Source organism: Syzygium oleosum, unplaced genomic scaffold (genome assembly GCF_021117445.2).
Source record: "Syzygium oleosum isolate NSW1041296 unplaced genomic scaffold, Sole_v2.1 Sole_v2.03, whole genome shotgun sequence".
In the NCBI taxonomy this organism is placed as follows: Eukaryota; Viridiplantae; Streptophyta; class Magnoliopsida; order Myrtales; family Myrtaceae; genus Syzygium; species Syzygium oleosum.
In genome coordinates, this window is record NW_026607487.1 from 11,484,598 (window position 1) to 11,551,949 (window position 67,352).

General features: G+C 41.5%; 9 protein-coding genes across 11 annotated transcripts; 6 read left to right on the plus strand and 3 right to left on the minus strand.

Moving 5' to 3' along the window:
* Positions 1–2,704: 2,704 nt before the first annotated feature.
* LOC115670788 (heavy metal-associated isoprenylated plant protein 3) lies at positions 2,705–4,974 on the minus strand. Its single transcript, XM_030592150.2, has 5 exons — positions 4,875–4,974; positions 4,547–4,709; positions 4,017–4,198; positions 3,527–3,617; positions 2,705–3,395 (listed from the first exon to the last, which is right to left on the minus strand). Exons 1-5 carry the CDS (start codon positions 4,881–4,883, stop codon positions 3,028–3,030), a joined length of 813 nt encoding a protein of 270 aa, XP_030448010.1. The 5' UTR covers positions 4,884–4,974; the 3' UTR covers positions 2,705–3,027.
* A 1,373-nt stretch (positions 4,975–6,347) lies between these two features.
* LOC115670743 (WAT1-related protein At5g40240-like) lies at positions 6,348–9,045 on the plus strand. Of its 2 annotated transcripts, XM_030592097.2 has the most exons (7): positions 6,363–6,666; positions 6,774–6,839; positions 6,990–7,103; positions 7,577–7,823; positions 7,900–8,058; positions 8,419–8,570; positions 8,797–9,045. In XM_030592097.2, exons 1-7 carry the CDS (start codon positions 6,479–6,481, stop codon positions 8,954–8,956), a joined length of 1,086 nt encoding a protein of 361 aa, XP_030447957.1. In that variant the 5' UTR covers positions 6,363–6,478; the 3' UTR covers positions 8,957–9,045. The 2 variants fall into 2 exon arrangements, with proteins under 2 accessions (XP_056165863.1, XP_030447957.1); XM_056309888.1 differs by lacking the exon at positions 6,774–6,839 and having other exon boundaries at positions 6,348–6,666.
* A 5,754-nt stretch (positions 9,046–14,799) lies between these two features.
* On the plus strand, positions 14,800–19,289 carry LOC115670744 (WAT1-related protein At5g40240-like). Its single transcript, XM_056309627.1, has 8 exons — positions 14,800–15,250; positions 15,367–15,432; positions 15,577–15,690; positions 16,118–16,364; positions 16,465–16,623; positions 16,713–16,861; positions 17,236–17,390; positions 19,096–19,289. Exons 1-8 carry the CDS (start codon positions 15,060–15,062, stop codon positions 19,287–19,289), a joined length of 1,275 nt encoding a protein of 424 aa, XP_056165602.1. The 5' UTR covers positions 14,800–15,059.
* A 3,302-nt stretch (positions 19,290–22,591) lies between these two features.
* LOC115670742 (WAT1-related protein At5g40240-like) lies at positions 22,592–25,928 on the plus strand. 2 transcript variants are annotated; one of them, XM_056309887.1, is made up of 7 exons: positions 22,592–22,866; positions 22,978–23,043; positions 23,196–23,309; positions 23,757–24,003; positions 24,103–24,261; positions 24,375–24,503; positions 25,153–25,928. In XM_056309887.1, exons 1-7 carry the CDS (start codon positions 22,676–22,678, stop codon positions 25,210–25,212), a joined length of 966 nt encoding a protein of 321 aa, XP_056165862.1. In that variant the 5' UTR covers positions 22,592–22,675; the 3' UTR covers positions 25,213–25,928. The 2 variants fall into 2 exon arrangements, with proteins under 2 accessions (XP_056165862.1, XP_030447955.1); XM_030592095.2 differs by having other exon boundaries at positions 22,599–22,866; positions 24,352–24,503.
* A 1,956-nt stretch (positions 25,929–27,884) lies between these two features.
* Positions 27,885–30,865, plus strand: LOC115670674 (WAT1-related protein At3g28050-like). Its single transcript, XM_030591997.2, has 7 exons — positions 27,885–28,208; positions 28,319–28,381; positions 28,533–28,646; positions 29,388–29,640; positions 29,730–29,888; positions 30,196–30,347; positions 30,505–30,865. Exons 1-7 carry the CDS (start codon positions 28,030–28,032, stop codon positions 30,656–30,658), a joined length of 1,074 nt encoding a protein of 357 aa, XP_030447857.1. The 5' UTR covers positions 27,885–28,029; the 3' UTR covers positions 30,659–30,865.
* A 3,698-nt stretch (positions 30,866–34,563) lies between these two features.
* Positions 34,564–38,912, plus strand: LOC130137696 (pollen-specific leucine-rich repeat extensin-like protein 2). Its single transcript, XM_056309628.1, has 7 exons — positions 34,564–34,701; positions 37,669–37,742; positions 37,788–37,915; positions 38,019–38,129; positions 38,203–38,373; positions 38,451–38,684; positions 38,752–38,912. The coding sequence occupies exons 1-7, from the start codon at positions 34,564–34,566 to the stop codon at positions 38,910–38,912; spliced, it is 1,017 nt and encodes a 338-aa protein (XP_056165603.1).
* An 11,401-nt stretch (positions 38,913–50,313) lies between these two features.
* Positions 50,314–52,494, plus strand: LOC115670675 (WAT1-related protein At1g60050). Its single transcript, XM_030591998.2, has 5 exons — positions 50,314–50,450; positions 50,608–50,856; positions 50,996–51,154; positions 51,284–51,435; positions 51,958–52,494. The coding sequence occupies exons 3-5, from the start codon at positions 51,026–51,028 to the stop codon at positions 52,106–52,108; spliced, it is 432 nt and encodes a 143-aa protein (XP_030447858.2). The 5' UTR covers positions 50,314–50,450; positions 50,608–50,856; positions 50,996–51,025; the 3' UTR covers positions 52,109–52,494.
* A 1,004-nt stretch (positions 52,495–53,498) lies between these two features.
* LOC115670676 (MLP-like protein 423) lies at positions 53,499–54,851 on the minus strand. Its single transcript, XM_030591999.2, has 2 exons — positions 54,605–54,851; positions 53,499–53,929 (listed from the first exon to the last, which is right to left on the minus strand). Exons 1-2 carry the CDS (start codon positions 54,789–54,791, stop codon positions 53,658–53,660), a joined length of 459 nt encoding a protein of 152 aa, XP_030447859.1. The 5' UTR covers positions 54,792–54,851; the 3' UTR covers positions 53,499–53,657.
* Positions 54,852–61,621: 6,770 nt separating this feature from the next.
* LOC130137596 (uncharacterized) lies at positions 61,622–63,094 on the minus strand. The gene is made up of 2 exons (XM_056309240.1): positions 62,466–63,094; positions 61,622–62,160 (listed from the first exon to the last, which is right to left on the minus strand). Exons 1-2 carry the CDS (start codon positions 63,058–63,060, stop codon positions 62,132–62,134), a joined length of 624 nt encoding a protein of 207 aa, XP_056165215.1. The 5' UTR covers positions 63,061–63,094; the 3' UTR covers positions 61,622–62,131.
* Positions 63,095–67,352: the final 4,258 nt, after the last annotated feature.

Below are 67,352 nucleotides of genomic sequence, written 5' to 3' on the forward strand. Positions count from 1 at the left end.
CTAGACTCCCAGTTTTTTGTCTGTTACTTCATTTCTGCAATTACTAGCTCGTTTATTTTCACAAAAGAAAAGAAAAGTGCTTGAAACCGAGGCGCGATACAAATGCGTGTTTCAGCACCCTTTCCTTTTTTCTTCCCCTCCCCTTTAGAGAGCTACTGTTTTTGCTGGGATTTTTGAATGGCAATTTGCAGCAGTAAATGCATTAAATGGTTCCTCTTCTGATGGATGCTACCAAGTCTCTGTGAACGCTTAACCTCTCTCCAGTGACCCAAGAAGCAGAAATTGTGGATTTTGCTAAAATTAGGCTTGAAGTCCTGTCATCTCAGTCTTGCTGTTCTTGTTGTGTGGTGTTGTCGATGGTAAGTTTCTCTTGTTCAGAGTAATCAAAGAAAGAGCTAGCGTGGCTGTTGCAAACAGGGCTCTCTAGTTCTTTGACCCCCCCTCCCTCTTAACTGCTCTTCGATTGTTTGCTCTGTTCTCTTAATTAATGAAGCCAAAGAACAGGAAACATTGAATTGAATGACAACACAGACAAAGGAAAGGTTCATAAAGGGCTCAGCAAATAGCTCCACCTGTTCGACCAAAAAAAAAGCTCCACCTGAACACATGCGTGCGACGGTAGGGCCGGGCTTGGCTCTTATGCCCGGCATACGTGCAAAGAACAAGCCTGTACTGGAATGGAAGATCAAAAGTTGATAATCCGGAACATGGGGATCAAGTTTGGGTTAATGAAGAGATGTTCAACTAACGTTCTTTAACAAGCTTCGATAATTATTACTAAGATGATAACAATAGTGATAATTCATAAATCAGGATAATCTTATTCATGGGGCGATTATGGTTTTCCTCCTCTGGTAGTCTCATGGGAAAAGAGAATTGTCCCTTATGATGATTATTTGGCTACTGCAAGATCTTTAACAGACGAAAATGACCATTTTCTATGCGGGAAAGAACAATCTATTTTCCTTTTCCGCATGGAGATTCGAAAGAACAATCTATTTTCCTTTTCCGCATGGAGATTCGACCTTTGCGACACATGGAATTGACTATTGAGCCAGTGTGATCTTCACCTCTCGAGGGAAGGGATTCAAGGGGAACCTCTTTTTGGTCATCTGAAACTGGAGTCTGTGTCAGGAATTCATCGTTTTCTATGCATCATTCCAAAACCAAAAAGGCACGACCTTACCTTACCCCACCAGAACAACTCCCATTAAAAGACAATATAAAGATTAGGAGTATTCATAAATTGATTGGGTTGACATCTCTTGACGTTTTTGGATTAGGTAACAAGATGTGGGAATATGATCTCCACCTTCCGCTGACAAACAGCCTTCTTAATGGTCCATTCGTGTCTCTTTCTTGTTAATTAAACAAGATTCTAATAGAGAATTTGGGAATACCAAACACAAGTCCATGCCCATTAGCTTCGTCCCAGCTTCGTGGAAGTCAGTTTTCTTCTTTCTTTTCAGAGACGCCACGCGACAATGGTCTTGGGGATGGCACGATGCATGAATGTCATGTTGAGAAAGGCTGTGATTTCGGCAATTATCAGTCTTTAATTGTAATGGTTTGAAAAATGTAACTGCTCCTGGAGATAAATCTTATTGTAGCAGAGGAGGAGTAAGAGCACCTAACTTAGCTTGAACCCGAGGGAATTGAATTGGATCGAATTGAATGCCGCCACAAATAGAAATTGGAACTAAACCGATACAAATCAAAGGTTGTAGTGGTTGCAATTAGAAGATCCAATTGATGCAGCTGGTACTACTTGCCCCACCAATCGCATGAAATTGACAGAACAGCATACGGAGCAAACGGATCAGAGCTGGGGCTTACCAAAGGGGAACTGGGGATCCAAAACAGAGCCATTTGGAATCGGTCAGGAGCGAATTAGCCATGAGGGTTGTTTGTTAACTCTTCTAATGGAGTTGATGAAAAGTGATCTGCGAGTCCTTTTCAAGCGATTCAAAAAGGAGAGGAAAAAAGGGCATGAATTTCAACGTGGGGAGTCTCCTTAATCCGAGGTTTAATGTTTTTTGTTTTATTATTGGGACCCAAAAAAAGAAGAAAAAACAGAAAAAGAAAAGGTACTTGGGGGTAGCACAACAGGCTTTATGGCCAGTAAGGACAGGGTGGTGCTTTCTTCTGAACTCTTACCCCCATCCATTAAGAACGACTCTTACGTCCCTCCAAAATTAAGTCGAGGAGGCCAATTTTAAAAGCAAAATTAAATACATACACATACACATATTTATGTATAAACACACAAATTTGAAAGAGATCATCCTAGAAATGCTGCCCGTTGTTCACCGACCTTAGTGACTTAGGCCATTAGCCTTTGTGGCCTTCTTAGTATGCGAATTTTGCATAGGAAAAATCAATTTCGTGTGTTTTTAAGGTTACCACAATCTTCACTTACTTCGACCAACGTGGGTTCTATTTCTTTTTCCCTTCTTATTCATTACAAAACAAAAAGAACCCAAAAATAAAATAAAATAGGTAATGTGTCAGAGGGAGGGAATGAGCCGAGCGACACATGCCACAGCCCCCATGTAAAAAGGGAAGCTACTTTTCTATTCGTTTCCTCTGCATCCCCGCACACAAATCTCTCTCCGCAGTTTTTTACAGGTCCTGCCCCGCCGTCTGCTCTCGCTGCAATTCCCGCTATGGAATGATTCCTACAGTACTAAACTTGATATACATATGAAAAGTATGCACAGTGTCGTTTCGTTTAGGTCGGTTTACCAATGCGATTTCTCAGCCAGGACCAACAAATGGGCAAGAAGTAAAGGGAACAAGCAAACCAAAAAGAAGGCAAAACCAGCCAAATCAACCGAACCGAACCGTATAGCGCGTTCCAAATGCCACAAAAGAAAAAGGAAAGTGGTAAAACGATTTCCTGAAATTTGACCAACTCTAGGCATTGGTCAGGTCACATCTTCACCTCCTCAAACTCATCGACGTTTCGCTCTTTTTTACAGTATCCTCTCCCCTTATTTACCCTGATTTCTCTTGTTTTGGCTCGGCTCACATGACGGAGCAAGCATTCGGGTTCTCGTCGCTGAACAGTTGCGGCGCATGCAAGTGCATTGGCTCCCAATACACGCCCCCGTATCCGTACCCGTATGGCCCTTGGTACTCCATTCGCTGGCCTTCCACTTTCTCCCACCAGCCATTGATCTCCTTGTTAGGGCCGCCGCCGCCGCCGACGTTCTCGTTCTTCCTGCCGCCTTCCTTGCCCTTGGCCTCGCTACCCTCTTTCTCTTTCTTTGGCGGGACGATTTCGACCGCCCTCTTCATCTGCTCCCTCAGGCTCTTGGCCAGCGCCTTGGCGTCCATGGCCCCCCTCACCGTGGCCGTGTCCTTGTCCCTGTCGAAGGCCACGTCGAGAACGCCTGCGCGGTCGCAGTTCCAAAAGCTTTTTAACACAAGCACCATCATGAACATCCTTCGCCAGAAAAAAAAGAAAAAGAAAGAAGAATGGAAATTGGGTATGATCACGCAAATGGATTGTAGAACAGACAACCTTTTGTTTTTGTGATTATCTTGCGAATCTTCTGGATGCATCCCTCGCAGTGGAGGCAACTGAACTTCAGAACCACCGTCGTCACCGGAGGCTGCACCCAAAGAATTGTACACCGGGACACGTTCATGTTCATGGACAATGTACATTCAATTGAAACCGAAGAAAGGAACTAAACAAACGCAGCAAGCAAGCTTATCAATAGAAATTGGAAAAGCGTTGCTGGGGCAATTCATTGTTTCCTAAATTGCTTGCATTCCCCACATGGCACCAAGACTTGACGACCAAGCAAACACTTCAGTCTTGCATTCAGTTCTGATTTGAAGTTTACGAAAGACCCAAAAGGAGAAAGAACAGAAAACAGGAGCGACACTACAAGAGAGCAACAATGGAATTTGCCGAAACGAGGGCGCAGATTCGAGGCAACGATCGCATGAAATACGCTGAATCCACAGAGAAATAAAAAAAAATGAAAAAGAGAAAGTCGATTCACCTCTTTGGGTTTCTCCTTCTTCTCGTTGTTGGCCTGGTCCTTCACTTTCTTGGGCAGCGGAGACACCAGCTCCACTTTCTTCTTCGTCTTCTCCTGCAGTTTCTCGCGAAGCTTCGCGGGGTCCACTCTCCCTTCCACCGTCACCTTCATCGCCCCTCCCTCCACCTTCGTCTTCTCCACACCTTCGCTCACAGAGAAAAAGAAAAAAAAAACAGAAGAACCCAATCCTCGATTCAACATTACACACAGAAACCCGGAAACTCGAGCAGATAACGACAACCCGCGAGCGAAACCGGAGCAGATAATGAGAAAACAGAGAGTGCGCATCAGCTCACTGATGTGTCATCGGAAACGAAGCGATGGCGGAGAGTAACCGGAGGTCGAGAACATCCGAAGGTTTTTCCAAACGAACGACGAGAGAAAAACACAGAGATAATCACCCGGGAACACATTCAGAACCCCAAGCTGAACCGGGCAAAAGAAAAGAAAAGAAAAGAAAAAGGCAGTATGGACGGTGCATAAAACCAAACCTGGGAATCTCTTAAGGAACTTGTCGATTTTGGCTTCGCAGCCTCCGCAATGCAGGTCCATCTTCAAGACGACCACCACATGCCCGTTCTTCTGGTCGTTGGCCGCCTTACCTCCTCCTCCTCCTCCTGCTCCTCTGACCGTCCCGTCGCCTCCATCGTTCTTCTGCGCAAGCAAAAGCAACCGAGGATGACACGAGTCCCGTCATAACACACCACATTTCCGAACGGCACGATCGTCGGACGGAGCAGAGAAAGATACGAGCACGGCAGAGGAAGAGGAAGGGGAAGAGGAGGAAGAAGAAGCGAGAACTCGAGGGAGTCGACTCACCTCGCCCATGGCGAACACTCGCAGCGTCGCCGCTGTGCAGAGAGGGAAACTGCAGGGAGAGGGAATGGGGAATGCGAAGGAGTGCGCGTGTAGCGCATGTATGTAAATTGTAATGTGATGCGGAGGTGACGATGTATGCAGATGTGCACTTCGCATTGGGCCTCATGTGGGCTTTCCTCCCCGGCCCACGTAGGTCAGTTGGGCCGGGTCAAAACCGCTCGAGATGGGCGGGTGGGTCGCCCCCCGTCCGTGCATGGCCGGGTCAAGTGGCGGTCGCGCCCTTTCAATGGGGACACCAGTACGGAACGTTGAATACCTGTTGCTCTTTTGCTCCTCGGCTGAGACTAGAGCTCGAGTTACATCTTTTGAGAGAGGGAATACGATATTAGTTTAAAGATGCTGTCGATCTGAACAGATAATCGCTTCAAGTGAACCCGAATTCGCTTAATTAATCCGTCCTGAAAATAAATCTAGAGTAGGAATAGCAGCATCCAACCTTCTAGAGAATCCCAAATAAGCGAAGTACTCAGCAATTAAGATTTCTCTGCCGTGCGCGCACGCACGTACAGTGAGATTAATAGAACCCTTGAAGCATACGTATTCTTCAGCGTAATCCTTGAAAGTGTAACAAATATACCCGATGAATCACAGAGAAGTGAAAAAAAGAAGAAGAAATGATCAATGACAGTACATCTGATCAGAAAATAATTGAACTTTGTGGGGGGTTTTTTGGGCAATAAAGAAGAAGAAATTGTGGGCTTTAGGCCTCCCAAAACAACTTGGAGTTCCATGGATGTTTTACGGGTGGCAACTTTAAACACGTACAGAACAGTCCGCCCGTTTTCTTACAAGAGTAATTATAAGTATAGCTAAGCTATATTTGCTTGCAAAACTCTTATATTTTCATGTGCTTTATACATAATCTATTTTAAGAAAATTTATGTCTGTCTAAACTGCTGCTCTACTCTTACATATTCATGCCAAATCTGAATCCGTTTTAACTACGTCTCGTGTCGTGCAAACAGGTCGTATCGAGAGTCGATCACTCCAGTATTACACCGTGCAGCGGACGTAACCTAGAAGCACCACCCCATGTGCATGCACCATAAAGGAAAATCCTTCGTAAACTGATGCTGGCAAAACAATGGAACTTTCCCGGAATTTGCAGGTTCCTTGGCAAGATATTTTGCAGATGATTTGGACAGATCCTTTTCGAAACGGGAACTGATCTATGCTCGCGGATGCAGACCAAAAAATGAACTAGAGACAACCGCTGAGAAAAGGAAAGCAGCAGAACTATAGTTGGTCATCAACATCAACATCAACATCATTAGCAAGTTTTACTATACTTGAAACTCAAAAGAGCGACACCAATCAAGCTCGCTTTCGTTCTTTTTATTGCTGACAAAATTTACCTCTCCAGGTTCGCAAGCAATTAAGGCACAGCACACCAAAAGAGATATTTGGATCCCATCATTTTTAAAGTCAAATAAAAGCATCAAATCAATGGCTGCGCCCCCACGCGAAACGTAGGAAAGCCTCAGTGGAGTCCTCCACTTGTTAACCCACGAACCTGGGAGGAGACAGTGAGAGAGGGGAGAGAGATGGAGGGGAGAGCGAGGGGTTCTCTGCCGTTTGTGGGCATGATCATAGTGATTCTGGCTCAAGCGAGCAACATGGTGGTGACGAAGATGGCCATGTCCGATGGGATCAACAAGTACACCATGGTCTTTTACTGCAACGCCCTCTCCTCCTTCGTCCTCCTTCCTTTTCCCCTCATCATGTCTCGCAGGTTTGTGCTCTGTCTATATCGCTCACTAACTCCGTTGTTGTCTGGTTTAAGGGGAAAAGAAGAAACGGCTGTAAGTCCTTGACTTGCTTGTTTGCTCTGTTCGGCAGGTCAGGGTCGTGTCCTCCCCTCACTTTCTCCGTGCTTCGCAAGATCTTCTTGCTCGCTCTGGTTGGGTGAGCGAGTGAAGTTTCTTCATATCGCATGAATTTACAGACCTGGGATTTGCTTTTCTTGGAATTCGTTTGAAGCAAAAGGTCTTAATCAACTGCAGAGAAATTCATAAAAGAAACTAAGTGGATTTTTGAATAATTTTGTTGATGCAGATTCGGAGCACAGATTAGCGAGTATGTGGGCATCGATTACAGCTCCCCTGTTCTGGCCACGGCCATGATGAACCTCATCCCAGCTTTCACTTTCATTCTCGCCGTTATTTTAAGGTTCTTTGTCTCTTCTTTCTCATTCACTGCAGTGCACTTAAACATACTTTATCTGTAGAAATGACAGAAGCAGATGATGGCTTGTTAACTGGATGACGGGGGTTCGATTCAACTTACAGTTGTGATTGCATTTAATCAAAGTCTGACCAAAGCAAAATTCAGAGTTCCTGTTTCAACCAGGCCCAGAGAGATTCACTTTGCTACCACGTAATTCATAATCATCTACTGTGCATCTGTCCTCTTAATCTCAGAGATTAGAATAGTTCTATAACCAGTACTTGTGATGATGCTGGATCGCTCCTGCAAATGATTAAATCCCTGAAATGGGACAGAATCAAGAAAGCCCAGAGCTTTCGCAAATGGAGGCTGCACGTTCATACGAAACACAAAAGATAGCACTGCATGATATGTCATCCAATGAAACCAGATAAATTTATTTTATTCTTGAATTTGTTGATTGAATTAAAAACTAGGATGGAGAAAGTGAATTGGAAAAGCTCAAGCAGCCAAGCTAAGCTTGTGGGAACCATTGCATCAATTGCTGGTGCATCAGTAGTCACTCTTTACAACGGTCCACCGATCCTCCACTCACCTTCACCTCCTTCTTATGTCCAACCTCATCACCTTCTTCTTCTTCTCTCGCGACAATCGAATTGGATTCTTGGTGGGTTTCTCCTTGCGGCCGAGGCTTTCTTGGTATCATTATGGTACATTATACTGGTTAGCACCATTATCCTTACTTTTTTCTTTGAATTTGAATGACACTAAAACGTCAAAAAAATCTTGAATCTTGCAGGCATTTATCCTCAAAGATTACCCCGTGGTGCTGAACATAATGTTCTATAAATGGCTCTTTGAGATGATTCTTGCCGGGCTATTGTCCTTCATTATAGTGAGAGAACCACAGTCATGGATTTTAAAAGTCGACATTGGTTTGATTGCTATTTTATACTCGGTAAGGCATAATACCGCGATTCTTAAAGTCTAGATTTTGGTCCGACTTCAAGTTTGAAGGTAAAAGCAGTGTTAAGAGTTCGTTTGTTTGAAGGAGAATTGTTTCCAGGAAATTTTTTTTCAGACTTTCGAGTATTTGAATGATGGAAAAAAACTAATCGATTTATAGAAAATGTTTTCCATAAACTGAAAACAACAAGCTTAGATTGGGATAAAATGACTTTCTCTTTTAGTAAGAAATAAGACACTTTCCCTAAATCATTAAACAAATGAAAACTAACAGTTTTCCTTGCAAATGATTTCTGTGAAAAATATTTTCCTTTTGAGCGAAACAAACGTCACCCTACTATTGTATATGCAGGCTCTGGTTTCTAGTGTCTTTAGACTCACCTTATGCACATGGTGCTTGAAGAGAACTGGACCTGTTTATGTCTCCATGTTCAAGCCTCTGGGAATTGTATTTGCTGTCGGATTGGGGTTCATATTTCTTGGCGAAATGTTACACCTTGGAAGGTATAAGTACTCTCCCTTCTTCTCCATCGAAATGCCTATACCCATCTTTTCCTATAACCAAGAATCTGATGATTAAAAGGTATAATGAAAACTGTGTTCATCAGAGAAAAAGCTCCTTCATGAGTTCATCTCAAGAACAGCAACATATATCCTTTAAGATATAAACTACAATCGCCATACTCTTTAGGTTAATTTCTTTTCTGCCTTTTCTTTTATATATCGGCAGCTTGATTGGAGCGATAGTGATTGTGATGGGATTCTACGGGGTCGTGTGGGGGAAGTCTAAAGAGGAAGAGAAGACAATGGAAGGCGGTGGGGTGGGTGGGAGCTTGGCATCCTCCAGCCATAAGATGCCTTTGCTCCAGGACAATGCTTCAAGTGTGTAGATATTCTTGGCAAAAAGACAAAAAGGTTTGTACATAATCACAGGCGATGTTCCCTTTTGTCTTTTGCCGAAATGAATTCTAGTTGACTATTCCAAGGTGAAAGAGATGTGGGAATGCCTATATAGGCGCGTTATGAAAAATGAAGAACTTGGATAACGTTCGTGACTATCTTGGGTAGTGGAGACACCAACTCCAACTTTCTTCTTCGCCTTCTCCGGCGATTTCTCGTGAAGCTCCGCGGCATCCGCTTTCCCTTCCACCATAAGCTTCTTCGCCTCTCCCTCTCCGCCTTCGTCTTCTCCACGCCTTTGGCCACCAAAGAAAACAGAGAAGAAGAAAAACAATCGCGGATTCACCATTACGGACAAAATCGAAACTCGAGCGGACAATGACAACCTTAGAGAAACTTGGGCAGATTGAGAAAAAGAGAGTGCATTGTCTCACTGATGCAAATCGCCGTGGTGCCGTGGTTCCAACGGAAAACGCGGCCCTGGCAGAAAGTAATCGGAGGTTGGGAGCAGCGGAAGGTTTTTGAAACGAATGATGAGAGAAAATGCAGAGATGATAGGATTGCTCGGAGGAAGGAAAAAAAGAAACACCGAAAAGACAAAGCCGATCACCCGGGAACACATTCAAAACGAGAAAATTACCAATAAAGTCATGATCTATACTATTGTACGTATGTCAATTCAAATCTAAACATTTCAATGATGCCAATTTAGTCTTAAACTTTTAGGTCAATATCACGAAAAACCCCAAACCGGTATATCTGTGATAAATTTACTCAAAACTCAATTTTTTATCGCAAAAAATTCCAAACCGGTATACCCGTTCTGAGTTCTCGGATGACTATCGCTCCATGCATGTATTTAACTAGGGTTTTCCAAAATTTCACGAGCCACCCAAATATCCAAGCGTTGCGATTTCAGAATCTCTGGGCCATTAAAACGGAGCACTGAATATTTGCTGCACACATTGCTATTTAGCTCAAGCGGCCATAGAAAGGCAAAAACCAGAGATTCTCTTTCAATTATATTTTACGACTCTTTTACAATCCGAGGAGACTATGACAGAGCCTATATGAATTCTTTGGAGAGAGGGTATGCAATACTAATTAAAAGATTTTGTTAATGGGAATAAATAATCGATTTTAGTGAACTTGAGTTGAGTATGCTTAATTAATATGCCTTGAAGATAAATCCGGGGCGAAAACAAGAGCATCTAGCCCAGTGAATCCCAAATAAGCATAGTACTCCACAATCAAGATATCTGTGTGCGCACGCGATCGCACGTAATAAATTTTTTGATTGGACTGTCAATAAAGTAATGCCCTACAAAGCATACATATTATTGAGCGTGCTCCATGAAAATGTAATGAATCTATTGAATGAAGTACCATAAAATCAATAAAGAAGTAAGGAAAATTTGACGAAACTTAGAATATCCATTAGAGAGATATTACTAAAAAAGTCGTAAACTTATTGTACGAATACCAATTCAGTTTTAAACCTTTCGATTTGGCCAATTTAGTCGTAAACCTTTTAACGATTTGTCAATATAGTCATTCTGGCCAATTTTGGCTGGCAATTGCTTACGTTGGCGTCGACCATTCTACATGGCACTGTTAGGACTGCCGGAACTAACATGGACAAATTTTTTGCATTTTTAAATTTTTCCAAATTATTTTTTATAATTTTTATAATTTTTATAATTTTTCCTTTTTTTCCTTTCTCCGCCGGATGCTGAGCGACCGATCAAATGATTGCCAACAAACTGAAAAATTATTCATCCAATAGTGGCAGCGCATTTAAAAAACAAGCCAAGGAAGACAGTGATAGGGTATATAGCAGGTGAGCGACTAGTGAGAGAAGACGAAACTTTCAAATGAATATGGAAAAATTATGACATAAGCTTCTATTAACACTAAAATCCTCCTGTTCCTTCTTCCTTTCGGGGGTTTCTAACTTCTATTGTCTCGACCGGGACCATGCTAAAGACATGCAACTGCAAAGGCATTGAAATAGCACGATGGAACCGACTCAGATCCAGTTCAGCATCTTGGAATCGGAAACTGGACGAGAACTGATCGGATGGGGCCGGTTCGGTCCGGTTTCAGGATCTACCAAGATCAGTGCATACCTGTGGCATCCTGAAATTTCATGGCCAAATATTAAAGGACCCTAATGGATTAGGGCGCTCGTCGACGGAAATTAGGAAAATGAAATTGGGAGTTTAGCGTCGCGATTATCATTTTTTTCTGAATCGCGAGTTTGGACTCTTGGGATCAATTACCGTCGAGCCGACTAACCCAACGTCGCGTCGTCCGCACGCCCCGATCCTGTGCCAACCCGTCGCCGCCATTTTTCCTTCCCCATCTTTCCCTTGGCCACGCCAGAGAATCACCCCATCGACTGCCCCTCTCTTCTTCCTCTTTCTTTCTGTTCTTTTTCTTCCCTCTTCTTTTCTTCCCCTTTTTCCGCTGGGACTTCACCCCATCACGCCAGCAGCCCCCAAACCTCTTCATTTCTTCCTTTTGTCTTGTTCTATCTTGTCTTTTCTCCTGCATGCAAGCCATGCACGCAAGAAAGCTGCAGGGGCACTAGACTTTCTTTTTCCCTCTACAATTGGAAAGAGAAAGGTGCCAAGTGTCACCATGCATGCCCATGCATGCAAGGGGAGCTAAAGGGCCATCCGAGAAGTGCATTTCCCTTCTGCTCACCCCTCAGCTGGCTCTCTCACTCTCTCGCTCAGCTCTCTCTCTCGCCCAGCTCACTCCCTCTCTTGTTTCTCTCTCGCCTCAGCTCACTCCCTCTCTTGTTTCTCTCTCGCCTCAGCTCACACTCTCTTGTTTCTCTCTCTGTCCGCCCGGGAGCCCGCCTGTTCAATGACCAGCAGCTGCTGCTCCCTATTCCGTCCGCAACTAGCGGCAGCAGCCAGCCCCTCGCTTCACCGCCGTGCCGTTCTCCCCGCCTCGGACACAAGCCCCACGCTGCAGCCACTACTCTCACCAGCAAGGCAAGTACTCTCTATGACGTTATACTAACCTCGATAATGGTTGCATGTCGGTTTGGGTCTTGGATGAGCCGTTGAGGTGGCTGGAAGGGCGAAAGGAGAGGGCGATATGTGGCGTAGTTGCTGGTCTTGTGTATTCAAACCCCTAGAACGATTTTTGGTGGATCTAGATAGCTAGATTAAGTTGGAAATGATGTTGCATGTTGTTTTGAACTCTTGGGTTGATGTTTTCTTGGCTGGGAAGTGGCAGATCTGAAGTTGGAAAAACATTTCTGGAATTTGTGTCACGGATTCCAGATCGGACCCTTCTGGACGTTCCTGGTTTTCTATTTTTGTACCGCCTTGTGTGGACCGAATCTTACGAAGTGTTCTTCATAAAAGTTGTTCAGAAGATCTTGATGTATAACATACTTAAATTTCATATTTTTCTGAGGTCAAATGGATTTTACCAAGGCCCAATTCCTTACCGGGTCAGAACTGTTTTTACCGTGGAAGCCGCGGCCTCTATACATTCTCGAATTTTTATAAAAATACCCACTTCGAATTTGGTCACACTTCCTTCACAAAAATTTGTTCATAGTCCCTTTTGTACAACATATAAAAATTTCAAGGTGTTTAGACATCATTTGTTATATGAAAAGAGCATTCTTTGTAACTCGGTGTCACTGTTTCAACGGACCAGTTCTGGTCTATTTTCGTGCCCTCAAAAGTTCCCTTTCCAGGAGGATTTTGGGATTGTGTTCTTCAGGAAAAATAAGTGTTAAGGTCTCGTTTATAACATGTTCAAATTTCAGAATTTTTGGAACTCATTTGCTATGCCTTTGAAATTGATTTCTCAAGTCATGCAAAACTGTCCAGTTTTGCCAGAATCCAAAGTTTCATTATTTCTTAGTTGGAAGCCTTGGAATTTTGATTTGATGTCTTCGGGAGAGGTAATGTACACGCTCTGAACTTGCTGATGAGATTTTTTCCTTGCATTAGAAATTGTAAATGACATCTCTAAATTTGATGTACTGTGTATATTGAGACGTGTGGGCTTGTAAGTGTAATTGTTCCGTCGGTCCCCATGACGATGATGCCCCGGAGTTGAGATGCCCGGGGGGTAACTGGGTTCCCTCGGTTGCCTGGGGGTGTAACACGGTTCCCTAGATGTCCTCGCGACGCCGTGGTAGGTGCGAGAAGCCTGAGGGGGTAACGGGGTTCCCTCGGTTGCCTGGGGGTGTAACACGGTTCCCCAGATGTCCTCGTGATGCCGTGATGGGTACGAGATGCCCGGAGGGGTAACTGGGTTCCCCGGAGGATGTTGTAGCTTGAGTTACTAAATCAAATGCGAATTAAAACTGCTTGTGATCACATAACGCATGTAAGGAGAATTCATGTGAATGACTGTTGGTCGATTGGTAATCTTTTGTCTGGTGATTTATGTCCAAATAAAAAAGGAGTCTTATATATTATAGCTGGTTGTGAATTGGTTCATCTGCCTATCTATTTGACTCAATTGAAACGCCTGTCATTATCCGTTTAGTATGGCGTGATAGAGTTTACTTGGCTGAGTTTCCGCTCACTATTTGTTGTTGACACCTTTTTCAGACTAGTAGTATGCCGATCCTCCCTACCTCTACCTCGATAAGCTACGGGGTGCCAGTTGATTTTGAAAGCCGTCTATTTGAATTCGTGACCGCGGAGTTCCCTGAACTTGTTTTCATAAAATGCATTTCCATTCTGACCGTAAATATTGGGTCCCCAGAGGGACTCGTTCTTTTGGGCTTCGTCGGGGTTTATGCCCTCGATGGGGGACGGTTGGTGGGGCCCCTTCCATACCATGGGCCGGACGGAGATGATGGCAATGCTAGTAGCGGGATCTTTTGAGGACAGCATCAAGGAGGAGGAAGGAGTAATTTTTTTGAAGACACGACTGTTAGTTAGTTTTTGGGGATAGAGTCGTGTAGGGATGGGTGATAACTTGTTTGTCTTTGGTTAAGCTTGGTGGGTCGAAGTAGGATAGCCGGGTTGGAGTTGTTGGGTAGTCTCCCCGTGTTTTTGAACTCACTCTTGTATCACCCTCATTATTATGTGAAAGATGAATGTTATTTTCGCAACTTGCGTGTCCTAGCATTTCTGCGTTTCTATGTTACATTCATGTTATAAATGCCAATCTTTAAAAAGAAGCATCTTTCGCTTGCAAATAATCTAATGACTAATGAGGATTAGAGGATAAATCTTGAAAGGGGTGTGCTTGGGATGCTACAATACCCCGGGTGTTTTTAGGCAAAAAGGAAAAGAAATTTTGTGGATTTTAGATGGCAGAAAAAACCGCGAGCCCTTTTCCGGCCGTAGTAGAAAATCAGGGGCTTTAGGCCTCCCAATCCCAACTAACCGTGGGGGAGTGGAACCAAACAACTTTTAGTTCCGTGGATAAAGTGCACTCATTGCAAAGAAACAACTGTTCAATGGATGGTTTGCCGAAGGTAACTAAATTCATGTAAAGCAATCACTTTGTGAACACGCACACGTCTAGGCAAGAGCTTAGAAACTTCTCTCTTTTTAACTATCGTAACACGACACCCATCACAGGCTTGTTAAAATCCCAAGACACTATTTGACTTCTCTTGCTCTCACACCTCAAAACACCCCGCCCGTTTTCTTACAGCAGTAACTGTACACACAGTTAAATTTTCTTACAAGATTTAGTATGTTTCCTAGAACTTGTGCTTCGCCGCGGTTACCCCTTTATGCCAAATTCACAGTTGTTTCACTACGTATCGTATCGTATCGCGTAAAGGGATGGTGCCAACAGATGAATCATTATGTTGTAGCAATCATGGATGTTTAATTTATTGTAAACTTTAAAAAAAGCCACATCAATGAAGCTCGCCCACGTTCTTCTCATTGTTGTTAAAATCGTCCTCTCGTTCGCAAGCTATCAAAATATTGAAGCGCATCAAAAAGCTGGGGGAGATATTTGGATTCCATCAGTTTTAAATTCAAGTAAAAGCATCAAAGCAATGGTTGTCCCCCCGGCAAAACGTAGGAAAGCCTCGGTGGAGTCCTCCAATTATCTAACCGCCGAGAGAGACGGAGAGAGAGAGAGATGGAGGGGAGAGCGAGGAGGGTTTCCCTGCCGTTCGTGGGGATGATAATGGTGGTTCTGGTTCAAGCAAGCAACATGGTGGTGACGAAGATGGCCATGTCCGATGGGCTCAACAAGTACACCCTGGTCTTTTACTGTAACGCCCTCTCCTCTCTCATCCTCCTTCCTTTTCCGTTCATCATATCTTGCAGGTTTGTGCTCTGTCTATCGCTCACTGACTCCGTTTCTGTCTGGTTTAAGGGCCAAAAAAAAAGAAGAAAAGAAAAGGTTTCAAGTCCTTGTCTTGTTTGTTTGCTCTGTTTGGCAGGTCAGGGTCGTGTCCTCCTCTCACTTTCTCCGTGCTTCGCAAGATCTTCTTGCTCGCTCTGGTTGGGTGAGTTGAGTGAAGTTTCCTCATTTCACATGAATTTGCAGACTTGGGATTTTCTTTTCTAGGAATTCTTTTGAAGCAAAAGTCAACTGCTGAGACTTTTATACAAAAAACGTAGTGAATATTGAAGTAATTTGGATGATGCAGATTCGGAACACAGATATGCGGATATGCGGGCATCGATTACAGCTCCCCTGTGCTGGGCACGGCCATGATGAACCTCGTCCCGGCTTTCACTTTCATTCTCGCCATTATTTCAAGGTTCTCTCTCTCTTCTTGCTCGTTAACTGCAGTGCGCTTAAAGAACCTTCATTTGAAAAAAATGAGAGAAGCGGATGATGGGGAAGTTGTGAGTGCTTTAAACCAAGTCTGACTAAAGCAAAATCCATAGTTCCTGTTTCAACCAGGCCCCGAGAGATTCACTTTGCTACCCCTTAATTCACTTCCCATCTTCCTATGTAAGTGTCATTGTAGTCTCAGAGACTATGAGTAGTTTGTATGACGTACTATGATCTTATTTCTGATGATGTTGGATCCCTAAAATTCCCAAAAAAAGAGTTGCTCTGCGAATGAATAAATCCCTGAATAAAATCAAGAAAGTCCAATGCTTCAGCAAGTGGAGGCTGCACGTTCATACGAAACGCAAAACTGATCTTACTCACTAATTTGTTAATGAATTAATAATTAGGATGGAGAAAGTGAATTGGAAAAGCTCAAGCAGCCAAGCTAGGCTTATGGGAACCATTGCATCAATTCTTGGTGCATTAGTAATCACTCTCTACAAGGGTCCGGCGATTCTCCGCTCACCTTTGCCTCCTTCTTTTGTCCATCCTCGTCGCCTTCTCTTGCTTCCCTCCCAACAATTGAATTGGGTTCTTGGTGGGTTTCTCCTTGCCGCCGAAGCTTTCTTTTTATCATTGTGGTACATTGTACAGGTTAGTACCAACAATCCCTACTTTTTCTTAAGAATATGGATGACATTAAAACGAAGCAAAAAAGACTTGACAAGCGAAAAAAAAATATACAATCTTGCAGGCATTTATCCTCAAAGATTACCCTGTGGTGATGAACATAATGTTCTATCTAACGTTCTTTGCGACTATCCTTTCTGGGCTATTGTCCTTTATTATGGTGAGAGAGCTGCAATCGTGGATTCTAAAAGTCGATGCGGGTTTGATCGCTATTTTATACTCGGTAAGCATGTAGTATCGTGTCTCCCAAAGTCTAAATTTTTGGTCCCTTCGAGTTTGAAGATAAAAGTCATATTACTATTGTAAATGCAGGCTGTTGCCGGTGTCTTTAGAGTCACATTGTGTACATGGTGCCTGAAGAAAACTGGACCTATCTTTGTTTCCATGTTCAAGCCCTTGGGAATTGTATTTGCTGTGGGATTGGGGTTCATATTTCTAGGGGAAAAGCTACACCTTGGAAGGTACAAAGTACTCTCTCTTCTTCTCCATTGGCCTATACCCCATCTTTTTCTATAATGAAGAATCTAGTTGATTAAGAGAGAGCAAAAAAGATGTGTTCATAGGAGAAAAAGCTCATCTCAAGCATAGCAACAGATATTCTTAAGATATAAGACATAAATCGCCTTGCTCTTCGGTTCAACTTTTTAAAACAAAATGGTCATGCTCTAACTCTGGAGATTTGCCAAAGACTCTCTGTTAAGAAACCAGAGTTTCTGTCATTACAAGCATGCATGAATGAGCAAAACAGGGCAGGAAAATGAGTTGCACCAGGATTACTTGCTAATTGTTAGAAAAATATCTGATCGGTACTTTCCTTGCCTTTTGGTTTTGGCAGCTTGATTGGAGCAATAGTGATTGCGATGGGATTCTACGCGTTAATGTGGGGAAAGTCTAAAGAGGAAGAGAAGACAATCGAGGGCAGTGGTACGGTTGATGGGAGCTTGGCATCCTCCAGCCATAAGATTCCATTGCTCCAAAACAAAGCTTCAAGTGTGTGCAATTGAATTTTAAAATTTGCGAAAGCTGCAATCAAGTCCTAAAACTTGTCAAGTTGGTTCAATCAAGTCATAAAGTTAATCGTCCAATTAGACTAACAGAAAACGCTACGTGTCTTATTTTATTACTTTTCTTGAGACACGAGACAATGAGGTGGTGTCCAACAAAAGCCACGTTAAAAAAATAAAAAACTATAATTAAATTAGATATAAAGCTAAAAGTTAAACTAAAAAACAAATCCACACACGCAACTATCGGCTGTGGGGTTGGTGGTCGCTACCACAGATGTTAGGAAGGGCCGGCGGAGATTGCCTTGGCTTTCCCGAAGCTCGGCGAGGGCCTGCAAATCTCGATCTAGGGGAGGGCACGACCCTCGCCTTGGGTCGGCGAGGCCTTACTTGGGGTGGACAACACTAGGCGAGGCCTCGCCAGCCCTTGCCGGTGACCTTGCCCCTCACTCAGATTTGGGGTGAAGGTCACGCCCTCCCCCAGATCGGGGCATGCAGACCGTCGCTAGGGACCAGTGGGGCCTCACCCAAGGTCGGCGAGGGTCGCTAGGCTTCGGAAAGGCCCATGTGACCTTCGCCAGCCCTTCCTGGTGGCTGTGGCAGCGGCCGCCGGCGAGGGCTTGGCCACATCCGCTAGGTGTGTGTGGGATAATAATTGTCAATGCACAAATAGTACATCCGGAATCTCGAAAAATGTGCCCTGGTAACAGCACTTGGAGTGATAACTACTTGTAACGGTGGTTAGTAGGCTATAAATACCCACAGTGTTCGTTGTAAAGAGAAACAATCTCCTAGACGCAAATTTGCAATGTCTTTTCATCTTCAACGCTTGTTTTATTATCTCCAACACTTTATTTATAGAATTTACTATTTATGCCAAACATATCCGTGCTCACAATCACCACATAACTCATTTCCATTAAAAATCAAGAATCAACCTTTTGGTGAAAGATTTTTCACTACTTGGATGCATTCTCATTTTCGGTGAAACGGGTGCACACACATTAATGTATATACCCGCTTTTGAAAATCTACATTTTGCACTTTGAGTTTCATTATGAGATTTCAACTTGTATCTTTCACTCACAATCCGTATTCCGTTTTTTGTTAAGCTGCCATTTTCTTTCCTAAATTATTAGTATCAAACTCTAAGGCTCCGTTCATTTGGCGGAAAATATTCTCCTTTTGGAAAATATTTTCTCGGAAGTCATTTTTCTGGAAAATGTTTTCCCGGAACATAATTTTCCGGTGTTCGACGACCAATATGAAAAAGTTTCGGAAAATATTTTTCGCCGGCGATCGGCGGCGGCGGCAGTGGCGGCCGGCAACCGACGGCCAACGTCCGGCGTCCGGCGGCGGCGGCGGCCGGCGACCTTAGTGTAGAAGAAGAAGAAGAAGCTCCGGAAAATGATTTCCGCTTTTGAAGAATAGCGGAAGTCATTTTCCGTAGACTTAGGCTATTTTGTGAGGGGGGGAAGGAAAATATTTTCCCACGGAAAACGTTTTTCGCCCCCCGAACACCTGAAAACCCGAAAAATATTTTCCGGGAGAATATTTTCCGCCAAACGAACGGAGCCTAAAATCTCTTCCACTTTTCTCCTCCTCCTTTCTCTCTCTTGGTGCCACCGTGAAAGCTGTCGTGGTTCGCCTCAGCTGTTGTCACTCTCAGTCATTGTCTTCTACTCTATCAGAGTCGTCATCTTTGGAGGCTCCTCTCCGCCCAACACTCTCCACCGCTATCGAGCATCATCCCCTTCTCTCTCGCGCGCAAGCTGACCTTCGACCTAAGGTCGAAGATGGTCTCGACTTCCATGATAGCCCAAAGTTAGGTCTACTCAACATCGATTTGGGCATGGAGCTTGAGCTTGAGCTTAGAACTGAGTAGATGCATCAAACAGGTGGGTCGGGTTGGGTCAAAAATGGTTCGACTCAAATTTACCTATTTCCATGCAATACAGATTTAGTGATCCATACGTGACTCGACCCATATTACTAAATCACTTTTATATTTAACTAAATTTATAGAACTTCATGCCCAAATTGAGGCAAGAGCACAGAGTGAGTGAGTGAGTACGAGATCGAATGATGGCAAGACAGAGTGAACAGAGAGTCATAGAGGTGGATTGTGTGTAAGTAAGTCTAAAACCATTTAATATATATAATTTTGGATTTTACCATTCTAAATCACTTATGACCCATTTACTGAATATAAGTAATTCATATAACAACTCATCTCATCAAACTCAGTACATGCACCAAAGGGATAAGTATCAAAAAAATCATAAACTTATTGTACGGATGTCAATTTAGTTTAGAATCTTTCGATTTAGTCAATTTAATCCTAAATCTTTTGGTGATTTGCCGATATAGTTATTTCGACCAATTTTAGCCGCCAATTGCTTACGTGGATGCCAACCGTCTTATGTGGCACTGCTAGGATGGTTGGTGCTGACATAGACATATTTTTTGCATTTTTAAATAATTTTTTGAATTTTTGTTTCATTCTTTCTCTACTAATTGCTGGGCGACCGATCAAATAATTGCCAACCAACTGAAAAATGATTCATCCAACAATTCCAGCGCATTGAAAAAAACAAGCCAAGGAAGATAGTGATAGGGTAATAACAAATGATCGACTAGGGAGAGAAGACGAAAGTTTCAAATGAATATGGGAAAATTATGACGTAAGCTTCTGTTAACAATAAAATCCTCATGTTCCTTCTTCCTTTTGGGGGTTTCTAACTTCTTTTGTCTCGACCGGGACCATGCCAAAGACATGTAACTGCAAAGGCATCGAACCGGCACCCTGGAATTCAGTTGGGTCCGGTTCAGCATCTTGAAACCGGAACTGGACCGGAACTAATCAGTATGTTTTCTAGAATTTATGCTTCTCCACGATCACATGTTTATGACAAATCCAAACTTGTTTCACTACATATCGTATCGTGCAAACAAATCATGCCGACAGTTGATGACCCTGATGACGCTACCCTATTGCACGTTCATCGTAAAGAAAAACCCTCCATTAACAGGTGCCGGCAAAACGATGGGAAAACTGAAGTAGTAGATTTTTCCAGAATTTTCGGGTTCCTTGACAAGATATGCTGCAAACGATCGGGCAGATCCTTTTTGAAACGTGAACTGATCTCTGTGGCAGATGTAGACCCATAATGAACTACAAACAAACCCCAATCCGGGGTTGGCCGATGCGAAGGTGCCTATCGAGAAAAGAAAAGCAGCTTAGCTATATTTGTAGTTATGTCATTACCACTATCGTTATGTCATAGCAATCATTGATGTTTTATTTATTATGAACTTTAGAAAAGCCACATCAATCAAGCTCGCCCCCCACTTTGGACGAAATATCGCATAGGTAGGCCCATCTTTGTCATCACGGGGCTAGACCATTCAACAACCGACGCGTGACTCCACGTGGCGCAAGTGAGACTCACGGACGAAGCCTCTCTTCCTCTCTCCCTGTTCATTTTCCTCAATAATTGTTAAATATGTCTTGAATTTTACGTTCTCGGTCCGGTTCAACACTCGACCCGATATATTTTTGTGTGATCCGAAAATTGAGATTTAGTTCGCGACGCGGAGAGTTGGGCCGATAAACCCAACTTGTAGCAAGTGAACAAATTTTTATGGCGGTTTACCTAAGCTGGAGCAACGAATAAATGTTTTGGGGGGTTCGGGGGCATAGCCCCCGAGGAAATTTTTTTGGGAGCACTATTTATACCGCGGCTAGGTTTTCTCATTGAGGGACAGAGAGAATTTTGTTTCAGGAGAGTTTTGTGAGCCGTGAGCTTTTTGTCGTTATTTCGACTTCTGAAAATTGTACTGTCTTTGATTATAGTGGAATCTTGTCTTGCCTCGCCCGTGGATGTAGATCACGTTGTGATCGAACCACGTAAATCCCCGTGTTCTGTATTTGTTTTTTCCGCATCTGTTTCCAACAATAATAAATCCACCATTTTCATCTCAAGTCCCTCTGTCTACTGTTCATGGGTAACCCGCATGGTCATCGGAGGACTTTGTCCTCGGAGAGGGTCTTGGATGACCTGCTGTTGGCATTGCAGCACCCTCTCCGGTCGACGGCAAAGCCGATGATTTCACCATCCCGGTTGTCGTTGTCGGCTTCTCACAAAACGTTAAAATGTACAAATATCCGTATCTATATATCTACATACATGTTCTCCTCCAACCCCAAACAAAAGCAAAAATAGAATAAAATAATCAGAAAAGAAGAGTCGAGAAAGGTAAAAAAAATCAGTTGGAATGCATTAGCTTCGCTTTTATTTTCCTTGCAGTCTTCATCATCATCATCTTGATCGACAACTTCCAGAAATTCAACACCAATATTCTCTTCTTCCACCAATTACTGTGAAAAAAAAAACGAGAATGCATAAAAAAATAAAAGAGGCCGTGATGATTTGCACGTATACGAAGGAGAGAGAAAATGAAACAGGGCAGGCACCAACTGTTGGGTAGTGGTTCATACTTCCTTTCGACAGGAAGGCATGTAGATCCCGCTCCCGTTACCTATATACATTTTGAGCTTGTATTTTATTGGTAGTTTGGATTTGGGCTCATAAATATCTCTGACAGTAGAGGTGTGGTGTGACAATTATAATAAAATCTTTCGATGGACTTAGCCCTAATTTAAGGGTAAACCAAGATAAAAATTTTGTGTCTCGATTTTCTTTTTTTACTTTTACTCTCTATTTCTTGGTGATTGTGCGTCAAATTTTAACATCCCCCCGACTAGTGACCATATCTTGGCGGGACGGCCAGAACCGGCTTTCTATTTTCTTTTCCTTTCTCTTTTCCGGATCTAATTAGTGTTTTTTGTGACAAAAAGTTGCGGATTCAGAAAGATGAACAGTGGAGAGAGAGAGAGGCTTCATCCGTGGGGCCCACCTGCGCCACTTGGCGCCGCGTGTCAATTGCTGAATGGTCCGGTGTCCCGTGGTGACATGGCGTGGCCCGCCTATGCAATACGAGAAAATATTAGCCTTCGTTCTTTTCATTGTTGTTGAAGTCGTCCTCTCGTTCGCAAGCTATTAAAAGCTATACATACTGGCTGGCAAGCTATTAAAATATTAAAGCGCATCAAAACTTGGGGGAGAAATTTGGATTCCATCGGTTTTTGTAGTCAAATTGAAGCATCAAATCAATGGCGGTCCCGCAAAACGTAGGAAAGCCTCGGTGGAGTCCTCCAATTGTTAACCCACGAAACTGAGAGAGGGAGAGAGAGAGAGAGAGAGAGAGATGGAGGGGAGAGCGAGCAGGGTTTCCCTGCCGTTCGTGGGGATGATAATGGTGGTTCTGGTTCAAGCGAGCAGCATGGTGGTGACGAAAATGGCCATGTCCGATGGGCTCAACAAGTACACCCTGGCCTTTTACTGTAACGCCCTCTCCTCTCTCGTCCTCCTTCCTTGTCCCTTCATCATATCTCGCAGGTTTGTGCTCTGTCTATCACTCACTGACTCCGTTACTGTCCGGTTTAAGGCGCAAAAAATAGAAAGAAAAGGTTTCAAGTCCTGGACTTGTTTGTTTGCTCTGTTTGGCAGGTCAGGGTCGTGTCCTCCTCTCACTTTCTCTGTGCTTCGCAAGATCTTCTTGCTCGCTCTGGTTGGGTGAGTGAGTGAAGTTTCCTCAATTGCACATGAATTTGCAGACTCGGGATTTGCTTTTCTTGGAATTCTTTTGAAGCGAAAGGTCTTAATGATACTGCTGAGAGTTTGATAAGAAAAACAGGGTGAATTTTTTAGTAATTTGGATGATGCAGATTCGCATCGCAGATATGCGGGTATGCCGGCATCGATTACAGCTCCCCTGTGCTGGGCACGGCCATGATGAACCTCATCCCAGCTTTCACTTTCATACTCGCCATCATTTCAAGGTTGGTTCTTTCTCTCTTCTTGCTGGTTTACTGCAGCGCGCTTAAAGAACCTTCATTTGGAAAAAAATTGAGAGAAGCAGATGATGGTGTGTTGATTGGATCATGGGGGGATCATGGGGAAGTTGTGAGTGCTTTAAATCAAGTCTGACCAAAGCAAAATCCATAGTTCCTGTTTCAATTAGGCCTGGACACATTCACTTTAATCTCAGAGATTATGAGAAGTTCTTTTACCTTATTTCTGATGATGCTGGATCCCTAAAATTCCCAGAAAAAGAGTTGCTCCGCGAATGAATGAATCCCTGAATAAAATCAGGAAAGTCCAGTGCTTCAGCAAGTGGAGGCTGCACATTCATACGAAATGCAAAACATAGCACTGCAAGATATGTCATACAATGACACAAGATAGACTTATCTTACTCATTAATTTGTTAATGAATTGATAATTAGGATGGAGAAAGTGAATTGGAAAAGCACAAGCAGCCAAGCTAAGCTTCTGGGAACCATTGCATCAATTCTTGGTGCGTTGTTAATCACTCTCTACAAGGGTCCGACGATGCTCCGTTCACCTTCGCCTCCTTCTTTTGTCCATCCTCATCGCCTTCTCTTGCTTCTCTCCCAACAATTGAACTGGGTTCTTGGTGGGTTGCTCCTTGCGGCGGAAGCTTTCTTGTTGTCATTGTGGTACATTGTACAGGTTAGTACCAACAATCGCTACTTTTTCTTAAGAATATGAATGACATTAAAACGAAGCGGAAAAAGACTTGACAAGCAAAAAAAATCTATAATCTTGCAGGCATTTATCCTCAAAGATTACCCTGTGGTGATGAACATAATGTTCTATCTAATGTTCTTTGCGACTATCTTTTCCGGGCTATTGTCCTTCATTATGGTGAGAGAACCGCAGTCGTGGATTCTAAAAGTCAATATGGGTTTGATCGCTATTTTATACTCGGTAAGCATATAATATCGCGACTCCCAAAGTCTAAATTTTTGGTTTACTTTGAGTTTGAAGATAAAATTCAGATTGATATCGTAAATGCAGTCTCTGGTTGCTGGTGTCTTTAGAGTCACATTGTGTACATGGTGCCTGAAGAAAACTGGACCTGTCTTTGTTTCCATATTCAAGCCCTTGGGAATTGTATTTGCTGTGGGATTGGGGTTCATATTTCTAGGGGAAAAGCTACACCTTGGAAGGTACAACTACTCTCTCCTCTTCTCCATCGAAATGCCTATACCCCATGTCTTTCTATAATGAAGAATCTAGTTGATTAAGAGAGAGTAAGAAAGATGTGTTCATAAGAGAAAAAGCTCATTCATGAGCTCATCTCAAGCATAGCAACAGTTATTCTTAAGATATAAGACATAAATCGCCTTGCTCTTCGGTTTAACTTTTTAAACCAAATGGTTATGCTCTAACTCTGGAGATTTGCCAAGGACTCTCTGTCCAGAAACCAGAGTTTCTGTCCTTACAAGCATACATGAATGAGCAAAACAGTTATTCTTGGATCCTTGGTTAATGGTTACATTGGTAACCTCACCAAACTAGGGGTTTTCTCCAACCAGCAGGGGCTGTCCGCGCTTGTCCACAAATGTGGCTGGCAGCCGGACTGTTTTCTTTATTTTAACGTGCCGGTGCCCGCACGCCCAGCTCCCCTTCATTAGAGGATAGTTTTTTCTTCTCTTACTCCAAGGAATACCCTGCATTTTGCGTCTTAGAGTAAAGACGAAACACTTTCAGGACTTACCTAGGTCAAGGGTAGGAAAATGAGTTGCACGAGGATTACTTGCTCGTTGTTGAAAAAATATCTGATCGGTCCTTTACTTTGCCTTTTGATTTTGGCAGCTTGATTGGAGCAATGGTGATTGCGATGGGATTCTATGCGGTAATGTGGGGAAAGTCTAAAGAGGAAGAGAAGACAATCGAGGGCAGTGGGGTTGATGGGAGCTTGGCATCGTCCAGCCATAAGATTCCTTTGCTCCAAAACAAAGCTTCTAGTGTATAGATATTCTTGGCCAAAAAAAAAAAAAATCATAAGTGAAAAGACAAAGGTGTGTATGTATTTATATAGATGTTCCCTTTTTGTCTTTTTGAAATGAATTTGAATTTGATTATTCCGACGGGGAAGAGATGTGGAAATACCAGTGTATGGGCATTACCAGAAAAAATGAAGAATTCGAAAAAAATTTCCGACTGTGGCGTGGACATTGACAACCATATGATATGGTCATCTGTAACTACATGCTATTGATATCGACAAGAAGGGAAAGATGTTAAGCAAATATTATGACTCATCGACAAAGCCTACAGGTAACCAGCTATCGGCCGAGTGTTGGACCCAAAAAGGAGAATACATTGATCAAGTATGTCAAATGGAGGCGCCAATGCAGAGTGACGGTTGAGCGTCCTAGTGACCTTGAGATATGTAACTTCTTGTGGACAATAATCGTCAATGAACAAATAGCAAAATGTGCACTTGTAATTGCATTTAGAGTGATAACTGCTTGTTGTAATAATGGTTAGTAGGCCATAAATACCCATAGTATTCGTTGTAAAGAGAATTGATCTCCTAGATGCAAATTCCCAATGTCTTTTTATCAATGTATTAGTATGTCTTCTCATCTTCAAACACTTGTTTTATTATCTCCAATACTTTATTTATAGAATGTACTATTCATCTTCTCTTTGGAAGCCAAACATATCCGTGCCCACGATCACCATTGAACTCTTTTCCATTAAAAATCAAGAATCAACTTTTTAGTGAGAGATTTTTCACTACTTAGATGCATTCTTATTTTCGGTGAAACGGGTATATATATACTCGCCTTTGAAAATCTATTTTTTGCCCTTTGAGTTTCATTATGAGACTTCAAGTTGTATCTTTCACGATCTTTATTCCGTTTTTCTGGTTAAACTCCCATTTTATTTCCTAGATTATTAGTATCACTTTCTTCACCTCCTTTCTAAAGAAAAATAAATAAAACTCTAAAATCTCTTCCTCTTTTCTCCTCCTCCTTTCTCTCTCTTGGCACCACCGTGTAAGCTGCCGTGGTCGCCTCAGGCCATCAGCTATTGTCGAGAAACTTCAAAACTCTCGTCGATAACTTCATATTGTGTTCTTGATGACTTTACTGGCAAGTTGTCGATTACCTTTAAGCTATCAGTTTTTCTGTTCATAAATGACCAAACTCTACTTTCATTGACTAAGTCTATCACTTGTCAATAATAATCAAAAGTTGGTGATTTTTTTGGTGTAAACACTTGAGTTTATGAATGTTAAGTAAATGCATAAAATGAGGAAAAAATACACAAAAAAGTTTAAGAGAATGATCATTTAGAAAAACAAAGTGGGTATAGGTAAAACTGAGAGTAGCATACTTGTTTGGTCAATTCTTGGTCAGCCTATCAATTTTGATGCAATAAGATTTTGGTTGGGGATAAGTGAACTAGAAGTCCTAAAACTTATCACGAAAATGCATTTGAGTATTAAAATTTGCGAAAAATGCAATTAAATCTTAAAATTTGTCAAATTTGTGCAACTGAGTGCTTACGTTAATTTCGTCCAACTTGACTGACGGAAAATGCTGACGTGACTTTTTTTAATATTTTATCTCTCATACGTGGTATTAAGGTTAACTAAAACGACATCGTTTTAGTACTTTAGTTTTAAACATAAATATTAGTTAAATTATATTAAAACAATAAGAAAGCTAAAAGTTGTTTAAAAAAAAATTAAAGGCGGGAGGGCTAGAGCTAGCTCTCTAGCCAGTGGCCGCCGCCCCATCACCAATGGGGCGTTGGTGATGGTTGGTGGGCCTTAATAAGAGTCATCGACCCTCTTTCATATCTAAGTGAAGGTCACCGGGCGAGGGCTAGGAACCCCTCGCCCGTGGTCGTTGACAACTCTACTTCCCACCGGTGATGAGGCAGCGACCACAGGTGGAGGGCTTGGCCCTCCTTCCACCTGTGGTTTTTTTTTTTTTTTGCTCCTTTCTCTATTTTTTTTAACTTCAGCTTTTTCTTTAGTTGGTCTTTTTTTTTGGAAATTTTTTTTTGGATTTTTTAATCTAATTTAATTAAGATTTTGCGTAAAAATTAGGATTCGAATAAAAACGATGCCGCTTTAGTACTTTAGTTAACCTTAATGTCGTGTAGGACGCCACATAGGAAAGATAAAATAATAAAGAAAGCCACGTCAACATTTTTTGTCAGTCAAATTGGACCGAGTTAACCAAAAAACTTGATTGTACTTATTTGACACTTAATTGCACTTTTTAAAAGATTCAATCGCACTTTTACGATGAGTTTTAAGATTTTTACGACATTTATATCTGTTGGTTTTGTGCATACTTAGCGTAACAAATTCATTATATGGTGCGGGTTCATGTGAGCTCAGTGAAATCAGCAGTCTGAACGAGGTGGATCTCAGGTGATTCAGCGGCTGAGATTAACATTTTACCGAGAAGTGCTCCTCGTTCATGCAAAGTGTCGGCCCCGCACGCTCGGACCAATCATATTTCTCAGCCAAACGATGCTGGAATCGCACCAATCATATTGCAGAAGACTACAAAACCGAACCGAAAGCTCCACCGAAAGAACGTCGACAAGAACAGCTAGTTAGTCAAACGCAAGAGCGAGGACGCTTCTTGCTCCGCTCTCGACGCACGCATTTTTCCAAGTGCCATCCTCCTCCGCTGAGGTTGCCGGCGGCGCGACGGCCAGATGGGGCCGAGACTCGCCGCGCCGGTCGCCGGGATGGTGATGGCCGAGTGCGCGCAGGTCGGCCTCATGATCGTGGGCAAAGCCGCCATGTCCAACGGCATGAGCAACCTCATCTTCGTCTTCTACTCCAACGCCTTCGCCTCTCTCCTCTTGCTTCCTGCCTCCCTCCTCTTCCACAGGTCCTCTCTCTGTCTCTCTCGTTGCATGCCTGTCTATCTGGTGGTAATCTTGAGGTACCGGTGTCTTTCTTGGTTGATTGTTATGAGGTTTTCCCCCCCGCTGTTTGCAGATCGGAACGTCCTCCGTTGACTCCATCCCTCGTTTTCCAGTTCTTCGTGCTCGGCCTCCTTGGGTAAGTTCGAAGTGAACGGCTTCAATTGGGTTCGAATAGGGAAAATCTTTTCACGCCTTCGTTTGTCTTTCAGTCGATTCTCACTGTTTGAATGGATTCCCGTTGATACCGGGTTTGCCCTTTTCTGTTCTTCTTTTTTTCTTATTCACAGTTGCTCTGCACAGATACTTGGGTACGCTGGGATCAATTACAGCTCGCCCACGCTCGGCTCGGCCTTGCTCAACCTCATCCCAGCTTTCACCTTCATACTTGCCGTCATTTTCAGGTCACTATAGTTGTTATGATTGGCTTAGTACTTCTTTATTTTGTTCTGTTCTTCGCCTGTCCAATGTAGTAAGCTAGTGGATGTTCAAGTAAAACTTCGCCTATTTCACATATACCTTGATAAATAAAGTTCGTAATACAATAACACTTCCGGCTTATATCTTGGATTCCTGAAGCCTAAGTTAGGTTAGAGAGTATAATATGTCTGTAATACAAAAGATCAGTTTATCCAAATACCTTTCAGTAATGTGCTCCTGAATTTAGGGGCGCCACTTAATAGGTAAACTGATGAAAATTACGCTGGGAAAGTTATCTTAAATATGTAGTTCCTAAGTAGATTGTCTCGTTTACCAGTTCCATAAGTAAGCTCTTGTCTACATAGCTTGCACTGAAAACATCGAATCACAAACTAAAGGGTTGACCATTCTGTGAAGTTGTTTGGCTTGTTGCTCTTGGTTTCTTCGTACTAATCGATAGCTTCCATGCTTGGTATCCGGTCTAAGGATTCTACCACCTCTCTTGGCTTGAAAAATTAAACGGTCCTTGAAAGGTATTCTGACCGGGAACATGTAACATTGAACTTTTTTTCTGCTAGAGTGCAAAAATGGTAGACTGGATTTTTTGGAATAACCATCCATGCACACTTCCCTTGGTAGTACATGAAAGATTGGTACACTTGAGTACTCTGGTAATTTCATGTTGTCTTGCCTGCTGATTAATAATTATGCGGTCGGTGCTCCAGATTGGAGAGACTAGACTGGAGCAGTGCAAGTAGCTTGGCCAAGTGTGCTGGAACCATGGTATGCATTGCCGGTGCATTTATCGTCACTTTGTACAAGGGGCCAGCTATCGTGACGACATCCTCTCTTTCAAACTTGCAAACTGAAGTTTTCAATTTGCATCATAAACTTCTGACACCAGAGTCAAACTGGGTTCTAGGAGGTTTGCTTCTTGTAGCTGATTGTGTCATGACTTCATCGTGGCTCATTGTACAGGTAAGGTCCAGACGAAACTTGCTTGACGTCACGCTTAGTCAAACCATATTGAGTCTAAATAGGTAGCCTTTTGCTCTTAATGCTTCCAGGCATCAGTGCTGAAAAAATATCCAGCGGAGTTGATTATAGTCTTCTTCTACTGCTTCTTTGTGGCCATCCAGTCTGCCGCCATATCTTTCTTTGTGGAAGGAAAGACAAGTGCTTGGAGCTTAAAGGACAACATGCGGTTGATGGCGGTTCTTTACTCGGTAGGGTTGTCTGCCAAATTATTTTTCTGTGCTTGATTTGGAGCTTGATTGACTTATACTATAGAAGCCTATCCCTATCATATTAAATGTTGATTAGTAACTTGTTCTGTCTTTGATTCATGTAGTGGAGCAATTTTGCTCCAGTTAACGTCTTTTTTGTTTTCATTTCATGTCGTGGAGCGAATTTGTGAGGATATTGGTGCTCTGGCTCTGTTTGTAGCAGACTTGCAATTGTTTATTGCCATTATGTCACTTTCTACCTTTTCTTTTTGCATAATTAGTTCGTAACTTTGGGGTTATGATGTAGGCTGTATTTGGCTCTGCTTTCCAAGTTGGCATAAGTACATGGTGCCTGCGCAGAACGGGACCTGTCTTTGTATCGATGTTCAAGCCCGTGGGGATTGTCATTGCAGCTGTTGCGGGTGTTCTATTTTTGGGAGATAACTTTTATCTTGGAAGGTATTTCTAATCTTTATACTTGCTTTAATCAATCTTTCTGATACCTATGTGTTCAATGCTGCTGTTCTTGCAACTGATATCTCTCCCTTTCTTCTAGAATTTAATTTTGTGTTAGTAACTGTGACAGCTTCATGAGTTACATGTTTCATCTTTGCAGTTTGGTAGGATCAGTGGCAATTGTTGTTGGATTTTATTCTGTGATGTGGGGTAAAGCCAAAGAAGAGAAAACGGGTCTTGCTACCTCAGTGGGTAATGTGGAACCAAACAACAAAAAGGTCCCTCTTTTGGAAACTATTGTTGAAGAAATGTAAATATTTAGCAAAAGTTTTGTTTCTGGCCATGTAAATTGTGATAAAAGAAGAAATTCCTTTGGATGGAAAATGATACTTGATCCATACATAAAGATGTAAGTTGTCTACATCAGAAGGGTATTCGCAGCTTCTCTATCCTGTACTGGGTTTCAAGGACAATTGTGTGAAACACAGAAACTGCAAACAGGAAAAAAAATGTGTTTTTTTTTAGGCTCGAGACATGATTCTGGCGTGGCCATTGGCTGGAGTTAATTGTCGCCGGAAGGTCAAATTTATAGAGAGACAGTTATGACTCTGTAGTCCCAAGGACCATGGAGCTTGCCTCTTAGTTTCAAAATGTTGAGCCCTACACAATAGTTGGTTGTTGGTAGAGAGCGAGTCAGCGTCTATCCTCCATTTAATCATTCCTCTATTTCAATTTACTTTCGCTCAAACAGCATGCAATTGGTTTAGTAATTAAGTATTACATATGTGTGTGGATTAGGCTTCCCGTACATGTTAAGTTTCCTATCCTAAGGATCCTGTGTTTGAGCTTGTGATATGGGCTTTAGCATGTATTTTACTTAGCCTGCAAGGCTAGTAGGGATACTTTTCCCAATTTAGCTACCTGAGATAGACTCCCTTGTCATAACTAACAGCTAATAAAGAAAGCAAATTCTACATCCCACAAAACAAAAATACTGAACATCTTCAGCAAGTCAAGTTTGTTTAATGTGCTTGACTAGTGTTTGTTTTATTAGAATAAAGACAGCTGCAACTTTGATGACATGACAAAAAGGAGGCTCTTCTCAACTCAAATCTTTTCCTTTTCTTTTTCAATTATCCGCAATCTAGATCACACTGTTGCCTGCTGTGGTAAGATATGGCGTTCACGATAATCTGTGTACTTCATGGTTGTTTACCGTCACTTTTGCTGGAATGCATATGGTGGTGATAAACTGAAATGGGTGAGCATTCAAAATTGTCGTAAACCCTTGCTGCAAATATGAATAGATAGCATTGTGGTTGATCTTAGCGGCTTACAATTTTTGTCATGGTCAGTGTATGTGTTAGATAAATAGCGGAAATTCTTTAGGGTGGGATCATAGGCTAATGTTGGTTCAGTCAGCATAGAAATCTAAATAAGTAGAATGTATTGGCAGAGGAAAAGTTTTGTAACTTGGATTGTTTTTCTCCTAGGTTCACCTCGCAATTGGTGGATATTGGCAACAAAGGAAGAGAGATTTACTTCTGATTTTGATTATTTCTGTTTGAGTTGAATGCTTTGCAGAATCTTTATCCCGGCTGACGTTTCTTATTGAAATGGAAGTAGCTTTACCAACTAATAATTGTTCTCTAAAGATAAGGTTTTAGGGTTGTTTTTCCCTATATCAATATAATGTCTAGCCTTTTCTTTTGCCCTTTTATTTTCAGTATACTGATACCGATTCTGCCGCTTCCAAGCCAGAGGAGACAATTTTGGTATCTCCTGTCTTTGATTCAAATGAGTCGGTATTAGGCATCCTGCCCTTTTATTGTATGCACAACATTGTTTAAGTTTTAGCAGGATTTTTTAAGCTAGAGATTTCTATCCAAATACTCATCCAAAGAACAAGATCAATGCGCCGGTTGTCAATATCGACTTTTAAGCTGTCTTCTTTTAACATGCCAATCAGTTAGGCTTTGTGTAATCGTGCATGCTTGTGTAACAATTCATATATCTGTGATAATGCACACGTTCCCTGTTTCCTTTTTCTGTGATGAAAAAATTGTGAATCTGTTAATGTTTCAAAAGAATTTTGTCTTATTTTTGAAGGGTATGTATTTTTCTGTCTGAAGCTTATCGTTTAGTGACAGTCTATCATGAATGTTATCGCATTTACTGACCATTTAGGTAAAAAGCTATAGTTTTTTCCCCTTATCGCATCCGTTTTTTCCCCGAATGAATGATGTCCATAGACTGCCTTGCTGAGTCATGCAAATATAAATTGTGTTTGAGCTGTCCTCAAAACATGGAAGGCACGATCATGCTGAGTCTTATACAGTCTAACCAGTGTTCCTACAGTGTGGATTCTAGTCTTATCTTACCCACACTGTTCCTGTTGAGTCCCAGACATTTCTATGTATGTCGAACGAACTGGCTCTTAATGTCTCTGAGGGGTTTATTACTTTGCATTTGCCTCTTGTCCCTGAAAATGAAGACACTTGCTGGATGCCGTGTGGTCTTTAGCTGTATTCAGCCTCGTTGCCCCGCTCCGCCGCATGAGAGGAAGACTTTGCTTTCTCTGCAAAAGTTGCACGTCAGCTTCTGGGCCAAATCCAACAGGCACTTCAGGGTTTCCAAAGGGTCGAAATCAGAATCAAAGGTTGGAATCTTGTTACCTATGATGCCCATCCTACAGGAGAGCTCTTATATAATTTGATTTTTCTTATTCATATAATTGAGGAGACTACGACCTCTCCTGTCTCCCCCCTGTTAAGGTGAGGCCACACGACTCATTCATGAAAAGGAAAGGGGACCCTGCTCACTCCACAGAGAATCATATGATTAATTCAGCCAACGGTTCAGGCTAAATTGGTCAGCAGGAAATGTCATTGGACCCTGTTGGTGTGGAAGGGGAACTAATCTTAATATGATATACAGAAGTTGGATGCTCGAATATTCTATATATGACGTGTCAAAATACTGGGTCTGACAACAATAAAACAGATGTGATTCATTCCAAAATTAAATGATAAAAAAGATCAAGAAGTTGGCTGGGCCTGAAGACATGGATGGGATCTTTTTGAATGTGAACCACTAACCCACCCCTATGGGAAAATTACCAAAAAAATTCTAAATCTATTTAAATTGTGTCAATTTAGTCCCAAACATTTTTTATTTGGTCAATTGAATCCTAAAATTTTTGCATTTGTGCTAATTCAGTCAATTTAGCCAATTTTGGCCAGAAATTGCTAACATAGACGCCGGTCGTCATACATGACGCGGTCGGCGCTAACGTGAACAATTTTTTTTGGATATTTTTATTTTCATTTATTTTTCTTTTCTTTTTCTTTTTTTTTATTTTCTTTCTCTCTTTTTTTTCGTTCCCTTCTTCCTCTAGCACCTCGCTGGCCCCTGGCAAGGCTTGACCTTACCCAGCAATGGCGAGGCTGGGCGAGGGTGAGCAAAGTAAAAATAAATAAATAAAAAGTTCAAAAAGATATTAAAAATTATCCACATTAGTGCCGGTCAGCGTCATGCCAACGATTTCAAGCCAAAATTATTATATGGACTGAATTGGCACAAATGCAAAAATTTTAGGACTCAATTAGCCAAAAAAAAAAGGATTGAGGACTGAATTAACTCAATTCCAGTAGGTTTAAGTCTTTTTTTGATAATTCTCCCCGCCCTATAGAGAAATATAATATTAACCTATGGTCCCTGTCTCCATCAAATATATAATTTAGTAAAATTGTCAAGAATTGCTGCGTGCTCCGTCAGGATTATTGTAGGAACCGTGTGACAAAAAGAGAGCAAACGTGTGCTCGAGTGTTTCCCAAAACGAAATCAAGGGCAACAGGAAAAAAAAAAACTAAAAAAATTTTCAAAACCTTGTGGCCACGTCATTTATTTCATGCAATAATACGACGTTGATGCAAACGAGTAGCGTTTTCTCCCTCTCAGTACCCTCACAACTCCTCGAAGGGTTGCCTTCTCCCTCTCTCTCTCTCTAATTTATACATGTGGATGTGGGCATTCTCAGATATAGGCCAGGGACATGGACATATGTATATATGGATGTGTGCCCGAATCATGTATTGATCTTGAGATTGTTTCGTTCATCTGTTCTTGGTTAGAACCTTCCAATCGAAGAGAGGATGAAGGTTTCAGCTTATTAGCTAGAGAGAGAGACGAGAGAGAGAGAGAAGTGATGAGGGATGAGATGGAGGTGATTAGGGATGGTAAAGCGATGGACGTGGCGCAGTTCGTGGTGATGGTGATCATGGAGGGATACACCATTGGATTGACCATCTTGGTAACCGAGGATCCGTCACCATTCCCCGAGGACGAGCCTGCACAGGTAATCGGGGCGCCTATACCTTGGGGGAAACTAGCCCAACAACCCACCGCCAGGGCCCCCACTTAAATTACGGAACTGAGCAGGGATTTGAACCCAAAACCTCTCTGAGGGAAGGAAAGCGCCCACCAACTCGGCCATGCGTAGGTGGGTGCATAAGCCCTTTCGTCTTCGTTCTCTACACAAATGCTCTCGCTTCCCTCATCCTCCTCCCTCATTCCTTCTTCTTCCATAGAGACAGGTTGCGTAATGTTTGTGCTTGTGTGACAATCAGTTTTGTTTTGTGTACGAATCTTTTCCCACGAAAGCATATGATTATTTGACACGGGCTGCTTGCTGGTTGTCTATATGTTTTGGCTTGCAAAACAGAGGAAGCAGTCATCACCGCGGCTCTACTCCTGCGTCTCTTCTTCTTGGGTTTAACTGGGTTCGCTCTCTCTCCTGATCCTTATCTCTTATCCTCTGTTTGCTGGATGTATAAAGAAATCCTACTGAAACTTTTTCAGCGAGTGATGTGAAAAGTTTTAATTGAATATTAAAACAGCAATTGCTGCCTCAGTATAAAAGTTTAAAATAAGTTGTACTTATGTGTTATATCACTGCATCTTGCATTTTCTTTCTTTCAGTGTGTTCTTCAAAATGGACAAGTCTTATGAGTTACTAATCCCTTTCCCTTTCCTGTCTTGCTCAATGCCTCAAGTCTGTGGACCACACTTCTCTAGTGGGCTCCTGGCCTTCTGTGGCAGTGGGCACTTCTGGGGCCTTAGCAACCAAATTACAATCCGTTCGCTCGTTTTACGACGAGGAATATCCTTTACCGAAACTTCGATTTTTGGTTTTTATTAAAGTAAGTTCTGTGGCTTGATTTCTAGGAAAATCGTGGCGAAAAACAGAGTGTAGTGCAGGGTTATATGGAAGTGGGTAGAAATTGAGTGGATTGAAAATGGATATGAGATCAACAAAGTTTCTAACTACGTTACAATACTCTTATGAAAGCTGTAAATGACTTGAAGGTTAACTAAAGCTACAGGAAGCTGTAAACGCATGAAGTAAAAGTGCAGAGGAAACTAAAGTGCATATAAGCTTGAGTTTTTTTGCATTGTTATTGATCCTTTCTCTTCTTCTTTCTTCTGAGTATTTATATCTCCTCCTATCCTGTAACTGCTTGTCGGTTACTTCTTTGTTTTCAAACTTTGAATCTGGGCGCTTTCAATAACTGCCTTATCTACCCACGTTTTCCAATTTCATTGTCCACCAAAACTTGATCTCAACCGCTGAGATGACTTCCAATTTGGATAAATAATCTCCCACGATCTGCTCGTGCTCACTATCTCCGCTTTTTGCTCATAACTTCCTGTTGTCACGATTCACGTGGCTGAGTTGTGATCTTGCCGATTTTCGGTAGTTTCAGCATTTCTCGAAATGTAAACTTTTCATGTTTCGGTAAAATTACCGATTCTCTCCAATCACAGAATTCGGGACACGGTGCCATTCACGCTTACTACATTCCCGAATTTTATCCAAACGTACTTCGGCAGACGACTGAGCTCCATTGTCCGTCGGATTTTGACATTAAACCGACTTGACATCTATGCCGATTTTGGTGTAAACAAATGCCCCCTTTTAAAAGAATTAAAAGAACTTTTAATTCTTTTAAATGTCAAAGAAATAGTACCTATTCTTGACGTCGCTTCGTCACCTTGCTTCGCGCGCCTACCCTTTCGTCTCCAAAACACTTTTGATAAAAATTGTTCCTTTTTCGTTCTTCTTCATCTTCACCTTTTCGAATCTCTGCAATCTTTTCCGACACTCTACTAAAATCCATGGCTTCCAAAGCTTCCAAGGACCAAACTTTCTCCTTTTCTGCATCAGATGCCCTCGACCGATATTATCTATTCCGGGATTCTGATAATTTCAAGGAAGGATCTCATCTGTTCTCTCGTACAGAATGATTTTGAAGATTCTTATATCCTCGGCCCTGCTGCTCACAATCACTTTTTCGTTCCACAATGCCTGTCAAACCGCTTCCCTCGTCATCAGATTGAGGTACTTCCCATCCATGAGTCATCTATTTTGGCGTACTAGTGGTATTCTCGTCCTTCTCGCCTTAGGGCTTTCTCTGATTTTGATTCTGAGTTCTATCAATGGTACATTCGTCTTCTTCCTTCTAAGGGTTCTCTTTGGAATACCCTTTCCATCCACGATGCTTTGCGTCTTAGTTGTTTCGACTACCATGTGAATCGGGAACTAGTTGGTGCATTGTCCTGTTTTTGGTCATCTTCGACCAACTGCTTCTTTTTCCCTTTTTCTCCTATGTCGGTAACTTTGCTTGATGTACATTGCCTTACTGGGCTCTCTCCTTTGGGTATAGACCCATCTACCCTGTCTCCAGATTCTCATTCACCGCTTGGCAAATTATCTGATTCTGAAATGGCCTACGGGACATTCATGAAAAACTACTTTAAAAAGGAAAATGCAATTACCGACAAAGAGCACAATGCTTTTCTTTTATACTGGCTCTGTAAATTCCTTTTCTGCCACCCTATAGTTAGGGTCTCGAACGATTTTGTTGCTGTTGCTGTTGCTTCTGCTTTAGCTTCAGGGACCCAACTTTCTTTAGGCAAGACAATGTTGGCCTTACTCTATCGGGGTTTAGCCCATGCTTCTTCCTCCACTGCTTCAGATGAAGTTAGTGGCGTTTTTGGTGGTCCTCTTTGGCTTCTTCAAGCATGGGCAACCTTCTATTTCCCTGCTTGGTTTTCCGAGGATCAAGTTATCCAACCTCTCTCGGTTTCTATTCCTGACCAACTAGTCTGCCAAACTTTGAGCAGGAAACTGGTCTCTGTTCCTAAAGCACCATCCTCTTGTTTTCGGTACTTTATTTCTCAAATTTATTCCATTAAGGAGAATCCACATTCTTTCTCTCGTTTCTTCACCCCTCAATTCAAATCTTACCTTCCTGCCTTTCAGAAGAACAAAAGTGACTTTTGGCAATCTGTCTTGACTTCTGTTGATCTCCCTGTGAGATTTTCGACAAAAGGAAGGTTTGCTGCTGGCTTTGAAATCTATTCTCCCCAATACTGTGCCAGGCAACTTGGGTTAATTCAAGGAGTTCCTGTTCCTGCCCTTTACACTTTCTCTGTTGCTTCTTTTGATAAATTAACTTGCAAGCTGAAGGATGATCAGCCTTTTAATGAGCTGACCACGTTGATACGGGGTATCTACCGATTGTCCCGTGTCATCGAATTCACTGGCTACTCTGATTATTCTTCAGCCGATTTTGACCTTTGGTGGAAGGATTATCAAAAGACTGTTTTCAGATCCTCTGGACCTGATTCTTTCAAAAATAAGAGATGTTGTTCCTCCTGTAGCATCAAAAGCAATTGAGGCTGTGAATATGCCTCCAACCAAGTCAATAGAACCCTCCAAAGGTAATTTGATTCTGATTTTCAATATATGTTTTGCTTGATTTTCAGCCTCCCATTTAACATCATACTCTCGCAGTGAACAAGAAAAGAAAGACTTCAGATTCTATTGCTCCAAAGAAAGCACCAGCAAAACGCGGCTTTAGAAAAGTAATTATTCGTTCCTCAGAATCTCCAGAGAGTCCTCCAACATCTGATCAATCTTCAAAGCTCACGCTTCGAGCTATGATGAAACCGCGCACACCAAAAGGTACTTCTCTTGCTTTATTTATGGAGACTAGCAATGTGCATATTAGCACTAACCTGTATATCCTTTGATTAATCCAGATACTCCCAAGACTGATCCATCCAGTGTTGCTTCCCCTGTTCCTTCTCCTAGCAAGGCTCTTATCATATCAGCCCCAAATCTTTCACCAGTGATTCCTGCTTCTTTGATAGAAGTTACTGCTGAGTTGGTTCAAGATCAACCTCCTATTTCAGATTCTCAAGAGGGTATACCAACGCAGGATACTTCTACCAATGTCATAGAACCTGAAGAAAATCTTCCTCTAGCTCTTACTGGTAAATGTCATTGCCCTGTATTTGACTCGAAATTTCTATTCAGTTATCTGATATACATATGTTACAGCTATAGCTTCTGGCATACCTGCTTCTGCACCTCAAGAGATTCCAACGCCCGAAGAAACGACGATTCAGGAACTTTTGAGTGTGCAAGTGCCACCAACTTCTCAGATTATCACTGCTTTACCTCCCTCAACATCCTATGCTGTGCCCAATCCATCTGCTTAGATAGAAATTTTCCCTTTAGCAGAACGGGAGGAGTTGGAAAGAATATTGGCAAGTACTCATCCCAGTTCTTCAATGACTACTGATTCCTCAGAGCCTTCAACTTTGTCAATGCTTGCCAAAGTTCCTAGAGAAGTGGCTAAAGCTAAATGGGAACAGCTCTTAAACCTATTAGAGTCTGGTTATGGGAAGTTGATCATTGACTCTATCAAAGAACGCCAAGCGAGGAATCTTTTCCAGGAAATATGCTCTGGCCATCCATCCTTTATCCTGTCTGATTCTTTTCAAGACAAGATTGATCTCTTCGCTGTTGACTTTGTAGATGCTGTGACTACAATCAGAGTCAATCTTGATCATCTCCCCCATCTTCTCTTTGGAGAAAGCCGAGGACTGGCAATCCAAGATGAGTTAGCCCACAAGCGTGAAGATGCTCGTCTCTTCTATAATCATTTTAAGGTTGAGGCAAGCAAACTTCAAAGCTTGGAGGCCAGAAGAGCAGAACTTGAAGCAGAGCTGAGGATGGTGGATGCTCAAATTATAGATCAGAAATTCGCAGTCTCAAACTTTTCTCCCACACTTAGACGCAAGATGCAGAAATGTAAGGAATTGGAGAGAGAGTTTGATAATACTATTGGGTTAGTTAGGGTTCATGAGAAGAAAAGGGCAGAGATCATGGATGAAAACTACAGGCTAGAGATTAGATTAAGAGACTTTGTAACTGAAGCCAAGACCCTATTGGCTAATTGGAGATAAAATGTCGAAACCATTTGTTGGATTCCATTCTTGGTCTTCTTTGCATTTGCTTAATTGTAGAATATCCCGACAGAGTAAATTCCCGATGTTGTATATTCAAATGTAGGATATCCCGATAAAGCAAATTCCCGACGCTGTATATTTTAGCAATCGGTAACTCAAACGTTCTACCCAAATGTCGCTCTTTATCTCTGTCTGGTTCTTTTAGATATTTGAATCAATTCAAAGATAACTGTTCCATTGCAACTTGCGTAATTGAAAGATCAAATGCTAACATTTCCTTTCATTCATTCTCTCTGAACTTATTGGTTACCAACTTAATAACTGCTTATCCACACGCATGAATCAAATTCCATCTCCGTCCCATCTCTCCGAGAAAATTCTGACACATTATCCTCCACGATCTGCTCCCTTTATAACTATTTAAGCTTGCCACAGATTCCCTACAAACTCACAATCCTGTTCATGATGTCTTCACATGGTTCTTCATCTCGGCTGCTTCTTTGGTCTCGATCACAGAATGGTCGTAATACTTATGAAGGTAAACTTTCTACCTGACCTTTGACGACCATTCTTCATTCCCTTTAACATGACAACTTGCTTCATTTTCTATAGGTGATCGATCCTTATGGAGGCAACTACACGAACTGCTATCCTAAGGACACCATGCTTTATTATTGAACAACAATCATAAGGTAGAAGTTACCGATCTGACAGACTTCTTCAGATTCAAAGTATTTCTGTCTGTAGATTCTACCTTTCTGGATTTGGTCTGGGAGCTATGTTCTTTATTCCCTGATAACTTTGATGCATTCAAACATAATGTGAGGGAGATTTGGAATTTGGAACCTGTTGTTGTGGAAGCTGATGCTCTTCAACTTCAGATTGAGAAGGCGTTTTCCCGATTGCAAGATTCTAAGGCTAAATATGCTCAAACCCAGGAGTCTTGTACTCAAGCTAAAGATGACGTTGAGATGGCACGTCGACTCCTTACTTTCTTTTTGAATCATCGTCGTGTAGAACAGAGAGTGATCAGAGATGAAATCTCTCGAGTTAGATCCATGGTTGAAGTTTCTTCAAACAGGCACAGGCAGTTGCTTCGAGAAGCTTGGGAGAAGTTTGAAGTTATCCGCTTCCATTCTCGTCACATGAAGTATCTTGAAGAACAACTTTCTGAACTTCACCCGAATCTTGCCTTACATTCTAATCTTGTAGCCCAAAATCTCAAACTTGTTAAGGATCTGCAAATCTTTGTAACCAAGATCAGAATGTATTTTGACTTCTAGTGGATGAATAAATCTCCTTATGTTTCCCAGATTGATGGATGATATTTTTTCAGGAATTTCCCATTTATAGAACGTGATAGTTCTTTTCCATTGACATCCATCAACCTGTATGCATTCCCACTCAGCACTTCGGTAACTAAATAGGGTCCTTCCCAATTTGATGATCATTTACCGAATTCTCTATTTTGGAGATTAAAAGGCAGTATCGTTTTCCATACTAGATCCCCTACCACAAACTGCTTAACTTTAACTCTTTTGTTAAAAGCTCTGGCTACTCTTCTCTTTTGTGCAATCAACCGATCCACAGAAGCCGCACGAACTTCATCTAGTTCATCTAGATTTATATGCATCCAATCTTTATAATCTTCAGGCAACATTTCACTCTGTACTTGATCTTTGTGACGTTCAGTATGCCCACAATACTGTTGACAATAAAATATCCCATTCCCTTGGATTTTCTTCTAGATATTTCTTGATAAAACCAACAACAACCTTGTTAGTAGCCTCAGCTTGTCTATTTACTTGAGGATAGTACGGTGTGGAATAAATCATTTTGATTCCTCTTGATCGCGCAAATTCCTTTACTTCACTTCCAGTGAACACTGTACCTTGATCGGCAGTAATTGATTCAGGCAAGCCGAATCGATGAATTATATTTTCCTCCATAAATTTGATCACGGTCTTTTGTGTTATACTCTTGTATGGAATGGCTTCCACCCATTTCGTAAAATAATCTGTGGCTAACAAAATGTAACTGTGCTTATGAGAAGAGGGTGGGTAGATCTTACCAATTATATCCATTGCCCATCCTTTAAATGGCCACGGCTTTATAACAGAATGGAGCTCCATAGCAGGTACATGTTGCAACGGTCCATGTTTTTGACATGAAAGACATGCTTTGGCATAATTGATACAATCCTGCATCATTTCTGGCCAAAAATATCCATACCTTTTTAACAGCCATCTCATCTTGATTCCTGCTTGATGAGCTCCACATACGCCTTCATGTGTTTCTGCCATAACCAATTTTGCATTATCTTCATCAAGACAACGCAAGAGCAATCCATATGAGGATTTTCGGTATAATTCTTCTCCTAATACGACATATTTCTGGGCTTGTCTTCTCAGCTTTCGATCTCTTGAATCTGGATTCTTCAAATACTTGATGATACTTTGCTTCCAATCCTCTTTTTGGACTACCTCGCTAACTGCTATCGGTATCTTTCTTTGTTCAATAGAAGGTACCGATAGTGTTATGGTGGTTGTGATGTCAGCTAACTCTTTTGATATTCGGTATCCAGAAGCTACTTGAGCCAACTCGTTAGCCTCAAAATTTGTATCTCTTTTAACATGGACTATGTCGTACTCCCTGAATTGCTCTAATTGCTTCTTAGCTAAATAGTAATAACCAATCAAATTCTCATTCAAACACTGGTATTCTTCCCTTAATTGCTTCACCACTAATTGTGAATCACCGAATACTTTGATAAACTGTGCTTTCAACTCAATCAATATTCACAGTCCGATAATCAATGCTTCATATTGGGCTTGATTATTAGAACATACAAAATTTAACTTATAGACGCACCTTCTAAGTTTCCCATCGGGAGAAATTATTACCAATCCAGCTCCAGCCATGCTCTTAGCACGCGATCCATCAAAATACATAGTCCATGGTAGAACTTGACTAAGACTTTGCTCATTTTCTTCCATTTGTAAACATGAATATTCGGTAAGAAAATCAACAATGGCTTGGCCTTTTACTGCTTTGATCGGCACATATATCAAATCAAACTCGGACAAGATAAAGGCCCACTTTGCTATACGCCCTTTTATAATAGGTCGGGATAGCATATATTTTATTATATCAGTCTTACCGATCACATGTACTGTAGTTGGCAGCAAATAATGCCTTAACTTCATACAAGCAAAGTATAAAGATAGACATAATTTTTTAATTGCGGTATATATTTTTTTTCAACATCAGTTAACACCCTGCTCAAATAATATACCGCTTGTTCTTTCCCATTCTCATTTTCTTGAGCCAACATACTCCCGATAGTTATATCGGTAGCTGATAAGTACAATTTCAGTGGTTTGCCTGCTTTTGGCGGCATTAATACAGGCGGATTCATTAGATAAGCTTTGATTGAATCAAACGCTTTCTGTTCTTTTTCTTCCCATATAAATTCATCTTGCTTTTTGAGACACAGAAGCTGTGTCATCGGCTCCATTTTATCAGACAAATTGGCAATGAATTTTCTTAGAAAGTTTATTTTCCCGATCACCATCTGCAATTGTTTCTTTGACGTAGGATGAGAAAGCTCCATGATAGCTTTTGTTTTGTTCTTGTCAACTTCGATTCCCCTCTGATTGACCAAAAATCCCAAGAAATTTCCTGCTTGTATTCCGAAGGCACACTTGGCTGGATTCATCTTCAATTTGTATTTCCTCGTCCTAATAAACGCTCGCTCGAGATAATCCAGATGATCTTCTTGGGCTAATTTAACCACCACGTCATCAATATAAACTTCTAAGAATTTACCAATCATATCATGAAAAATCAAATTCATTGCCCGCTGGTACGTAGCTCCTGCATTCTTTAGTCCAAAAGGCATAACCACCCACTGAAAAGTCCCGATTGCACCAGGACATCTAAATGCTGTCTTCGGGACATCTTCCTTAGCGATAAATATATGGTTATAACCCGAATGACCATCCATCAGGGATAACATCTCATTTCCCGATGCTGAGTCTACTAACATATCTGCCATAGGCATTTGGTATTCATCCTTTGGAGTGGCATTATTCAAATCCCGAAAGTCAATACAAACTCTTAGCTTCCCATTCTTCTTTTTCATAGGGACAATATTTGAAAGCCACTCTACATACCTGGTTATTTCAATAAATCTTGCTTTCAGCAGCCTTTCTATTTCCTCCTTGACTTTATCCACCACATCTGGAGCAAACCTCCTTGCTAGCTGCTTATGCGGACGAAATCCTTTCTTGATTGGAAGGCGATGTTCTACAATATCTCTTGACAAACCAGGCATTTCATTATAGTCCCATGCAAAACAATCATTATACTCTTTGATTAGATTAACCAACTTTTCTCTCATGCCCCCTTGTAAAAAAGCACTTACATATATCGGGCGGAAACAACCAGGCTCCCCTATATCAACTTCTAACAATGGATCTTGAGCCTCCATTGTCCTATCTTCTTTGACTAATGGGTCTTCCCATTCATCTATACAATCTGAGGCTCCAATCTTTCGATGCGCCATTTCCGCCAAATGTGTAAAGTACCTTTCACAAACTTCTTGCAATACTGACTCGCTTTCCATATAGAGTATGTAATTCTTCCAATGCCAAGCTTGACTTAGGGATCCATTCAGCTTTCACATCCCCGAAGCGGCAATAAGCAAGGGACTGTGGATCTGTCCCTGGTGTTTCAACAGCATAACCTTCATGTGCACAGTCTCCATATTTTCGACAAATGTCAGTCCACCCGATTGAAGCATATCCCGAATCTGCCTCAATATATTCCACTTTATCGCCATTCCAGAATGCCAAGACTTGATGCAAAGTTGAAGGTACGCACTGATTAGAGTGTATCCAATCTCTTCCGAGCAGCAGATTATATGAACCATCATACTCTATCACAAAGAAAGTCGTTTTGGACGACTTGGACCCTATAATCGAGTCCAGCACTATTGCCTCCTTGACTTCGGTAACTTCCCCAAGAAAATCAGCCAACTGAACATTGGAAGGGATAATGTCATCATCATCCTTCCTTAATTTCTTGAAGTACTTGTAAGATACGAGGTTCAAAGTGGCTCCGGCATCTACGAAAATTTTACCGACAAACCTGCCATTGACCTTTCCTGAAATAACCAAGGATCTTAGATGCTTTGCTTTTTCAGAAGGTACCTTATCAAACTTAATGGCTTCCTTGTCGGGAAACTGGAATTCTGCCATGGCTATCTCCTTTCCGAAATGTGTTCGGTATCTTCTTCCACTACCAAATTAGTTCCATACTCCGCTGGAAGTTTAGCATGGATCATGTTTATCCGTAATGGATGATCATATTTCTTTGACATTTTGGGGTAGCCAATTCGGTAACTCCTATTATTTCCTCGTGACCATTTAGGACCCAAGTTCTTTTGCCCCACCTTTCCTTGATGTCTTGGGTTGAGGGCTACAGTGAACTGCCCAAAATTAACTGTCTGAGGAGCTTGTGAAACTTCTTCTTTTCTCATTTCAACTCGAGAGCTATTTCCCGAATCCCCTGGTTCTGATTTAATCTGATCTTTTTGATCAGGGTTTCTCTTCCAAACCCAATTACCTTTCTTACTGACAGATGTGAAAGGTAAATCCTGCTTTGCTGTACTTTTAGCTCGGCTATTCTGGAAATTCCTTTGCCTGTTTTTCATCCGCTGAAAACGCCTCTTGATGGTTCTGTAAGACGCTTGTCCTGGCGATTTAACTGTTGACCATTTTCCTTCGGGAGGATTGTGTGGCACCTTAACTGTTTTTCGCTTGTGGATTTCCTGGGAATTTGATGGTGGTGGATCATCAAACTCATCTCCCCAGCCAGTCGGCACAATTGGTAATGACGGAGGTGTATAGTCATCCGTATCTCCGTAATAGACCACATAGTCAAACTTCCCACTAGGTTCTCCAAGCAATCCGATTTTAGGATCACCATCTTTATATCGTTGCCATAAGTTCTTTTTCTTTGCAGGTTTGGGTAATGTTTCTTTTTCTTTATGGACCTGAGTGGCCGATTCCTGAAGTGGGAAAGCTGGTTGCGATGAATCATGGTGATATTCCTTCCTCTCATATCTACGACTAACATTTTTTCTTTCGGGAACATGTGCTGTTTGTCTTGATTGAACTTCCTGTTCTCTAGCTTGTACCGTACAATTTTCGGTAGCAACAATCTCAGATTTTACCTGTGGTCTACCTATTCTGCGGACAAACGATTCCGATCGATATCTCCCCCTTGTTCCTCTCATGTATTGGAACTTGGGTATTTCCCGATCCTGATGAATTAGCTCTTGGTGACAACGAGTGCAAAGTTACTTGTTATCGTCGCCTGTCATATCTCGTATGTTAACCATACTAATCATGTTCGGGAAAGGGTCTATGTCCACTTCCATTGGGGCCTTGCCTTTGTCTTCAGCAAACTTAATTTTGCCTTGGCGAATTGCCTCTTGAATAGTCTTCCTAAATACAATGCAATTCACCGTATCATGAGTTGTAGAGTGATGCCACTTGCAATACCTCTTATCTGTCATTTCCTCCTTTGGCGGAATTATTTGCCCTTCAGATAACTTGATCACTCCATCCTTCAACAACATGTCAAATATTTCATCCAACTTGTAGATGTCAAAGGAGTAGTTATTTGTCTCCTTAGCCTTGAACTTGGATGCATCTCTCATCCTGGCTGGCTTTAGTGCTGGGCGCACATATGGTTTTTCAAGCACCATAGTTGCTACGGCTATTTCATTCTCCTCTTCGGCTACATCACCTTGTTCGGTATTTTCAGCAAATGCCACTGTATGCCGATTGTCCTTATTCGGCTTCTTATCTTTCTCCTTCAACAAGTGTTCGTACTTGGAAACCCGTGCGTTCAACTGAAAGAGATCGTCAAATGCTTGTCCTTCAAATCTTTCTTTAAGGTTGAACCTCAAGCCATTAAAAGCCAAATCCGTGAACTCCTTTTCAGTAAGTGATGTTAAACATCGATTTCTGGATTTCTTGAAACGTGCAATAAACTGATCTACCGTTTCGGTACCATATTGATACATCCTGGCCAAATTGGCTACCGTTACCTCTGGTATCGTTCGGTAAAATTGAGAATGGAACTGCCTTTCCATCTCCGTCCATGTCCGAATAGAATTCGCATGCAAATTCGTATACCAAGTGAACGTTGTTTTTGACAAAGATAGTGGGAACGACCTTAACCTTAAATACTCATTAGTTCCAGCTTCTCCACATTGTGCTAAGAATCGACCCACATGTTCCACAGTTGACTGATCTTCTTCTCCTGTAAATACAGCAAAATTTGGCATCTTGAAACCCCTCGGATATGGTATATTGTCAACCCAATCGGGATGTGGTTTTCTATACACTGGCCTTGGCATTCCTCTCTCTGCTCCCAATTGTTGTATTACCAATTCTGCAACTCTATCTGGGTTCCATGGCCTTAAATTTTGCTGGCCTAACCAAGGATCTTGACCTCTAAGATCGAACTGTTGAGGTCGATTCACCCCCTTGCTGCTCCATGTTGAAATTAACGGGTAGTGGTGGTCTATAAAGAGGATTTTCTATCATATGAGGATATGGTTGAGGCGCAGGTGATCTGATATGGTCAACATTAGGCATATTTATTGGTAGAGGTACATTCATCACTGATGGTGCATTTGTGGCCATGGAATTAATCAAATTAACCTCATTTGAGGCATTTTGAGGGAAATTATAAGCACTCACACCATTCACAAGGTTTATAGGGGTAGGATTCTCTGGCCTTGGTATAATTTTAACAGGAGGTTGAGAATTTGATCCCCCATTACCATTATATCCAACATGAGGAGGTCCCGATGTTGGTGGGAATGATGTTGTCCCAGGAGGATTTGCATATAAGGGTGGAACTTGAGAAGATGAACTGGGATGCGATATTACCTCATTTATAGCATTGATCACCATGGGCTTTATCACATCAGTTACATGTCGCACCATATGATTGGTAAGATCGTTCTGCTGTTCCTCAAACATCCTTTTTATCGTGGCTACCAAGGTGTTATCTGGTGCCAACGAACGGGCTTGTTCTTCAGTTAATTGCCGAGGAATGTTGGCATTCTCCTCTACTTGATTAGCCGCAGAGTGTTCAGAACGTGCTTCATCAACTGGATTATTGACGTTGTCGACCGGTATTCCTTCAGATTGCCTAGTTCTCACCATTTCTCCAAATCTTACCACGCAGGTCCCACCGAGCGTGCCAAAAAGATGTTCGCTCGTTTTACGACGAGGAATATCCTTCACCGAAACTTCGATTTTCGATTTTTATTAAAGTAGGTTCTGTGGCTTGATTTCTAGGAAAATCGTGGCGAAAAACAGAGTGTAGTGCAGGGTTATATGGAAGCGGGTAGAAATTGAGTGGATTGAAAATGGATATGAGATCAACAAAGTTTCTAACTACGTTACAATACTCCTATGAAAGCTGTAAAGGACTTGAAGGTTAACTAAAGCTACAGGAAGCTGTAAACGCAGGAAGTAAAAGTGCAGAGGAAACTAAAGTGCATATAAGCTTGAGTGTTTTTGCATTGTTGTTGATCCTTTCTCTTCTTCTTTCTTCTGAGTATTTATATCTTCTCCTATCCTGTAACTGCTTGTCGGTTACTTCTTTGTTTTCAAACTTTGAATCTTGGCGCTTTCAATAACTGTCTTATCTACCCACGTTTTCCAATTTCATTGTCCACCAAAACTTGATCTCAACCGCTGGGATGACTTTCAATTTGGATAAATAATCTCCCACGATCTGCTCGTGCTTACTATCTCCGCTTTTTGCTCATAACTTCCTGTTGTCACGATTCATGTGGCTGGGTTGTGATCTTGCCGATATTCGGTAGTTTCAGCATTTCCCGAAATGTAAACTTTTCATGTTTCGGTAAAATTACCGATTCTCTCCAATCACAGAATTCGGGACACGGTGCCATTCACGCTTACTACATTCCCGAATTTTATCCAAACGTACTTCGGCAGACGACTGAGCTCCATTGTCCGTCGGATTTTGACATTAAACCGACTTGACATCTATGCCGATTTTGATGTAAACACAATCTCAACATTTCTTCTCCCCTTATGTTTCTTGTTTTCTTTTCTTTTTTGAAAGATGCAGTTTCTATCATTTAGGGGTAATCGATTTTAAGGTGGGTCGGTTCCCACCCTGAAACTTGGAACTGGACCGAACTGTTCATTCCTTTTTCAAAGTCGATTCCGGAACCGGTAATTCCTTTTTAAAATTTTTGGTTTCTTCTATTCCATGCATCATGAACTCCAAAAGCATTTTGTGATGTTGCTTCCACCATCTACTATAGCAATCGTACCTACATTTTGTTCTGATGAATTCAAATGGTTTCACCTTCCAATTTGTTCTTTTCTGTACCGGTTTTTGTTTGACCTTTCCATATGCATCTTCTCGGTTAAAGAGCTACAAGTGGGAGCTTTTCAACATTAAAAGAAAAAAAAAGAGAGCATTATGTTCGGTTTTTCGTCAAAAAATGTACATGATCGGGGGTGTGGCGCTAATTGATGATCGATAAGTCTTCAACTGGATGTTGTGGTCATTATTCTATTACATGGCATCGTATCAACATATGTTAAATAATAAAAGAATACATAAATATGGACAAACAAATTTGTAGTCTTGACTCTATTTTTGCTTAAGGTCAGAAAGAAATGCAACCCAAGCATATAGAAAAAGATTAAAAAAAAAAAGCAAATTAGTCTGATCCAATTTGGGCGGTCGGTTCTGCACTTGGAACCGGGAACTGGAACCGTCCAAGAACGGCTGGTTTAGTCCGATTCTCGGGTTGGAACCGGACGGATGCTCACGCCACCATCTAAACCTAATTGTTGCTCAGCTCGACGGGCTTGAGAGGCCCTCCAATCACTGGAACCGGACCGATGCTCACCCCACCATCTACACCTAATTGTTGCTCAGCTCGACGGGCTCGAGAGGCCCTCCAATCAATGGACCAAAGTCGGGAGAGTTTTTGAGCCCAAATTGAAGGAAATTTTGAGTTGGGACGACTTGGACATGTCAGCTCTTCTTTATGGTCGAGCTCAGCCTCGTCAGGCTGACCCGAGCCAGAAGTTACCACCTTCTTTGTAGATGTTCCATGTGGCGGTGGCATCGGTAAGGCTTTTAAAGGCTTGAAGTTGGGTGGTTCAAGCGCCAACCAGCCCAGCTATTGTTCGTTTCGAAATTTTACCAGGCCACTGTCCTATTCATACTTTTCGCTCAATCAATATCTACTCTGCTTCAGTAATGGTTGGGGCTAAATTGGCGGTCTTAATTCCTTGAATGTACTTTGTTGTGCCGAGTGCTTTGCACAGACCATACACAGTATGGTCTTGTAATCATTAGCTCTTGAAAGTCTATGAGATATACATCATAGACTCAATACATGTACCTTGAAGTTTGACAAGTGGGAACCAATTCAAAATGGACCTGTTCATGGGGACACCACACGAATGTGAAGAAACAGAATATGTTTATTTGGCTGGTTTCTGTTGGATCAATACATATCTCTCTCCTCTTTTGGTCCGCGAAGGCATTGAGAATCAAGTGTAACCTGTTAATGATTTGTTCTTGCAGGATAACCATTACTCAGAACCTCGTCTTCATTGGCCTAGATTTCAGTTCTCCGATTCTTGTGTGCGCAATGGTACACTTGGTTCCGACATTTTTCTTCCTCTTGGCAATACTACTCAGGTCTTCACCCTTTCTAAACTGTTTTGTTCTTTCTCTGTCTGATAATTAACGTGATGATATTATGTCAAAGTCCTGAGCTAGTAAGGATTGCTGGTAGTTCGTAAATGTGTGCCTCTGGAAATGAAAAAGTGAATGAACTATACTTTACCAATATTAGGACGATAAAGCTGGACTGGAGAGCACAAGCATCCGAGCGAAAGTAATCGGTACCTTAATTTCTGTTGTGGGGGCAATATTTGTCGATCTCTACAAGGGACCTGTCGTCAGTAACTCTTCGGTTTCGTCCTCCAATCGACTTCAACATCAACAGCAATTTGTCTACTCCTCGACACCTGATCATTGGGCTGTTGGTGGCATTTTGCTAGCTGGTGCGTCCTTATCTGTCGCTGTATGGAACATCATTCAGGTACTGCTTCATTTCTTAATGAAACTCTAACAGTCTTTTACATTATTCAGCCACAAAACAAAAAAGAAAAAGAAAAAGAAAAGACAAAACTTATATGTTTCTTTTGCATGCTTAATGATAATGTTGCTTTATTTGTCAGGTTGGAACATTGACGCTGTACCCACAAGCGATGAAAGTGGTATCTTTCTACAGTTTAGTTGGTACTCTTCAATGTGCAGTAGTCTCTTTTGCCGTAGAGAGAAACCTAAGCGCATGGAAGCTAAAACTGGATTTGAAGCTTCTCTTGATAATTTCAACCGTAAGTACATAGCTACTTAGTACTCACTCGGTATCATTTACCAAAGCATAAATTTACAGAAATTAAATAGAAAAAAGAAAAAATGTTTATGTTATGGTACCCTCTGACTATCACTAATGCATGCCACAGGCGATTTTTGGAAGAGTAATTCGGGCACGAGTCCAAATATGGTGCAGTCAAGCAAAGGGTCCTTTCTATGTTCCCATGTTTAAGCCATTCGCGATCCTATATGCATGCTTCTTCGCTGTTTGCTTCTTTGCAAATAGCCATCATTATGGAAGGTAAAAATCATATCTTGTTGTCACCCGAAATGATTTTCAAAGGCTATTGATGCAACTGGGTGAGACTAGAAACGACCTGAAAATTGGTCCAGGAGAGGAATTTGAATATTCTTTTCATAAAAAATTGGGAACTTGAAAGCACAGTATCTAGCACATTTTTGCCTGCAGAGCCTTTCTCTGTTTCTATTCCATCAATAACACAATGCAATGGGAAGCTCATATGATTCAAAGAGTGTCCTAAATGATGAATAAATGGTTGCATTTCATGACGGTAGAGATTGGACACATGTTGCTGGAATCTTTTCTTTTATTGGATCTTCACCAACTCAGAGGACTAAAGTATAAATTCTTGATAGGGCTTGCCCTGCACTCTCATCAATTATTCAGCTCGTCATGGCAAAAGTGTGAGAAATGAACTGCCTGTGCCGTAGTTGAAATATATTGCTTTGTAATTTTAAGTATCCATTTGGCCTATGCCTCTGTCAATGATCCAATCTTAAGTATGTTGTTGGCTAATCGCAGCATCATAGGAGCGTTCATAGTAGGAATAGGATATTATTCATTGATGTGGGGACAAATCAGAGAGGGCAAAGCACGTGACGATCATGACAACAGAAATGGGGATTCTCGTGGCAACAAAGTACCTCTTTTGCAAGAGGAGACTCAAGTATAGAACATCCTGCCCAGTATAATTGAAGGAAACAAAACAATGATCCTGGAAAGCCTCAAAAGTGAGTTCTTCAGTTTTTGCTTAATGGATGTGCCTTAACGGGTTGCTGAATCTGTACATGATACATACTACAATGGTGCAAGAAGGACCGTCCTCCAGCATTCGTTCTACAAGTTATCTCTTGCTTGATTTTGCTCAAGGGACTTGACAGAGGAAACTCATGCCCATCTGGTTCCTCTTGCCAGAAGTTGGAGATAGATACATTTGGGCAGTGGTCCTGGTTACTGTTGGAGACATGTATACTCTTGTAGATAACACCTCAATCAGAAATTGTGTGCTTGTATGTTATCATGAGAAACTTTGTAATGTACAACTTGATTTTTCTTTTCGCTCTTTTTTCTTCTCATACTTGCTTTTCCACTTTCTGTTTGGCCCGGGGGGGGGGGGGGGGCGGCCGGGGAACCGGCCTTTTTTTTCCCCGAAAGTTCCCTGGTTTTCCTTCTGTTGACATTACATGCATTTCATGGCATGTAAAAAATGGAATTAGCAAACTATATGTTGCACCTGCTGAGATGTTTATGCACAAGATAGGCTGGAGCATTTCACTTGCAATGATTCAGTTCTCTGGGTTGTTTGGTTCTTTTATTATCTGTCTTCTCCTCAACAAAACTGAATTTCGAAAAGCTTTCAGTTTTCGGATCCATCTCTAGCTCAAAATGTTCGATCTTTCATCCTGTATTGATGATGCCAAAAGGATGGGATCGGGAGGCATGCAATGGAAGAGTTTTTGAAGGCAGCACAACATTCATATTGCTTAAAACTTCCTGACGGCAATAGCCATTGTGGTGCTTGAGAGCCAAGGAGACCATCGAGCTTGTTCAGCAGAATATCAAGGCACTTCATCTTATTTGACATGCCTCTCATGCTTTTCTAAGGTTAATAATGCTGAACACTTTGAAGACTCGGGATGTTTAATCTCTCCTTCCCTTACTAATTTTACAGGGGAAATATTAAGATGATCCCTGCACCACCTAATTTAGGTGTGCATCAGAGAAACTTCTTAGACTGAAAAACTGCTGTGGAGTCCTGAGAATGACATTATTGCATGCCAGCATTGGAAAGGATGTCCTCTTGCTCGTTGATTAACTCTAAAGATTAGTGGACTGGTGGCTTGACTGGAGTAAACGGAGATGTCGTAAGCATGAGCTATCTGATCTGATTCGCTTCGCTGTTTCTCAACCTAATGTCTTGTATTCTTTATTGCTTTGTTCAGTACCTAGTTTTATGATTGAAAATTGTTCATCGGGCAGATGCATGGGGTTCGGTTATCACCGCGAACTTCATCTGCTATTGTTAAATCTAGATTGCAGGGGAGGGGGAAGGTATTTTCGGAGGCAGTAAAGAGAGCTTAATAGAAAACCCACCAACTCCAAGTAAATACAAACAGAGACAGCCGAGGGATCTCATACTAGATGCATATAAAAGTGCAGAGTCCAGCTCCACATTATTTACTTGACTTTTAGTGCAAATCCAAGTAGGCGATCGGCAGCATCTATGCCTTGAGGATGAACTCATCGAGCTCTTTGAAATTCTGGATTGCGAAGTCCTTGATTACGTGGGGATCAGGAATTTCTTCGCTCACCTTCTCAAATCCACATGACCATTTCACCAAGCTTCCATCTCCCTTAGGAATTACCTTGATGCAGCCGTTGAAATTTTTGTAGAACTTCAGGAGATCACCATCTATAATGCTGTAGGTCACGAACTTGTCTGCTTCATCCACACTATCAATCTTCTCCTTTGATACTTTAACAAGTGGAGAACCTAGACCATGGAAAATATGTCGGAGAAGTGATAAGATCCTCACTTTTAAATCAAGTTTAGATGATGTTTGTGACAAAAATCCACTTTAAGTGAAATTCACGCCAAAATGATCTTTCTGGTTGGATCTTGATTGCTCACAGGAGAAGATATTTGGCCAAAAAAAACACTGGTAAAGAAAGAAATGGAGTCTCAAGCTGTTTTTTCTCACTCAGCCTCTTTCAGTGTCGTTATACTAGCTCAATCATATAACTTGTCGTTTACTTTTCAGTATTTCTTACAAAACTGCAGTCCAAAGTCAAAGGAAGCAGCACAAATCAAGAGGCAACCAACGTAAGTGAAAGTCTAACTTTTAAGAAGAGTTTCTTTTTTCATCCACATGCACCGCATGCTTTCCTATTACAACCTCATTTTCAAGATCTTCAGAGAATAATCAATACTAATGATCAGTTCCATCCTCTTCAAAGAATTCACCTGATCATTCTCATGGCATCTGAAATTTTCAAGTTTGTTAGATCTAAGGTACTCTTGGGAGCCAAGTACCCCGATTAAGAGGTGATACGTTTGTTGGATCAAGTTCGACCGCCAAAGCTTTTCGCTCTTAGCGCGCTTTGCTATCTATTTCAGTAAAAGGACAGCAGTCACGAAGATGCTTCACTAAGATCACCAACATTTTACCTTCAGCATATGTGATGAGGCGAACTGAGCCAGCAGCTTTCCCATCTCCTTCAAGAACTTCAATACTCTTGTACTGTTGGGGGAAGACCTTAGGGAACAGATTGGTTGAGTCTCTCAGGCTCACCCAGAATTTGTCTGCAGGAGACTTAACCTCAACCTCTGCTTCGAGAGTTAAAGGGCCACCCATTTCTTAACGTTCTTACGAGAGAGGAATGTATATGGGAGTACACGAAGTCACTCTTTTAGAGACTACCCAAGATGTCTACATATACTACTCCTCCTGCTCTGATCTATATATGAGGGCTTTAATTTAGTCCAACTGCCATTCATCTGCCTCCCACATCGATATCATAAATTTGCAGCATCACCAGCCTGCACTGCCCACAACCATCATCTAAACGTTTTGCGGTAAGATAATGCGAGGCGAGCGAGTTCTCACGGCAACTTTCAAAGCTAGTGGGCCAAGCAAATTTGCCTTCTGTTTTGCCTGATCAGGACCAAGATCATTGACTTAGACAAATTGTCCATGCCTCACAATCTTAGCAAAACATGGCCATTTCTTCCGCTGATAAGCATAGTGTCGGCATGGATGGCGGATACATTAAAGTCTTGGAAATTTTCGTGACCCTTTCCTAGCGAACACGTTGATCTGATCGTGCCAATGCGGGGGTGGAATAAATGTCCGCCCCCAGATACAGGTAGAGAAGTCACTGCCGAACCCCTATTAATGAAGAGAAAGTAAGGCAGGGAGATAAAATGTAAGTTGATCCATTGCATTCTGAAATTAGAATGGGGTGTCTCCATTATCATGTCCTGTATATGCAAGGCCGCCGTTATTTCCGCCTCTCAAATAGTTTTAGACATACCTTAAAATTTAAATTGTTCAAAGTAGCCCTATTTCTAATAACTCCTTGTAATACTCAACTCTTTACTTTAAATTTTTGTAGGGGAATTCTTTGGTTAAAAAAGAGACTGATCCGCTAAAAAAAAGCCGTGTATTTTCGTTACGATGTGTGGCTTTTGCCTTTTAAAAAAATACCGACTTTCACCCTTTCTTTTTGTGATTTTGATTAATTAGTTCTTTCGAAATTATTTTTGTTGACTAACTCGATAAATTAAGGAGTGTTACAGCCATCTAGAAGGTAAAAACAATGCGAGCCTATGAAAGACATGCAAATGATAAGCTGCATGCTTACAATTACACCACCGGAAGGAAGTTCTTCCATTTTTTTTTAACACGGCCGCGGATATTATCTATGATCTGCTATCATAATGCGTCTTACCGAATATATTTTGCCGTGGTTTCTATAAAAGTGTGTCGACACACAAACACTCACAAAACTTTCTATGATAAACTGAAATCTACTTTTTTTGTGATCAAAGGACTAGCAATCTTCTGACGAACGATTCCTCGAGGAGTCCCCCAAGCCCCAACATACCCAGAGACACCACCACTCCGAAATACAAAAAGGAAATGGTTCAGGAATTTCAACAAACAGATAGCAGGTCCTTTACAAATTCAGATCCCAACGGAACGGTGAAAGCGCTTCTTACTGAATGGGTAGGTTCGAATATATTCATCAAACCTATTCTTCTTAAAAAAAAATTCGGTGGCAGTAGCACCGCTATTTTGCATCAACTGCTCGGTCCAGCAGCATTTACACCCATGATCCCCGTCGGTTGTGACTATACCATTCAGAAGATGGACCATCAAAAGATGACGACTTTCCATCACCCAATGCTTTAGTTGAGTGGCTCGCGGTGACTTGTGTGCCAAACGGACCACTCAAACCAGATCGAATTGGCCAGTTTGATCCTATTTCCGGAAGTGTTGGTTCGCTTCTCGGTTCCTAAAAGTAGAACTGATGTCTGGACAGTCTGATTCCCGGTTTCAAGAGGGAATCATATAGAAAAAAACTAGTAAAATGTAAACTAAACCTTAAGTGAATTTCATTGATAAAAATTAGTAAAATATGAATTAAATCTTAAATGATCAGTTTTATTGGATCAAACCGAAAATCGATCACCCCCAGTGGTGACGATTCAACGACAAACACAAGCCAAAACGGACTTTCCCGGATCGCCAGGCAATGCGTTTTATCGGCAAAGCTTCTAAATGGTCAAATCATGGTATGTTCAGAGACAGCAAACGACGTCGATGAAGTCGCTAACCAGGTTCAAATCGTCGCATCAGATAGGGGGGGGGACAAGGACAACACGATTGAATCCAGAATCACGGTCTCACCCAGACACCATCATGTTTTTTTTTTCCTTGGCATTAATGCCGACCAATTCAGCTGAGCTTTGTTGTCTAGTATTAATGTTAGGGCGGCAGATTCATTGCATGGGGCGTGCGATTCTGTCGGATGGGATGCGAGACACATCTTAACCGTCAAATCTATTGGGACCTGAACCCCTCCAAGCATCACCACGGTTGGAATTAAACCGGATTTCCAACCTGAGGATCTTGTACGGTACACCCATTTTACCGTATAGCTATACAGCGCGCCGTTGTAATTAAATAAAAAAAATTCTTCTCGTGCCGTAATTATATTTCATGACGTTTTGAGTGCAAAAGTGTTGTAAAAAAACATGATTTACACCTTAAAAGTGTCTAAAAAAATCAATTTCTTGAATGCCATAACTTTTTAAAAAATGTACCAAAAGTGCTACGTCACGTCGGATTTTCGACAAATCGATCGACATTTTTAAAAAATTATGGTACTTAAGTGATCGATTGAAAGTTATAGCACTCAACTGATCGTGTTTTAGAAGTCAGGATATTCAAGTGGTTGAAAAAAAAAAATTATGACACTCAAGTAAACACTGTTCGAAAGCTATGATACTTATTGTGTTCTTATCCCCTATGGTGTAGATAGAACTAGATTGAAATGAATCCATATTATACACCCGGAGGAAAGGACATAGGCTCCATTATTTGGTGAATGCCGTCGTGCGCAAATATACATGCAAGAAACCTATAGCCACCTAGAAACTTACATGTAAGTACAAGTTCTAAGTTTTCAGAACCTGAAACTTATGATATACACTCTTAGTATCGTCGTATAATCTGAATATACCAATATAACAAGTTCCAAATACAAATGAAACTGAGTCAAGCTACTTGTGACTAACTCGAATTCGGCTCGATAATTCTTGAGATCCACTCGTCTGATTTTGAGTTGCTCAGGTAGCTTGATGGGTGGAGTTTGAACTTGACAAGCTTGCTAGCCTAAGCATCAAGCTTCTATTATTTTTTTCAAAGATATTGAATAGTTATGAAAGACACAGAAATCCCCAAAATCATATGATGTACCATTCTATTAGGATTCGTTGCACAATCACAAATAAAATAGAGAAAAAGTGCAAGAAAGAGAATTTTAGACGCAAGGTTTTATCTTGATTCATCTTTATACTAAGGCTACGTCTAGCTGACGATTCCACTGTAATTAACACATCGTACCTTTTTATTATATCCCTCAATTACAAGAGAAATAGAATATACATATATATATATATATATATATATTATGTATAGTAGCTATTCATGGCCTAAACCCAAACTACTAATAAAATCACGAATTCAAAAATATAAAAAACTCTGGCTTTTAGGGGCACTGCCCCATACAACCCCCGCGGGGGTGGCCTCCCAAACCCCTGCTCGCTCACTGGGGAGCGGGATCCCTGTACTGTCCTGTTGCTAAGGAGTATGAACCACACCCCAACACATTCAACCTTTTCAAGTTCTCAAGCTCGTGTTGTTTTATAAATTGATTGTATTCAAGTTGAGCTAGATTGAGTTCAAGTATCTTGACTTTCTATTCTAGTAATCGAGCTCAAGAACTCTTTCCTTAGACAAAAATCCAAAATAACCAAATTCAGCTTGGTGATCAGAATTAAGCTTCTTTCGTGAATCTCTCGAGCTTAAAAATTTAAAGCAGACCGTGGGAGTTTTATATTCTGAAGATGTTGCTAATTAACTCTTCTTGGAACTGATTGTACTGATATATTTGTTGTCTTTGGAAGGCATCTTGAAGTATAAGTTACCAGCTTAGCTTCAACTTCGTCTTAGTTAGCCTGTTACACGAGGAAATTAAGGAAGTTTTCTGGTCACTGATGGTGGTAAAGCTCCAGGTTCCGATGGATTTTCTTTACCTCAGCTTGGAGTGTGGTTGGTGATGATTTTTGTGCTGCTATATCTAATTTCTTCTAATCTTCCAAGCCCCTTAACAAGATTGATTCTACAGCTATTTATTGAGCCTAAACTGTCACTGCCTCCAGGATGACTGAGTTTAGGCCCATTGCCTATAAATGCATCACTATGGTTTTAAATAATAGACTTGGCAAAATACTACATTTCTCAATCTGCTTTTGCGTAGGGTAGATGTATTGGTGATGATATTTTATTAGCTCACGAACTAGTGAAAAGCTATCATAAAGCTGGTACTTCCTTGAGATGCATGACTAAAGCTGACTTAAGGAAAGTCTCTGACCCCTTGAATTGGGAGTTTATTCAACTGTGAGCAAGATTAAAAACTATATAAGATCACCTTCTTTCTTCGTAAGTATCAATGGCTCCTTGGAGGGTGTTAGAGAAGGAAAAGTTAATCTATTATTCAGCAAAATACCGTATTTATACAATGGTAACCCAATAAACCCTAAGAGTCCTAAAGACCACTTTGCCCTTGATACTTCTAACACTCCCCCTCAAGCTGGAGCATAGATATTAATCATGCCCAGCTTGTTACAAATATATTCTATCCTCCCGCTACCCAAAGATTTAGTAAAAATGTCTGCAAGTTGTTCACCAGTTCTAACATGACTAGGAAGAATCATTCCACTTTGCAGCTTCTCTCGAATAAAATGACAATCAACCTCAATGTGTTTTGTTCTCTCATGAAACACCGGGTTAGATGCTATATGTACTGCAGCCTTATTATCACACCATAGAGACATAGGAATTGAAACTTTCAAGCCTAACTCAGTCAACAGCTGCTGAATCCACACTAATTCACATGTTGCTTGTGCCATGGCTCTATACTCTGATTCAGCACTGGAGCGGGCAACAACACTCTGTTTCTTACTCTTCCATGACACTAGATTTCCTCCAACCAATGTATTGTAGCCAGTAGTAGATCTCCTATCATCTGGAGACCCTGCCCAATCAGCATCAGAAAATCCTTCAACTCTACTATGACCATGATTTTGATAAATAATGCCTTTCCCTGGAGTCTTCTTCAAGTACCTTAAAATTCGAATTACTGCATCCCAGTGAGAAGTACGAGAAGAAGACAGAAATTGGCTGACCACACTAACTGGAAAGGCAATGTCTGGTCGAGTAACTGTGAGATAATTTAGTTTGCCTACCAATCTTCTATATCTCTCAGGACTATCGAATAGCTCTCCTCCTTCGGCAGCCAGTTTAACTCCTTGTTCCATGGGTGAATCAAGAGGCTTGGATCCTAACATGCCTGTCTCAATGAGTAAATCCAAGACATATTTTTGTTGTGACAGAACAATACCCTTCTGTGACTGTGCCACCTCAATTCCTAAGAAATACTTCAATTTTCCTAGGTCTTTAGTCTGAAACTGTTTCTGAAGATAGATCTTTAGTTCATCTATACCAACTAAATCATCTCCCGTGATAATAATATCATCCACATAGACAATCAAGAATAATTTGCCTTTCCTTGACTGTCTATAAAAGAAAGAGTGATCATTGTCACATCTAGACAGTCCAAAAGAAAGTACAGCTTCAGAAAATCTTCCAAACCATGCCCGAGGAGACTACTTCAAACCATACAAAAATCTTTTTAATTTGCAAACCATTCCTCCAGACTCCCCCTGAGCAACAAACCCTGGAGGTTGCTCCATATAAACTTCTTCATGTAGAGTACCATGCAAAAAGGCATTCTTAACATCAAGCTGAAATAAAGGCCAATGATAGGTGGCAGCAAGAGATATCAAAATACGAACAGAAGTAAGCTTGGCAACAGGAGAGAAAGTATCCAGATAGTCAATCCCATACATCTGAGCATATCCTTTCGCAACAAGTTTCGCTTTTAAGCGAGCAAGAGAACCATCGGGATTAACTTTGACAGCATACACCCATCTACAACCAATAGCAGTTTTGCCTGAAGGAAGAGGTACCAAGTCCCAAGTTTGATTTACCTGTAGAGCTTTTAACTCTTCTTCCATTGCTGTCCTCCACCCAGAAATTTGTAATGCCTCAGATACAGACTTGGGAATAGGATATTGGTCAACAGTAGATAAAAATGATCGAAAAGAAGGAGACACAGAAGAGTATGAAATAAAATTTGCGATAGAATGTTGTGTACAGGCACGTGTACCTTTGCGATGAGCTATTGGAAGATCAAGATCTGACACATGAGGAGAATCGACTAATGGTGGATCTGGGACGGAAGATGACGCAGTCGTGACAGGAGGAAGGGGGGGAGTATGAACCCGAGGACGCCGAGTATAAACCTGTAGAGGAGGTGGTTCCTGTGTAGACGCAGGTGAAACAGCTGGAGTAGTTGACCGAATTGTAGTCACATGTAATTCTTCATCCAACTCAGACATAGAAATTGGAACATCATGATATGGAGTGGATTCGAAGAATGAGACATCAGCACTTATGAAGTATTTGTTCAGTAAGGGAGAATAACAATGATAACCCTTTTGAGTACGGGAGTAACCAAGAAACATACACTTGATAGCCTTGGGATCAAGTTTGGATACTCCAGGTCGATGATCACGAACAAAACAGACACAACCAAATACACGAGGTGGTAAGGCAAATAGTGGCTGATTTGGAAATAAAGTAGAAAATGGAATACCACCTCATAGAACAGAGGAAGGCATGCGATTAATGAGATAGCATGCAGTCAAGACAGCATCAGACCAAAAGACTTTAGGGACTTTCATCTCAAATAACATAGATCTAGTAACTTCCAACAAATGTCTATTCTTCCTCTCAGCAACACCATTCTGCTGTGGTGTTCAGGACATGAAGATTCATGAATCATACCATGCTGTGTCATAAAATCAGAAAAAGGTGCAGAAAAGTACTCCTTAGCGTTATCAGAACGCAACACTTTAACATGCACACCAAACTGAGTAAAGATTTCAGATATAAATGCGCGAAATATAGAAAACAACTAAGAACGATTTTTTATTAGATATAACCAAGTAACTCTGGAATAGTCATCAACAAAAGTAACGAAACATCTAAAACCCAACTTGGAAGTCACATGACATGGACCCCAAACATCTGAATGAACTAACAAAAATGGAGACTCTGTTCGTTTAATGACTCGAGGCGGATAACTAATACGATGTAATTTGCCAAGTTGGCATGACTCACACTCTAAACTAGAAATAGATTTAAAACTGGAATTCAATCTCTGAAGACTGTGTAGAGAAGGATGACCAAGACGACAATGGATCTGATGTAGAGAAGTAACACCAGAACATGCAAAGGAAGTTGAGTCTTCAAGCACATACAGTCCCCCTTCCTCACGTCCTTTACCAATCGTCCTCTTCGTAGCCAGATCCTGGAATATACAAGAATCAGGATAGAATGTTACTGAACACTGAAAGGTTTTAGTTAACTTACTGACTAACATGAGATTAAAAGGAAATTGTGGAAGATAAAGCACTGAGGTCAAAGGCAGTGATGGAGTTGGATGAACTGTGCCAACTCCCTTAACATGTGTAGATGAACCATTAGCTAAAGTAACGGTGGACGATGATGGAGTAAGAGAGGAAAATATACCTGAAAGACCTGACATGTGATCAGATGTCCCTGAATCAATGACCCAAGGGTGAGAACTAGCTGAAACGCATGCAGTAGCATTACCTGTCTGGACTAGAGTAGCAGTGGAAGACGAAGTAGGTAGTGAAATCTGAGACTGGTTGTACCGTGCAAATTCCTCATCAGACATAACCACTACATTGCCTTGTGACGGCTGTGGTAGGGACAAAGAGTCAGTGCCAGATGCAGCATTTGCAAACTGTTGTTGCTGTCCTGGTCTACCATGTAACTTGTAGCAAAATTTTTGAATATGGCTAGGTTTTCCATAATAATGACAAGTTTGAATAGTCCCCGAGCTCTCAGCAGTAGTTTGGGCCGATCCATAAAGCTGCCTTTGTCCTTGGCCTCTTCCTATTCCTGTGCTTCGACCACCACGGCCACCACAACCATTATACCCTCCACGATTTCCTTCGTCACCCCTACCTCCACCAGTTCGATATTGAGAAACAAGAGCTGAATTATCAACCACAGCTGTGGTGCTCTGAGAAGAACCACGGGATGCTCGAAGAACTCTAGCATATGTATCCCTAAGTGACGCAATAGTCTCTCCTCCAAGAATCTGAGACCTAACAGTATCATAGGCTGGAGCAAGACCTCCTAGAAAATTCATTACAGCCAACTGTTCTCTTTGGAGTCGCATTTGTTCAGCATTAGAAGAAATAGGAAGGAGAGCATTCAATTTATTTATACATTCTATTAAAATCAGCAAAGTATTGATCAATAGAATGCCCTTTGCTCTCAGATTGGTGAAACTCCTGTGATAGTTCATATATCCTAGAAATATTGTTCTGGCCAGAATACAATACATCTAAGTACTCCCACAAGTCCTTGACTGTATCAATATGAGTTACCAAGTCTACAATATTGCTCTCCATGGAGTTCAAAAGCTGACCCATAAGACATGCAACAATAACATCCCAATTTGCATCATTAGTAGGTTTAGTTTCAGTCAAGTGCATATGCTGATTTCTACCCGTCAAAACAAACTTAACAATCTTCTTCCATTGTTGAAAATTGGTAATACCCTCAAGCTTCTTGTCAGTAATTCGATAAGATGAAGAGGAAATTACCTCGGTCGTCACGGTATCACTCTTTCCAGAACTACCATCAATTTTACTTAGATCACCCATCCTTAACAATTCAATAATTCACCAAAGCCCCAAATAATTAACTCCAAAATCTCCAAAATTCACCTAATCAGCGTCGCATAAGTTCTGAAAAATTCAGAAACATTCCACAAACACATCCATATCTCGAAGAAAGCGCTACCCACATCATTATCAAGCCTAATCAACAAATAACGCCTAAAAATTCCTGCTGTGAAGCTCAGTAACCATCAAGTCGCCAAAAAATCAAACCTGTGGGTCCTAACCGAGAGACATGGGTGCTGAATCTGGCTCACTGACAATGGACGACGCCTCACTGATGCTGGACGACCTCTCTACAAGACTCCCCGACGATGGACAGCACTGGATTTGGACTTGCTGGCCTCGGTGACGTTGGGTGACGTCTCTACATGGGTCACTGGGTCTTGCTGACTCTAGATCTAGCCTTGCCGGGCCTAGGCAACGTCAGGCGACGCCCTGGCAAGGCTCGCCGGCCTAGATGACGCCCCGGCAAGGCTCGCCGGATCTCGGTAACACTCGATCTGAGCTCGCCGGGCTTGGGCAACGCGAGATCTAAAGATTCCGGTGAGAAGGGGGTTGATTGAAGGGGGTTGGTTGGTGGTCGACAGTGGATGGTTCACGGCGGCGACTGGTGGTAGACGGTGGTAAGCGGCTGTTTAGGGTTTAGAATTTTTGTTGCTCTGATACCATGTTAGAGAAGGAAAAGTTAATTTATTATTAAGCAAAATACCGTATTTATACAATGGTAACCCAATAAACCCTAAGAGTCCTAAAGACCACTTTGCCCTTGATACTTCTAACATAGGGATTCTTTGCTGGGAGCAAGGGTGTGAGAGGGGGATCCAATGTCCCCTTACCTATTTGTGTTGGTTATGGAAGCCTTATCTAGGCTTCTCAACTCCGCAGCTCAAAGTGGAAAGATCAAATATTATTCATCCTGCTCTTAAGTCAATTAACATACCTATGTTTTGCTGACTACTTAATGATATTTTTCAAAGGTGATGTTAGTTCTTTGAATGGGATACTCCATATCCTTCAATTCTTTCGAAGTGTATCTGGCTTGCAGGTTAATCCTCACAAGACAGAGGTATACACTTCTGGCTATAATGAAGATCCAGTCTATGAAATCTTGCTGATTTGTGGCTTTAAAAGGGGCCAGTTACCTGTAAGATATCTTGTGTTTCTCTTATTTCTGGAAGATTGTCTGATAAGAACTGTAAACCTCTCATCAATCGTATCACAGCTAGATTTTCTCGTTGGCCTGCTAAAAGACTCAAATATGCTGGCAAGCTTCAATTGATCAAGGCTGTGATCCATAGCTTAGTCCATAATTTGGTGCGAGGTTGTTATTCTTCCTATGAAATTCGTGAAGGTCATTGAGCGATGTCTTTCTTTCTTTTGGAAGGGAAGGCACGATGCATGATTTGGTGCTAGGGTCAGTTGGGACCAAACTTGTCTTCCTAAACATGAGGGAGGACTTGGGTTTTGAAAGTTTTGATTGGTGGAACACTAACTGTATTCTAAAGTGTGTTCGGAGGCTTCTGCTAAAATCTGGTTCTCTTTGAATCGCTTGGATTATATAAGAAGGGGGATTATTTGGTCTGCCACTCCCAATAGCAATTGTACTTACGCCTGGAGGAGGATTTTATAAGGCAGTTCTTTGATTAAGCCTTTTACTAAAAACCAGATTGGTAATGGCCAGTCCATCTGTCTTTGGACTGATCATTAGCATCCCCACGGGATCCATCTTGTTGTCTACCCTCGCAGAGCGTTATATAATGCTGCATTGCCTGCTTCTGCTAGGATTGCTGACATAATATCTGATTCTAATTGGTTTTTCCCTAGCGCTAGATCTTATGCTATTGTTGCTATCCTAGTCTGCGATATGCGGTTCACTTGCGCCCCATTCTGCTTTGGAAGATAGAGTTGTTAACACCATAGTCTTCCAATGGTGCTTTGATCATTTCCTCCACTTGGGATCTAATTAGGAACATGGCTCCTCAAGTGTGTCGGTATAGGATCATATGGTTTGCACCTAATGCTCCCGAGTTTGCTTTGATCTCTCAGATGGCAATATTGAATAAGCTCTTGACAGAAATGGGAGTTGGTTTCTCCTTCCACTTCTGTCGTTTGCTTTCACCGTAGGCAATGCAATGAATCTAGAAACTATCTGTTCTTTGGCTGTTGTTTCTTCCCTGCTTTGCCTTTGTATCTTTGTTCTATTGTTAGAACTCCTGGAGATTAGGAATCTGAATTTCTATGGCTTCAGCAGCAAGTCAAGGGTCCCAGTTTTTCCTCGATCATCCTCAAGTTGGCTTGGAGTGGTTGCATTTACTATGTATGGCAGGCTGGAAATAATGTTCTTCACAATCACAACAAACCTTCTGTGGATCAAGTACTGAAGTTGGTTGTTTGCTGTTAAACACAGCATGAAGGTCAGTGCGTCCTCAAGCAGAAAGTTATCATATCTCTGCTAGACTCTTGACTGGTATGGTTGAATAAAGAACTTACCCATAAAAAAAAGGATTAATATAAAAAGAAAATCATAAACTGGTATACTTGTAACAAAATTACCATAAATTAATTTTTTTACCACTAAAAATCCCAAACCAGTATACCTGTACCATCTGTTAATTTCCGTTAAATTTTACTGTCAAATTGCTGAGTTGTATGACACGGTGTACCAGTTTAGGGCTTTACCTCCATTTATCATAGCTATGCCAGTTTGTGATTTTTCGTAGTATTAATCCAATTTAACGGAAATTAACAGAGGGTAAATTTGTCATAGATATACCAGTTTGGGGTTTTTGATGGTCAAAAAATTAGTTTATGGTAAATCTGTCACGGGTGTATCAATTTGGGATTTTTCGTGGTATTAACCCTAAAAAAAATAACTTGCTTCATATGACTTGTTCCTATCTTGTCATTCTCATTGTTTTTCTCTTTATTCCTTCTGATGGATTTTAGGATTCATGAGTCATTTGGTAATTTAGCTAAGCGAGACATAGATTATCTAGTCTCTTCCTTCCTAACCTCCAAGATCCAAAAACCCTTTTATTTGATTATTCGCGGCATCAATTGGTATTGAAGCCAAGGTCCGGCATTATCATCATGTGTAAACATTCTCATAGGACATTCCTTCAAGTCTTTGTAATTCATGTTTCTTCCGGCCCCGAAATAAGTGATGAACTATTAGAATTACACTGTAGGCCCCCAAAATCAGCTGACGGCACATGTAAATGGAAAAAGTTAACGAAGTTAAAAGCTATAAACATAAGGTAAATTCAGCGGGTAACATGAAATTTCCCCACCGATTACTTAGCGAAAAAAGAAAGCATTACATCTCTCTCTCTCTCTCTCTCTCTCTCTCTCTCTCTCTGAAGTTTCTGAGAAAGCCAACGACTATACATCGAGCTAACTCATTTGTCCCTTGACTGAAAGTAAGCAGCAAAAGTGTAGTCTCTGGTGAGCATGAGCTGACATGTTCTTGACCTCTTCCATGGGCGAAGCTTCCTGCAGCATAATCCCTGAGACTGCGATGTTTAAATGTTCGAGCCCGATTTTGAACACGGCAGACAGAGACTCATTCCCGAAAAGTCGAAGATCCTCATCCACATGCATCAGACGAGTCTGCTCCCGATAGAATTCTCAGTTCTTGGCAGTGATTCATATGTGAGACTTCGAAAATTTCTGCCAGGAGATTGTCATTTTTGAGTTTTAATTCTCATGAACTACGTCAATAATTACCAAACAAGATCCTTGCTTGAATGAGTGATTGGTTAGTTCCCTTCTCACGAAAGCCCCA

What these genes read in the sequence shown, in the direction of transcription:
- LOC130137596 (XM_056309240.1), bottom strand. Translation starts at nt 63,060, where the DNA reads ATGCGACTCCAAAGAGAACAGTTGGCTGTAATGAATTTTCTAGGAGGT. An exon ending in TGCTACTCTAGTCCAGACAG is followed by an intron (nt 62,161 to 62,465) that starts GTAATGCTACTG and finishes TGTATATTCCAG; the next exon opens with GATCTGGCTACGAAGAGGAC.
- LOC115670744 (XM_056309627.1), top strand. Translation starts at nt 15,060, where the DNA reads ATGGAGGGGAGAGCGAGGAGGGTTTCCCTGCCGTTCGTGGGGATGATA. An exon ending in CCGTTCATCATATCTTGCAG is followed by an intron (nt 15,251 to 15,366) that starts GTTTGTGCTCTG and finishes TCTGTTTGGCAG; the next exon opens with GTCAGGGTCGTGTCCTCCTC. An exon ending in GAAAAGCTACACCTTGGAAG is followed by an intron (nt 16,862 to 17,235) that starts GTACAAAGTACT and finishes TGGTTTTGGCAG; the next exon opens with CTTGATTGGAGCAATAGTGA.
- LOC115670675 (XM_030591998.2), top strand. Translation starts at nt 51,026, where the DNA reads ATGAAAGTGGTATCTTTCTACAGTTTAGTTGGTACTCTTCAATGTGCA. An exon ending in TTCTCTTGATAATTTCAACC is followed by an intron (nt 51,155 to 51,283) that starts GTAAGTACATAG and finishes TGCATGCCACAG; the next exon opens with GCGATTTTTGGAAGAGTAAT. An exon ending in AATAGCCATCATTATGGAAG is followed by an intron (nt 51,436 to 51,957) that starts GTAAAAATCATA and finishes GGCTAATCGCAG; the next exon opens with CATCATAGGAGCGTTCATAG.
- LOC115670742 (XM_030592095.2), top strand. Translation starts at nt 22,676, where the DNA reads ATGGAGGGGAGAGCGAGCAGGGTTTCCCTGCCGTTCGTGGGGATGATA. An exon ending in CCCTTCATCATATCTCGCAG is followed by an intron (nt 22,867 to 22,977) that starts GTTTGTGCTCTG and finishes TCTGTTTGGCAG; the next exon opens with GTCAGGGTCGTGTCCTCCTC. An exon ending in ATACTCGCCATCATTTCAAG is followed by an intron (nt 23,310 to 23,756) that starts GTTGGTTCTTTC and finishes ATTGATAATTAG; the next exon opens with GATGGAGAAAGTGAATTGGA.
- LOC115670674 (XM_030591997.2), top strand. Translation starts at nt 28,030, where the DNA reads ATGGGGCCGAGACTCGCCGCGCCGGTCGCCGGGATGGTGATGGCCGAG. An exon ending in TTCGTGCTCGGCCTCCTTGG is followed by an intron (nt 28,382 to 28,532) that starts GTAAGTTCGAAG and finishes TCTTATTCACAG; the next exon opens with TTGCTCTGCACAGATACTTG. An exon ending in TGATGGCGGTTCTTTACTCG is followed by an intron (nt 29,889 to 30,195) that starts GTAGGGTTGTCT and finishes GTTATGATGTAG; the next exon opens with GCTGTATTTGGCTCTGCTTT.
- LOC115670676 (XM_030591999.2), bottom strand. Translation starts at nt 54,791, where the DNA reads ATGGGTGGCCCTTTAACTCTCGAAGCAGAGGTTGAGGTTAAGTCTCCT. An exon ending in CCTCATCACATATGCTGAAG is followed by an intron (nt 53,930 to 54,604) that starts GTAAAATGTTGG and finishes TCCATGGTCTAG; the next exon opens with GTTCTCCACTTGTTAAAGTA.
- LOC115670743 (XM_030592097.2), top strand. Translation starts at nt 6,479, where the DNA reads ATGGAGGGGAGAGCGAGGGGTTCTCTGCCGTTTGTGGGCATGATCATA. An exon ending in TGATTGCTATTTTATACTCG is followed by an intron (nt 8,059 to 8,418) that starts GTAAGGCATAAT and finishes TTGTATATGCAG; the next exon opens with GCTCTGGTTTCTAGTGTCTT. An exon ending in GAAATGTTACACCTTGGAAG is followed by an intron (nt 8,571 to 8,796) that starts GTATAAGTACTC and finishes ATATATCGGCAG; the next exon opens with CTTGATTGGAGCGATAGTGA.
- LOC115670788 (XM_030592150.2), bottom strand. An exon ending in GTTCCTTAAGAGATTCCCAG is followed by an intron (nt 4,199 to 4,546) that starts GTTTGGTTTTAT and finishes CTGTGAGCGAAG; the next exon opens with GTGTGGAGAAGACGAAGGTG. An exon ending in GATAATCACAAAAACAAAAG is followed by an intron (nt 3,396 to 3,526) that starts GTTGTCTGTTCT and finishes GCGACCGCGCAG; the next exon opens with GCGTTCTCGACGTGGCCTTC.
- LOC130137696 (XM_056309628.1), top strand. Translation starts at nt 34,564, where the DNA reads ATGGAGGTGATTAGGGATGGTAAAGCGATGGACGTGGCGCAGTTCGTG. An exon ending in GTCAATAGAACCCTCCAAAG is followed by an intron (nt 38,130 to 38,202) that starts GTAATTTGATTC and finishes ATACTCTCGCAG; the next exon opens with TGAACAAGAAAAGAAAGACT. An exon ending in GAAACCGCGCACACCAAAAG is followed by an intron (nt 38,374 to 38,450) that starts GTACTTCTCTTG and finishes TGATTAATCCAG; the next exon opens with ATACTCCCAAGACTGATCCA.